General features: G+C 36.5%; 4 protein-coding genes across 4 annotated transcripts; 3 read left to right on the top strand and 1 right to left on the bottom strand.

Annotated features, from left to right (window-relative positions):
* The first annotated feature begins 10,515 nt into the window (after positions 1-10,515).
* polk (polymerase (DNA directed) kappa) lies at positions 10,516-19,564 on the top strand. The gene is made up of 13 exons (XM_053480431.1): positions 10,516-10,845; positions 11,823-11,942; positions 12,311-12,463; positions 12,746-12,877; positions 12,991-13,141; positions 13,318-13,515; positions 13,616-13,740; positions 14,552-14,718; positions 14,949-14,981; positions 15,120-15,216; positions 15,391-15,562; positions 17,367-18,537; positions 18,669-19,564. Exons 1-13 carry the CDS (start codon positions 10,720-10,722, stop codon positions 18,763-18,765), a joined length of 2,742 nt encoding a protein of 913 aa, XP_053336406.1. The 5' UTR covers positions 10,516-10,719; the 3' UTR covers positions 18,766-19,564.
* A 388-nt stretch (positions 19,565-19,952) lies between these two features.
* ankdd1b (ankyrin repeat and death domain containing 1B) lies at positions 19,953-28,481 on the top strand. Its single transcript, XM_053480469.1, has 15 exons — positions 19,953-20,124; positions 20,604-20,704; positions 21,606-21,704; positions 21,784-21,882; positions 21,970-22,074; positions 23,251-23,355; positions 23,970-24,068; positions 24,241-24,339; positions 24,481-24,579; positions 25,850-25,948; positions 26,260-26,358; positions 26,452-26,547; positions 26,852-27,053; positions 27,862-27,993; positions 28,175-28,481. Exons 1-15 carry the CDS (start codon positions 19,953-19,955, stop codon positions 28,228-28,230), a joined length of 1,662 nt encoding a protein of 553 aa, XP_053336444.1. The 3' UTR covers positions 28,231-28,481.
* A 3-nt stretch (positions 28,482-28,484) lies between these two features.
* Positions 28,485-35,698, bottom strand: poc5 (POC5 centriolar protein homolog (Chlamydomonas)). The gene is made up of 13 exons (XM_053480468.1): positions 35,589-35,698; positions 35,081-35,164; positions 34,801-34,948; positions 33,890-33,988; positions 33,630-33,799; positions 33,051-33,227; positions 32,738-32,842; positions 31,325-31,504; positions 31,029-31,194; positions 30,303-30,451; positions 29,740-29,856; positions 29,447-29,632; positions 28,485-28,915 (listed from the first exon to the last, which is right to left on the bottom strand). Exons 2-13 carry the CDS (start codon positions 35,162-35,164, stop codon positions 28,772-28,774), a joined length of 1,725 nt encoding a protein of 574 aa, XP_053336443.1. The 5' UTR covers positions 35,589-35,698; the 3' UTR covers positions 28,485-28,771.
* A 6,913-nt stretch (positions 35,699-42,611) lies between these two features.
* sv2ca (synaptic vesicle glycoprotein 2Ca) lies at positions 42,612-71,752 on the top strand. Its single transcript, XM_053481658.1, has 13 exons — positions 42,612-42,724; positions 48,019-48,677; positions 56,897-57,077; positions 58,685-58,836; positions 65,312-65,445; positions 65,797-65,886; positions 67,124-67,234; positions 67,313-67,401; positions 67,513-67,677; positions 68,836-68,969; positions 69,108-69,311; positions 70,551-70,710; positions 70,913-71,752. The coding sequence occupies exons 2-13, from the start codon at positions 48,092-48,094 to the stop codon at positions 71,094-71,096; spliced, it is 2,190 nt and encodes a 729-aa protein (XP_053337633.1). The 5' UTR covers positions 42,612-42,724; positions 48,019-48,091; the 3' UTR covers positions 71,097-71,752.
* The last annotated feature ends 337 nt before the right edge of the window (positions 71,753-72,089 follow it).

Genomic DNA, 72,089 nt, shown 5'->3' with positions numbered 1-72,089 from the left:
GTTCTTGGCAAATACAGCCTGTGACAACTTCACCTGTGAGAAAGAAGAAAAGTAAGAAAAAAGGACAATCATAGAACCGGAAACACAGTAAGCACAAAACATAAAACGTGCTATTACACATTTTACTGAAAGTCACTCATTTGCCTCAGGGAGGGGAATGAAACATGGTTTGCTAATGAAAGGCCTGGGGATTAGCAGATATGGGAATACCTATAAAAGTTTTCTGGGATTGGCTGCAAGAGAAATAAAATAAACACCAAAAAAAAAAAAACAATTTAGGCAGGCGTTAGACATTCGGTCTATGTAGGACAGGTGTGACTGTAGACTGAGACACATCTTACAGGTAGAGGAGGAGACAAGGAGGGTGGGGTGAGGCAAAGATGGAATCAATCACTACTAAGCCTTGGTAAACAAAGTAGGTAAATTTGATCCATCCTCACTGGCTAGCTGCTTTTCTGTGATTTCTTTTTACATAAGACATATTTTGATAAAATGGAAATTAATCAGACTGTGACATGCTTTTCTGCATAATCACTTACAGTACATATTCCGTAAATGAGCCTGGCAAATATTTGATGCAGTTATTTCTGAATAATGCAATTAGTCTGAATCACAAATCAGCGATCAAGAAACAGGTTGTTGTGTCACAATGATAATCATCATATGGGAGCAATCTGTAAATGTGTCATTTTCCTTTTAACTCTGAGTCTAGCTTAAGCAACCTAGGGCTAAATCACACACTCACAAGTACACACGCATAAACAAATACACACACATGCGCACATACACATAAATAGATGGATATATCATATGTGTATTTGACATACAGGGCAGAAACCCACCAAGCACAGGCCCGAACCACTAAACCAACATGCCAACCATTATAAAACAATGCTATAAAATGCTCTAAATTAACTTTCCTTCATGAGTTTCATCATGGTGCTTGATGTTTTTTTTGTTTTTGTTTTTGCAGATGCACTTGACAATACTGTTCTTGAAAGACTTACTGTATTCCAGAACAGCTGACGTTTGTCTTACAATAACAACTGATTGTTGTTGGCGTTGTTACTTAATTACCTAATGCTATGTGTGTTATTTCAAAGTTTTGAAGAAAAAAAGTCCAGTATCATCCTAGAATGTATTAAATAAATCACAAATTTATATATGCAATATGTGCATTATGTATAAGACTTTATTAATACCTGTATTCTGTGTGTACTGTATTTTGTAAACAAAAGTCTAGTTCTATGTTTTAAGGGCAATCTCAAATTTTTAAGTAATTACAAGACAATAAAAATATATTTATTATGTTTTGAAATGAAATTGCTATAAAAAAAAAATCAATATTTAGTATGAAGGCTTTTATACTTCAAAACCAGTTTGATCCGGCTAGGAATAGAGTCAAAACACGTCTACCTTGCTCAATCCATGCTTGATTGATTGCTTCCTGAAGCTCATGTACAGAAGATGGTTTCTTTAACGGCTTTTGCCCTCCTCACCATTGCCACATCCCTTATACAGTCTAGACCTTGCTCTAAGCTATTTCTACATGTTATATACATTGACGGATTTTTCAGAAAGTGGGCTTTTCAGGCATGAAGTAGGCAGTCTGATTATGGCTCCGGTATATTAAGAAAACTTAGTGGTGTCCAAGCACTAGTGAAACACTGGGATAAGTGCATTAGCGTAGCAGGGGATGAAATAGTTTATTCCACGCAATCAAAAATCCTGGTTTGACTTGAGCACACCTCATTCAACTTGCACAACAGGAAATTCTTCTAAGGTCCAGTGGTTTTTTTGCTCCTTGTATGAATGAACACAAAAACAGTGCTACTAATGGCGGTGCCCCACACATTTATATTTAAACAGAACATTTTGTAAGAGGCCTCAAAGCAAAAGAGCTATTTTACATACTACTACTACTATTAATAATAATAACAATAATAATAATAATAATAATAATAATAATGACCTCTAATAGCTTAAAAGGCTTTCACATCCTGTGCTTATTAGTCTAAGGAAACACAGACTGACAGTAATCTTTATCAAATTAATTATAATTTACATACTGTTGCCAGGTAAAATGCACGGAATCCATTTAATGACCGAAGTTTGTCTAAGAGACAGAGTAAATATGGAGACACGTCTGCAGGCTCCTCCCGGAAACGGTGCTTTTCAAAAGATGTGTACACTGAAGAGAAGGGGAGACCTCTAAATGTGACTGCCTTCAGCAAAACAACCACAAAATCCACAGGGCAGGTCTGGAATGAATTGTCTGTCTGTACTTTATACCTGCTATAGGTTATTGCAGCCGTCTCTGAGCCAGGCTTCTCAAGCCACCTGGGAGTGATTAGAATCAAAGAGCAGCACTTTGACCTCACCAGTGAAAACTACAGAGAGAAAAGTATTATAAAAAATGTTTTAAACTCAACTTGACAATGTGTGATAATGTGATTGGTACATAACATTACAATATTTAATGTAAGCATCCAGCATCTGCCTGTTATGTTATATACACTCTGACTTTAATAATACAAATTTGTTTTATATAATATTATATATTATGTTATGTATATTATTAGACACTATTCTGTTCTTATTTCTGTTATAAGCATTTAAAGGCTATCTTGACGATATTACATATATAGAACAATATCATCAGGATAGGCTTTCAAATGCTTGTAACAGCAATAAGAACAGAATAGCGTATGATACAGTTAATCTAGTGTGTTACAGCTCCAGGGTGAGTGAAACAGCCAGGTTATGGGGAGTGTGACTCTATCCATTTGCAGTAACACTCTTTATAAGCCAAATCATATTTTACACAACAGTTCAATTGTTACACTTTTTTTGCTTATGGAATCATATTATGTGATGTTTTTGTTAAATAAGCACAAAAAAATGCTCAGACGGAGCTTTTCCTCAGAGAGAACACCCTCAGTGAAGACAGCTGTGCACTTTATTTTTTTTACACCTCTTTCTGGAATGGAAGAATACTTGTGAAGGGTGATGGAGAAAAAAAAAAGAAAATTCTGAAAATAGCGACAAATCCACCCTGTTAACATGCATACCAATGCAGCAAAGCAAGTTTCATTTTTTCTACCTAATTTAAAATCGTTTGCTCACTGTTTGTTGAATATCTTCCTGAGAGAGAGAGAGAGAGAGAGAGAGAAAGGATGAAGGGTAATCCACTGGTGTGTTATTTATACGTAAGTAGACACAACGGTTATGATGTTAATCTTTCAAATGTGTGCTATAATGCATGTTAATTCTTTAACATGCACATTGCATTCACACCAGTTCTGTAGAAAGTATTCTATAGTAACACTTTGGTGATGGGTTAGGGGAAAAACGTTTTTTATGCTGGATGTGCTTATTGGCACAACCCTTATGGGTGGATGAGGGTTGATTGGTGAGGAATCAAACCCAACCCATGTTAATGTAAGCACCAGACCAGAGAAAGTAAAAACTACTGTTCCAGGCCAGGGCATTAAATATCAGCAAAAAAGGCCAGGGCTTTTGCTGATTATTTTAGCTTAATTACTTTGTCTCCACTATATCCACCTTGTTTATTTCGAAAGACTTAATTAAACATAACTTTTTTTGAACAACTGTCAAAAAATAAACTATAGACAATGCAGCTTAAAATGAATAGAACAATTGTATGAAAATTCTATGGACGGTTTTTTTTTTGCAGGATGGCAAGTGTTTGGAAGATACGTAAGCTATAAAGACTGTTGATGTAACGGAAGGAGATGTTCAACACCTGAAATTGTTAAATTTTTTTATGACAATCTTTCTTTTTTCACATATTTAAAAAAAATACAAGAAAAAGTTTAATTCCTTTTCTAGAACTAAATAAACAAAGTTTTTAAAACTTCCTTTTAAGTAAAAGCATTGGAATCCCAATTGCTACAAAGAGTTTGGAATCTTACAAACAAAAAGCCAAGGAAAAGAGATTTTTGAGAGTTAAGCAGTAGCATGTGGTGAGTTCGGTAAATATTTTACACCTTTCCATTGACATAATCTTCTGTTTGTCTGTTTTGTTGACATACTTTTGGTAACAGAGACTTATTTCAAAAATACAATGAATGTTTAAATACTGTAAAGATAACCACTAAACCATAGTGCTAACGGGCTCACCACCACATCAAAGGTAGTTCAAAGGCGGTCATGTTGTAAACCTGGAACTGTAAAACAGTAACAGGGCCATTATTAACCTCTAAAGAGGCTTCTTTCCATCTTTCAGTGGAGTGCATACTAGGGTTAAGAAGCACACTCTAATGTAACACCAAACATTACAGAACAGTAGGTTCTGCCCTCATGAATTCAACATGTCTATACTCCATGGTAGATTACATAATTGTTCCAGAACTAGCGATGATATAGGATGTACAGTACTTTCAACAGAAATAACATGTCTAGTTGTTATGCAATATATTACCCAAATCATGTGTTTAGACCACTACTACATTTTTCAGCATAGGAAGGAAGATGTAAGTGTGTGTTCAGATGAACCCGTCTATCAGGTTCAAAGCTATATACTGACGTATTATGAAAGAAGTACAAGTTCATACAAGCACTGGAAAACCTGTTATTGACAGAGAGATGTCAGCTGAGGTAAATAGTTACAGGTTTTTCTCTAAATACCAAAAACATGCCTGAATAAATCAATCTTGATCTCTATATTAACAGAATTTTACAAGTTTACAGGCAGTTTCTGCGTGTCTAGCTCGACTAGACACGCATAAATCTGTAAATCCAAAGCAGAAAACATATGACACATTAGGATCAGAAACAACAAAAATTACAAGAACTCTGCTGAGCAATATGAGTATCAAGAAAAACAAAACAAAGTAGAACAGGTTAATATGAAATAATATGACATATATAATAATCTAGCAAAAAAAAGAAAGAAAAGAAAACAAGAGATAAGACATGAAGAAAACCACACAACATTATATAGAATGAAATCTAAAATGAATAAATAAATTTGATTTATTTATTTTAGATATAAATAAATAAAATGTATTTATTTATTTTAGATTTTAATCTAGATAATGTTGTGTGGTTTTCTCCATGTCTTATCTCTTGTACTATATATATATATATATATATACTGAAAACAGGTCTATACAGATCACTAATATATATATATATATATATATATATATATATATGTATATGTATGTATATATATATATATATATATATATATATATATATATGTATATGTATATATATATATATATATATATATATATATATATATATATATATACATATATATATATATTAGTGATCTGTATAGACCTGTTTTCAGTATGCCAAAGATCACAGATGAAAAGATAATAACTAAACTGGTACTAATGAGCTGGATCCAGATGAGCTGGATTTGGTTCTTTGGAAGCAACAAGTCCATGCCAAAACTTATAAATTACATCACCCAGTCTTTGTCTGATGTGTTAGACAAAGGACCATCATGTGATTAAAAAGTTATGTAAACGATCAAAAGGAATTAAATAGTCTTTTATCTTGTTCTACTTACAATATTTGGTCAAATAGTTCATCATGGCACTTTTAGACTGGTATTATAGACAGGTATTATAAATCTTGTTAAAGCCAATATTTCACAATGTTTAAATACAGCTCAACTTTTTTTTTTTTTTACTATTCAAAACACTCCTGAATAAGTGATATGTGAAATAGACTAACATTTGCACTCCGTCTGGAGTCCTGGATAATAATTCGGGAACACTGCAATGGACAATAAACAGTGTTGCTGAAATAAAGTATTGTTCCCTCCTGAATACATCAAGCTGGAGATACAGTAGGTAGAGGTCGGTTTATGTTTTCAACTTCTAATGCTTAATATAACAACAGTAGATTTCTCATTGCAAACATGGTTCTCTCAATGGCACTAATCTCATCTCGCTTTCACTTCAGAGGTTTTTCAGAGGTTAATGTTGTAAATATGAAAAACCTTTAGACATCTATAAACCTCAATTTTCATGAAATTATTAGACAGTTATGTGGCAGCTGTGCAAAGCAAAAAATCATGCAGAGACAGGTAAAGAGCTTCAGGTAATGTTCATATCAAACAACCGAATTAAATAAAAATGCACTGAGCTGCTGCTGTATGATTGTTCATTTTGATAAATACATGAATAATGTGGTATTGTCTAACAAGTGAGTACAGTATATGTGTATATGAGAACAACTGACTGAAAAACTATTGTACAGTATGTGAGAGGTAGATTTTGAGATTGAGATTTAAACAGTGCTTTATTGTTGCAGCCTGCCTTACAGTACTTGCATGTTGTGGTACAGGTACAGTACCGATTTTCTACAGCATTGGACACAGAAATGAAATCAGGAAGAGAGAACACTTAATGGTACAATTCAGACAAAAAAAATGATCTGACGCATTTCATGTGGGTGTATGGGGTGGTAAAAAAGGAAGTCAACAAAGTTAAGAAGGTCAGATAAAATTCAATGACGGTGAGAAATGTTTTAGTTGAGTTTAGATGGTTTTATCATTTGTCTATGGTCATCTGCCACACAGTAAAGAACTGAATGTTTCTCTGGATCTATATATACAATAACATATAGAAACATTTACTGTTAATGAGAAGTTGAATTAAATAGTATACAAAGAACTGACACTAACACAACATCATGTCAGCAGATGTGTGCTATTGAGATAAAGGCAGTAGTAAGGTTAAGGTAGTAAGGTCAAACATAAGTCATACTGTATTTTTGGTGTGTTTTGGGGAATTTGAAAATGCTTTTGTATTTTTCTTCTTGATTTTTTTTAGGTTTGATAGATGCTTGTTTCGCATCTTCATAGTACTTATAGTATGATCTGCACAACTTGTGAATTATGAAACCTTCAAATTGTCCAAGTCACATAATTCTAACTTTTGATTGTCCAAAAACCTCCCTATATTTATCTGTATTCCCCTGCTGCACTTATGTATTTATCCCAGTGTTTTACTAAAACTTGGATACAATCAAGGTAGAAAGTTTTCTCAGAATGACAAAGCCATGATTGGACTGCCTGTTTCATGTCTGAAACGATGGTTTGGCTAAAGCTGTGCTGGGAATGTGGAAATAAGTTTCTTTAATGTGAAAGAAAAGCGTGGTGGGCAGTATGAGGTTGTGCATTGTCCTGCAAAAACAGAACGCTTCGGTGATCAAATCAATTTTCCCTAAGACCATTCCACTCATTGTATTTCCATGGGAAAAATTGCAGTGGGCTCTGAACCATCTTCATTCACAGATGTACAGCCTTCTTTAAAACGTTTGTATCATCCATCCATTTTAATAAGGCTAGGATTCTCCTATGGCTGAGAGGCCTTCTGTAAATATCAAAAGGTCTTACACCATCATTCATGAGTAATTTTATTGGAAGTCTTGGTTTAACTTGAAAACTCTTTGTAGCTTTTAAAATATATACTGTAACTGGTAGATTCTTTTTACAACTCAGAACATGTACTAGAGGAAAAAAAGTTTTGTCTCCTAAGCCCTTTACTAGAAAAAAAAAAAAAAATCAAGAAAATGAGCGGTTACAGTACACAGACATCAGCACACACATCATTTTGGTCACAACAAAAACTGATTTCCTTTTTTTTTTTAATGATTATATGTCAAAACACTATTCGATAATACATGCATTCTTTATTCTTAAGAAAAGAACTACCTGTTAGGATGGATATGTACTTAAGACTAATCCTATAAATAACTGCGTCCCACATTGTTTAGTTCACCCTTAACACATATTTGGCTCTTTCAACTTGGCTTCAGCAGTTGTGTGCTAACAGTTCTGTTTAACAGAAGACTGAGCAGATTTGTAGGTGAGATACCAATATCAAAGGAGAAAAGACATCTGACCACAAGGAATCAAAGAGATTTAGAAGCAGGTGAGGTCAGGCTGTAACAATGCATAAATCCACAGACGTTAAGCTGGCTATCACAAAATTAGTTTAAGTAAAAGCACAAGATCATGCAGAGACAGGTAAACAGCTTCAAGTAATGTTCATATCAAACATACGTATGGAGAAAATATCTCACAAATCGATCATAGAAAAAAAAGAAAAAAGAAAGAAATGAGAAAAAAACATTACAAATTATATGCAGTGGATCTATGTACTAACAGCTGAAATGGAAGAGTAGGATTCTTAGTGCACTGTTGCCAATTGGGTATTTCCAAATTGTACGCAATATGTGATTGGGTGTGTGTTTGTGCCCTGTAATGTGTTTGCAATGTGTATTTACTACAAAGAATAAGCAGTTTTGAAAATAAATAGTTCTTTGCCATCTCATCTGAAGGCAATGGCACCACCTATGGGTACTTCAGGAATAGAAAATAAACATTACAGTAAATATATACAACATATTGCTGGAAAAATCATGCACATTTTTAAAAGTATCATTACAGAGCATCTGTGTCGGATAAAAAAATTAAATAGAATAAATAAATACATTTTATAATTTTAAGTTTAATAATTCCCTAATTTGGTTCCTGTTCAGTTATTTAGGGAACCCTTTCATAATGTTCCAAAAACGCTTTATTTTGCATAACAAATTCAGCTATTTCTCAGAAAGATGTCAGGTACTTTTAAATCAAAATGTTGTCCTGTTATTAAGCAAGGAATAATAGATTAAGATTGCTTTCCCGTATTACGGTATTATTTATCTAATTACATATTTACATTCTGGAAACATTTCTGTAATGTTACCTGACAGGTACGTTCTCAAAATGGTTTTGCTTAAGTTTTTAGGCCTTATATGCTGTTTACAAGCATTGTTGCTTCACACTTTCAGGATTGGGGGGATTGTATCTTGCCTTTGGCCTGTGAGTGGAGTTTGTATGTTCCCCCCATGCTTGGTGAGTTTTCCACTTTCTCACTACAGATTAATGACATGTGGTGTCGGCTGAGTGACGTTTCCAGACATCCTGTAGTGTATGACTGTGTGATTGTAAGAACATCTGTCTGTGTCGGTGTATGTGTCTGTATTCTGCGATGGGTTGACAGGTTGTTCCCTGCCCTGAGCTCCCAGGGATAGGCTCCAGGGCCATCATGATGCTACACAGGATAAACAGTAATGAATAAACAGTAGGTAACATAGAAATACAAATACAGTATAAAACCTGTTTAAAAATAGCTTAATAAAAATTCTCTTTTACATGCTTGTAAGTGTATAATAACAACGTATAATAGTTTCAGTGATTTTTTTTTGTTTGGGTCTGTGGCCTATTCATGAACAGATAATGATGACATACTGTAATGTACATATTGGCACAATTTACTTGATGGATGTAACATTTGCATGTATTAATTAATTTGCATACTTCTAAAAACAAACAATTAATCATTTACATCCTGAAAAAAAAAAAAAAAATATCTATATATCTATATATCTATATATCTATCTATATATATATATATATATATATATATATATATATATATATATATATATATATATATATATATAATTTGTAAGAAATAAATAAATACATACTTTAAGATAAATTGGTGTTATTATAGATGTGAAGTAAATGGATCAGTCCTTTACTAACATACAGTAAATCATTTGAAGTAGTAATTATGAAAAATAATAATTAAATTATTAAAAACTTAATGATTACTAACATTTTCCGTCCCCTTTCTCTCATTTTCTTTGTCATTTTCATATTTTTTTCATGTTTATCATTCATCACGTTTACTGTTTAATTTACGAGTAAAAGTTTAGTCAATAAAAGCAGATGTATTTTAGTGTGCAGTGATACCTCGGCATACAAATTTAATCTGTCCTGGAGGTGAGTTCTTAAGGCAAAAATCTGTGATATGCATACGCACATATAAAAACAATCAAAACATTAAAAAAAAAACATGTGTGGAGTCCCTCTGGTGACATTCAGGGAAAAAATTGAGGGGAGACAACTTACTAAGGCGTGGGAACAAAATAGTAAGGTGTAGTATACAGAGCTCCATAGACATGTAAATAAAATGTGGAATAAATAGACAGTAAATCTCACTTAACCTTAATACATTCCTATTGGCACCGGCTGCTTTAAAAACAGAACTGAATGTGGCTTCCTTTGCTGAAATGCTTACCAACATTATTAGGACCCATGGTGCTACTGTCTGTCTTCCCTTAATTTTTGCACAGAATGAAACAAACAAACAAAAAAAAAACCATTCAGACACAAAATTTTAAATTTACTTCGCTTGGCTTTCAAACAAGTTTTAACGGCTTCCAGACGTACGAGCAACTTAGCTGGCGCACGGATCGGCTTGATTCGTTTGTTTATTCATATGCCAAAAATGTTTCGTATTAACATGATTGGTTAAATGAGCGATATAGAAGATAAATGTAGGACTGTATGGAACACTATGCCTTTCTTTCCCTATGGTTAGACTGTGATCGTGTTTCCTCCTGTCCTGCAGGTGGCAGTATGGCAGCGTTTTATCGGTCTTCAACGAGAAAATTTGAAAATGGCGGCGAAGAGACCTGTAGTGTCAAGATGTTTTCTGCTCCTTTTCAGCAGCTTTTCAGCGAGTTTTCAATAACCAATAACAGTTTTCTACTCGGTATTTATTTATTACCTATTTTTCTTTTAGTTTCATGTGATCTGTTTATACCTCGCTTAGTCAGAACCATTAACCATATTCGTAGTTGTTTAGTTGTTGTTTCTTAAAGCCAGTGAAGATGGAGTCGAGTGGGAGCAGAGGACAGGACAGCATCCTCTCCAGAGTGGCTCTCAATGATAACAAGGCAGGCATGCAAGGTCTCGACAAGGACAAAATCAACAAGATTATTCTCGAAACGTCCAAGGTTTGCTGTACTTTCATTCTTTACATGAATTCAATAGGATTATGGCCTGATATTGGGTCTATTCTGGTCTATTCAGTGCCAAATACTATATCAGTGCACCCTACAGGTAGGTGTAACAGTACTATTTGCCAGCAGTTAAATGGGACCAACGTAGTATTTAGTTGGTCTTCCTGTCCCAGTAACACTGACATGTGAGTGCAGTCAGGATCAGCAATTTGTTCCGGGTGTCTGCTTAAACTGTATTTATCCTACAGGTTTGTAAATGCACAGTCAGTACATGTACTTGCAAAGCATACTCAACTGATGTGAATACAGAGTTCATACATATTTATAAAACACTTCTAATATGATTATGATTTCTTTATAAACATAAATGTCCCTGCCACTCGTGATGAACCTGTGTTAACAAATCTGTTGTTGGTCTTGGTAAAAAAAAGTATACAATATCAAATAAGTATCCTTTTGGAGGACTTTATTTGCAATATTAATTAATAAATAAATACATTAATTAAATTATGAATTAAGAGCACTGTTACACCCTGTACAAATGGGATGGGAATCCCAGTGCATTGCATTTCACTACTGTTGTACTTGTACAACCATGTATGTAACAAATAAAATTCTTGAGTCACGAAAGATCAATATAATACCTAGGTACCGATTCAGTTTGTTTTGTGATAATATTGTACTGGGTGATCTTGACAGATGGGCAAAGTGTATTAAAAAGCAAGGAGATTATGTACAATATTTGTCTTTTCTAAAAGTTAATTAAAATACATTCTAAAGCTAGGTACATCATTTTTCTTCATAATCTCCTTGCTTTTCAATACACTTTGAGAATATGATACAGAATTGAATCGATATCTTTCTGTATTTTTCTACTGTACAATGTAAATTTACTTGAAAAATAGTAACTTTAATGTATATGGAGTGAGAATATATAATCAACATGCTAACTACATGATCTACTTTTGCAGGGATCCAGATTTTATGAGAATGAACTGAAAAAGGAGCGTCAGGTGAACCAGCGTATCGAGAAGATGATGCGATATAAAGCCAAGGTTACTGAGCAGCAGATACAGAAAGCGCAAGTAGAGGTATTTTTGCATTCTGCGTTTAAGACAAGTATCTTTAAATTCACCATTAGGTAAAAAGAAAACATTTTGTCAGATTTTTATTACTCATTAACCTGCAATTGGCACACAGAGGATCTCAACCTATTCAAGGAATATTGCCTGCAGACAGGAATACATCATGGACAGACTACACATTCACACAAAACTGTACTTTAAAAAAGAGTTTACTTTGACAATAAGCAGCTTACCATGACGGAACCACATGGACATCTATGGATTCTGAGTATCTTGGAAGCAATAAATTTGAGTTGTAAGGATAACCACGCTGCCCCCTGAGAGACTGTTCTTGCTGGTTCTGCTTTATTACATTATCATTTTCTGTCTTGTAGGTGGACAAGCTGACTGCCATCCTGGAAAGGAGTCGCGAGCTTGAGAGAATAATTGTGCATGTTGATATGGATGCATTCTATGCTGCTGTGGAGATGAGAGAATGTCCAGAATTAAAAGATAAACCCATGGCTGTGGGATCCATGAGCATGTTGGTGAGGATTCTGATTGTATGTTTTTGGTTATTAGCTCATTTACAGGTAAAATGTTAATTGCGAACTCAAACCTACAGTTCTTAGGATTGCTATTCTTTGCCATTTTTTATATAAGTAACTTCTTATGATGTTAAATCTGCTGATCATGGGTATGCGGAAGGGTTAGTATGGATTATAAATGATGGGAGATGTTACATAAGAATTAGGTTTTAGCAGGCATATTAAAATGCCGCTTTAAATTTTTTACGTCACAATTTGTCTATTCATGTTTACCATCTTCAGTCTACTTCAAACTACCTTGCCAGAAGGTACGGTGTCCGTGCTGCCATGCCAGGCTTCATTGCTAAGAAACTCTGCCCAGAGCTGGTCATTGTGCCATTAAACTTTGACAAATACAGAGCAGTGAGTGAACAGGTAATGTTTATTTTTATTTATTTTTTTTTTTAGTTTTAATCATAATCAGATGTGCACTGTTTAATACATTTTGCAGCAACTTTTTATTATATTTTGTTGTCTTTGTCTTAAAGGTGAGGGAGATATTTGCAGACTATGATCCTCAGTTTTTGCCCATGAGTTTAGATGAAGCTTATTTGGACATCACCGAGCATCTGGAGCAGAGGCAGCACTGGCCTGAGTCTATGAGAACACATCAGATCTGTGAAGTGAAACCCACAGAAGGTCTTGTAACTATTAAATACTGATACATACGGTAGCTTTAACTCTGCTGTAGACTTGTGCGTTATTGCATAGGAATAAGCAACATGTTCATTGAGAAATGTCAAATTGCAGTTACAGTATGCTAATGTCTTAAGAAATTGAATGAAAATTGTTTTCCCCTCTTATTCCAATGAAAGAGATCCCAGAACCTGAGGCCAATGTTGGAGCAGAGACGGAAACATTGTCCCCTGTGCTCTTTGAGGACAGCCCAAGTTCCTCCCCTATGATCCCAGGGGCTGTTGGGAGGGTGGAAGTATTTGGGACAAGTCCCGAAGAAGCTGTGAGAGAAATGCGCTTTCGTATTGAGCAGAAAACGACACTGACTGCAAGTGCTGGTATAATATAAAGAATTATTTTTGCATTTTATTCATGCATTTGATTTATAATATGATTTTCTAAAAGTGTCCTAATGTACTTCCTTCACCATTTTAACAGGTATCGCACCGAACATGATGCTCGCAAAAGTGTGCAGTGATAAGAACAAGCCCAATGGTCAATACAGAATTCTTCCTGACAGACAGGCTGTGATGGACTTCATCCAAGAGCTGCCAGTTCGGAAGGTTATTGCCATTTAATTATTGCTTATACACAAGTCGGAAACTGCAAGAATGATACGATACCTGGGTGCCGATTTAATTAAAATAGTTATTCTGAGTTGTGAAGTATCATGATTTTGTAAATATTCTAATTCGTTATAACATTTTCCTTAAAAAAAAAGTTTAATGATTATTTAAATGTAGCCCATTCCTTATACTATTAGTTTTCTAATGATTATTTAAATGTAGCCCATTCCTTATATTATTAGTTTTCTTACTTATAAACCATGGCAGCATTTGAACAATACAAACTAACTTCAAATACAAGAGTTTATCATTTTACTTAAACAAAATAAAAGCTACATTGTTAATGAGCAGCACTTATTTCTATCATCCACCATAACAATTATTTTAAATAATGCACTCCTACTATATGGTATGAAAATGTATAAATAAAGTTTGTACCACTTGTAGGATTATAAGAAACTGTGATGTTCATCGCCTTAAACTCAGACTTGACAGTGAGCATGCAGGTTTAGCATGTGAGCAGTGTTTTGAGACATGCAATAAGTGGGTTTGAGATTAATTCTTTCATGGAGTTTGGAGGAAAAGGCAGATCGGAGACATTTTTGATAATGTAACACCATAAGAATGTGTTTCTGTTGCACCACTCGGAAACTGAAAACCAGCCAATTCTGGTCACTGACTGATCGACTCGGTCATCTCTATTAGAAATTTAAAAACAGTTTTTTAAAAAGTTAAATTTTGTAGTCAGTGTGGCGATTTGTGAATCATAAATCATGACCCCCAAATGCTAAATGTCTTTGTTTCGCAGGTTTCTGGGATCGGGAAAGTGACAGAAACGATGCTCGCTGCGTTAGGAATTGTCAGTTGTTCCCAGCTCAGACAGCAGATGGCGATGCTTTCTTTGCTTTTCTCTGAAACAACCTGGCACCATTTCCTTCAAATTTCACTCGGACTTGGCTCTACTCACATAAGCAGGTGTGTTGCACTGACTTACATGATCTGAACTACTGTAAGAGTTCAATAAAAATTATATACGTTTTGGCCATCTTTCTATCTAAATCTTCATGTGTAAAAATTAGAATAGAGGAAAATATACCATGTAAATGAATAACATTCATTTCATCTTATTCATTTAGTTGTTTAGTCATCATTATGAATACAGTCACATATTTAACTGATTTGTCCTTTTGGCTTTGTGTCTACAGAGATTCTGAGAGAAAAAGCATGAGCACAGAAAGGTAACTTGCTTCTTAACACAGCATAGTTAAAGAAGTTAAAGACAGGATTTAAAAAAACAACAACAAAGAAATGCACTGCCATTAAGATCTGTAACAGTACTGTAGAAGTAGAGTGACTCATGATGCTCTCTATGGCAGGACGTTTGCGGAGATGAGCGATGCGCACGAGCAGTACTCACTGTGCAAGGAGCTCTGTCATGAGTTGGCAAAGGACCTACAGAGGGAGGGCCTCAAGGTACAGCTTTACATGAATCAGATTTACTGTCTGTAGTGCCTCTGAGAAGCTGTAACGCTCTGTCAGTAATATAGATTTTGGCTCAGCTGACTTTTTTTTAATGTATTTTTTTATATAAAGCAAGGCCTGGATTGACTTCCAGAAATCCACTTAATACTCTGTTATTACACACAGGGTAAAACTGTCACACTGAAACTAAAGAATGTCAACTTTGAGGTGAAGACCAGAGCATTCACATTGCAGTGTGCTGTGTGCACCGAAGAGGAGATTTATGCTGCCGCTAAGGACATTTTGAAAGCTGAGATGGATAATGTCAGCCCTCAACCCCTGAGGCTGAGATTAATGGGTATGCGGTTTGTTTGTTTTTACAGTTATTTGATGGCTCCACATATGATGGAAAGACATTTCCTTGTTTTCAGGATCAATAATGTGGTTGTAATTGTTTTATGTTTCGCTCTTGTTATTCATGATAGAAAAAAAAACAATATGCCCATTAATACCTCTGATTAATAGCATAAAATAACATGCTCTGTTGGATCCAACAATACACTCAGTGATATGATTAACAGCACTAGGAAAGGTTTCTCCATATGTTACAGTAGTGGTTTCCAACTCTGGTCCTGGAGGACCCCCGTATTACACATTGTGTGTGTGTTTTCCTGCTCTGCCATGCCCTCTGGTGTTTAAAAATGATTCTCACAAAAAATTTGTACCACTGTAGGATTATCAGAAACTGTGATGTTTTTAGCCTTAAACTCAGACTTGCTCATGGCCGAGCAAGAAACCCACAAAACAGGGTATAGGAAATGGAGTCCTCCAGTGGTTTTTAATGTGGATTATATTTACTTCACACACTAATTCAGCATTTACAGGGGTTGGACAATGAAACTGAAACGCCTGGTTTTAAACCACAATAATTCATTAGTATGGTGTAGGGCCTCCTTTTGCGGCCAATACAGCATCAATTCGTCCAAAAGTCCTGCACCGTGGCCAGAGGGATTCTGATCCATTCTTCTTGCAAAATAGTGGCCAGGTCACTACGTGATGCTGGTGGAGAAAAACGTTTCGTGACTCGCTCCTCCAAAACACCCCAAAGTGGCCCAATAATATTTAGATCTGGTGACTGTGCAGGTCATGGGAGATGTTCAACTTCACTTGCATATTCATCAAATCACACTTCTGTCACCAGCCTTGCTGTGTGTATTGGTGCATTATCATCCTGATACACGGCACCACCTTCAGGATACAATGTTTGAACCATTGGTGCACATGGTCCTCCAGAATGGTTCGGTAATCCTTGGCAGTGGCGCGCCCATCAACTATTGGGCCGAGGGAATGCCATGATATTGCAGCCCAAACCATCACTGATCCACCCAGTCTGGGTGATACGCTTCTTTGGGGCTTCTCCACACCTTAACTCTCCCGGATGTGGGAAAGACAGTGAAGGTGGACTCATCAGAGAACAATACATGTTTTTACATCGTCCACAGATTTTCGCTGCTGGCACCATTGAAACTGATGTTTGGCATTGGCAGTGACCAAAGGTTTGGCTATAGCAGCCCGGCCATGTACATTTTGGTGGAAACAGGGGAAGTGAGTTGGGCAGCTGTAGTTTTATGTTTTTTGGATACAATCCCGGCCAGCAACTGGACATCCCTTTTAGACAGCTTTCTCTTGCGTCCACAGTTACTCCTGTTGGATGTGATTCGACCTTCTTGGTGATATGCTGTGGTACCCTGGATATTAAGGCTCTTGATACATCACAAAGACTTGCTGTCTTAGTCACAGATGCGGCAGCGAGACGCGCACCAACAATTTGTCCTGATATGTTTACCTGTGCTGTGTGCATTGCAATATTTTAAGCAAAACTGTGCTGTTACTCTGATTAAATAAACCTTTACACTCTGCTCTTACTGGTGGAATGTGCAGTCAATGAAGATTGGTCACCAGGCTGGTCAAATTTAGCCATCAAACCTCCAACACTAAATCGGCCAGTGTTTCAGTTTCATTGTGTTAGTCAAACATTTTTACATTTTAGAACAATAGGTTTACAAAACTATGCTAAATCCTTTTTGTTTAATTTTGTCTGCTTTTATTATTATTAATAATTTTTATTTTTACTTTATTATAACATATTTTTCTTTCTTTAGGTGTTCGTGTCTCAAGTTTCATCAATATTGAAGATAAACAGCCCCAGCAGAAAAGCATTGTGGGCTTTTTGAAGATCGCATCAGATTGTGGCAGTTCAGTCCAGCCACCCAAATTAGAAATAGTCAGTGCTTTGGGTTCTAGTGCCACTTCAGCAAACGAGCAGTGTCTTGAAACATCCAAACGATTCAGTAAGTGGCGGACAGAATCTGGCTCCACAACTGAACCTCAGCAGCAGACCTTCTTCCAAAAGGCCCATGCTAAGAGGCTGCAAAAACAATTTGAACGAGAAGGAACATCTGGACCACACTCAGACAAAATATTTAAATGCTCACCTACGGACTCTGACACTACAAATAACATTGTCACAACCCACAATGCAACAGTCATAAGAGAAGAAACTCAGACAAGCACATGGGTGAGACATCCAGATACAGATGAAACTGCAGCCAAAGTGGAATCAAGTTTGTCCACGACAAAGACAGAATCATGTGTAACCGAAACAAAACCACAGTCTGCAAGTATGCTGCAGTGTTTCACATGTCCTGTGTGCTTCAATCAGATTAAAACGAAAAACCTTGCATCGTTCAACCACCATATAGACACGTGTCTTAGCAGTGAAGTGGACAATAAAAGCACGTCCATGGAAGGATATCAGGAAGGAAAACTATTAAGCAAGCAGGGTGAAACAAGGAAAGATCACACTCGTCAAAAAGTCACAGACATGAGCTCAGAAAGGAGGACGTGCGATGATGAAGAACCGTGCACCAGCTCCTCCACCCTGTTTTTTGAAAAAGACGATTCTGATTTTAGAACACCATTTTTTAAACGCTTTAAAAGTACAAGTAAAAAGCGTTCTCTCTTGCTGTGCGATCCCATGAGCGATTCCAGAGCTGCGCCCTTCCAACAGACGGCTGGTTCTGTTGATGTTATTAGTGAACCAATAGACAAGCAGTCCTCCACATTAATATGTCCAGTATGCAATCAGGCTCAGGATACTGATGACCTTACTCTCTTCAACCATCATGTCGACATGTGTCTCAACCAGGAGGTGCTTTTAGAGTTTAGACAGGCTGTTCCTTCAGTGGCTCAGTCAGGCCATGGCTTAATGGATTCATTGGTTCAGATCTCGGATAAGGAGAAACACTCTGCTGCAAAAGGAAAAAGCAAAAGGTCAGGCCCTTTTACTTGTACAGACACAGCAGCTTTGAATGACTGGTTAAATAAGAACGTACATAAAGGATGTCGGAATATTATTTTTCTTTAGGCAAATCAGTACTAATTTTTGTGTCTTTTAATTGCAGACGAGGATCATCACCTCCTCCTCCTTCAAAGAAAACCAAAGCCGTCGCTACAAAACATACCATTGATAAATTCTTCAAGGGAAACAAGCAACAGTAATTTTAAGATGACCAATAACTATTTTACTTATAGTACTGTGCAAAAGTCTTGGGCACATACAAACATATGGCATACGCAAAAGATGCTTTTGAAAACATTTCTGCATAAAAGAAACTTCTATAAAGAGTAATAAAGAGCAATAAAATAAAGAGTCAATATTTGGAGTGGAAACTCATTGCTTAAAATCAGGAGTTTTAGACACAGATTTGTGCAGTTTTATGAGAAAACAGCTGTTAGGTTTTACTGAGCAGGCTGGAGAATGAGTTCTTCTGGTAACTTTGTCACACTTGCTCTTGTACTATATATTTTTTTACTTTACAGCCATGCATATACTGTATTCTCCTGTAGTGTTATTTATTTATCATTTTTTAAGTTATATATGGAAATACTGAGTGATTTTGTACATTATGCAGACATGATAAACATAACAAATTTGGTACAGCAAATATGGTGTCTAAGACTTTTGCACAGTACTGTATATATTAAAAAAAAAATCTTTATGAGCCGAGACATATTGCTGAACTTTTATTCTGAATAAAGAAACAGTGAAGTAAAATATGAGAAAAATATGAACCTATCAAATCCAGTTTTTGCACTTTTTCCTCGTGTGCTGTGCTATGAGAAGGATTTTTATTATTAATTAAACACAATCAAAGCACTTTATTAGACCATACTGTCTATGGTAAGCTAGAAGGATCAGAGCCATAAATAAACAGTTAAAAGATTGATTTTTTTATGTTGTTTTTTTTTAAACCTAAATGGTTTGATATTTATTATTTGAAAGCATAAAGCACATATATTTTACAGCTTTGTATTTATGTATTATGTAAAAAAAGTAAAATATTTGTTTCCTCATGACCCCTGTTTGCTTCAATACTTTCTCATTTTTGCATTTGAAGATAAAAACTTGCATACACTTTGATTGTACTGGAGTACATGTATAAAATTTATGATTTGTTAAATATTAGAATACCCTGTATTTCCTCTTGCAGCCAAAAGTTTGCACTTCTGTTCTAATTTTGCACGATCAGAAGCATTCCCTAAGTTCGTCAGTACAATCGTTACTTGCAGTTTATGTACTCTGGGTAAGTGTAAATTTCCTTGGGTGTGTCCTTCTACAGCAAATAAACCGAACCATTTCATGAACCACTGTGAAGGCAAAAAGCTTTTACATTTTACAAAGCACCATGGAGGAGAAGGTTTTGGCTATGAAAAACAGGATAATGAAAAATCCGCTGCTGAACAGGGAAAACTTGAATCCTAAAGGATGGATAAACTCAGAGCATGTTAAAGATTTCACGGATTTCGTTCTCCAGAAAGAGCCAGAAGCAGACTCTGATTTTGATAACGTCGAGATGTGTAAGTACACACTGAACCTTTGATTTAGTTTAATCGTTAAAGAGCAACAGGGGTATTCAGAAACGCTTTAAACAGTTATTTCATTGTAGGTAATGTGATTAGAGTCATTTTGTCAGAATCTACAGTAAATTTTGTATAATATTTCTGCTGTACATTAATCTTGCAGTATTTTTTTTTTTATGATCTGACTGTTACTAGTATAATCCTGTATCTCAATTATAAGATACTAGTAAAAGGGAATTTAACCCATGCTTTATCTGCCTGGGACTTTCTATATACAGTACAGATGATAAATAAAATGTCCATGAGTGAATCATTAATAGTCACACAAGACTGCCTTCAAGCCATCCATGAAGTAAACGCCCAATACAAATACTGTTCTTGTGTACTCTTCTCAGTCTATATTACTTTTTTTTTTTTTTATGTACAAAAGCTAAAATAAATGCCTCATTTATTAGTGGTTGGCTTTTTTGCTCTAGTGCTAGATACCGAAAAACAGTACATCGAAGCAACAAAAAGGAACGATGTGGAAACCATGAAGCTTTTAGGACGGGCCGTGAACGTTAATGCCAAGAATGTGGTATGTCAATAACATGATTCACTTCTATTCTGTCTGAAGCTCATGTGCAAAATCAATAATAAGCATAACCTAAATGCCATAACTTGTTCCTTTACATTTCCTGGAAAAATATACAGACTATCAGCAACCTAACTATCCAGATAATTAGCTTCTAACAGCTGGACAACCAGTAAGACTACCTGGCTAGCATCCCATATGGTTCTGTGGAATTAATTTATTTATTTATTTGACTGTAAATAAATTGCAAATGTTGCATTAAAGAAATAAATTACTCATCGTCTATACCACTTTATCCTGCATACAGGGTCGTGGGGGGCCTGGAGCCTATCCTAGGACACTTAGGGCACGAGGCAGGGGACCTTGGACAGGGTGCCAATCCATCTCAGGGCACACACACACATACACTCATTCACAAACTATGGGCAATTTGGAAACTTTATTTAGCCTAATCTGGATGTCTTTGGTATGTTTGAGGAAGCCAGAGTACCTGGAGGAACCCCACCAAGCACGGCGAGAACATGCAAACTCCATGCACACAGACCAGAGGCGGAAATCAATCCCAGACCCTGGAGGTGCAGGGCGACAGTGCTAACTTTTACTAGAAGATAATAGTTTTTAGGCGGCCCATACACTCCTGAGGTTGAATTTTTATTTGGAAAAACTCTACAGAAGCCTACAAGAAAATGTTTTTCCGGCAGAGAATTCAGAGTAGAATTCATTGATTCATTAATTCAATGACCCTGTAACTTTGAAAAGCCCTCCTAAAATACCCAATTTTTTTTGATTGAATGTTTAGAAAATGCTTTCTAGGAAAATTCTGCTTGTTTAAACGTTATAGATTGACTTTTACTGTGAATCTACTGTAGAACTTTTCGACATCACTCTTTCCTTTTCCTCTTAGCACAACCGAACTGCACTTCACTATGCTGTAGCCTGCAAAAACGTAGCAGCTGCTGATCACCTTCTTAAAAGAAGAGCAAAACTCGACTTACAGGACAAGGTATGACAAGGTATGAAATACTCCGAATACATTCAAATATTGCATCTAGGTTTACATTATCCCATGTCTTCCCGTACAGCATGGAGTCGGTGCTATTCACCTCGCTGCATGGTTCGGCAGTTTGGAAATCCTGAAGCTACTTGTACAGGGTGGTGCTGATCAGAGGGCAGAGAACATGGTGAGGCTGCGATCAGTTATTAATTCAGTATCATATCTATTGTACTGTAGTGAAGTATTTCTTTAAAGTGTATTGCTTTGCTTACAGGAAGGGATGAACATGATGCACTGCGCTGCTGTGAACGATCACACTGACATAGTGGCGTACATCGTTGATGACCTTCAAATGAGAGAGCTTGACAAAGAAGACAATGTATGACCTCATGATTTACTCTTATATTTCTAACTGCTAATTAGAATTTTTATAAATATTGTCCAAAAGAACCAGACAAACAAATGAATGATTCAGATGTCTAACTTTTTTTTAAATTACTTTTTTTTTACAGTAGCTGTTTTTTTTACTGTTGTTTGTTTGTTTGTTTTACAGCTACATTGTCATGATTTAATGATCTTTGAAGTCAATGCCTCTTCAGCAGAACAGATTAGATTAAAAAAGAGAGAGAGAGAGAGAGGGGGGGGGCATAAAAGAAGAAGTATTCAATAAAACAATTATCCATACTGTATGCTGCATACAACAATAAAGAGTTCGACTTTATATCAATCCGTTTTATCAGCTAACATTTTGTGTTGGTTTTCTCTATAGCTGATCCAGTACTGTCATTTGTAGGTGGATTTTTATAAACATTATTTTAAAAAAAAATTTTTCAACTGACACTTGTCTATTTTGTTCTAATTGTAGCATGTCTCATTTATGTTTAACAGAAACATGATGCATTTGATATATTATGCACAGTAGTTATTAGTTAGTTATCACCAGTATGAAATCCATTTAGTTAGATCAGTAATGCTACTTACATTTAACATGTATTAGTACCATTTTCTATTTCCCTAATGCTCAATGTGTCATTACTGACTTATACTGACTTAAGTATAGCTTAAACTAAGGACATTGTATTAAACATACAGTAATGTGCAATAATCTTAAGCAACCCCTCATTTCTTTATTTATTGCTTTTAAGAACCAGACTTTGTTTTATTTGTTTACGTAATCTTGAGGAATAGTTCTCGAGGCTTCCTGAAGAACTTTTTTTCACTCCAGTCCCTGTACATGATCAGTTTCAGTGAATGTGTTCTATTTGTTAAGCCACACAGTGACCTATGAATCATTCAAGACGTCTAACTTAAGGCCAGTGAGAATCAGGTACAGAAGATGACAGATAATCAGACTGGTGATTAGTATACTGGTAATGCTAAATAGTTGGAACAGATGAGAGGGGAAATGAGGTTGCTGCTGAGGTTGTTACATAAACATTTTTTTTTTACTTCAATTTGAATGATTAAAGTTAATTTAAGGGAATTTAGAGTCGTTCAAGACTTTTGCACAGTAATGTACACAAAATCCTGAATGCAGATTGTTGATGTGTGTTAGCGTGGAAACAGACCGTTCGCTGTGGCGGCGGAGCATGGCTGTGTGCGGATGTTGCAGATGCTGATGGAGGAGCCTTACAAAATGGCCACCATGGAGGAAAATCTGGTGAATATTTATCTACAAAATATTCTCATTTTTGTTGCTTAAACCCATTTATAGTATTGATTAATTCTTGGAAACTTTAACCAAGTCCTTAATAAATTATGATGCTCAGTTAGTCACCAAAAAGTTGTGAACTGCTCAGTTGTATGCCTAATCATGCACTGACCATGCACATCAAATAATTAAATGCATTATGTGTACTAACATAATTCTGCTGTTCTTTGGTGGTCGTACTTAGCAGTACTGCAGCTCATTTACATAGACACTGAAATGTGCATTAAAGTAAAGCAGGGAGTTTGAGATGCATTATCTGAGAGGTATTTCAGCTGGAACATTAACAGACGCACTTCGGGGAACCTCTGAGGCCCGTGTTAACTTGTTAAAAAAATAGTCAAATATGGGACCTTTAATGTTACATCCTTGACAATTGTGTGCGTCAGACTTTGGGGCAACATTTTGAGTTGTGATGGTCGGGTGTCCACATACCTTTGGTCATGTGGTGTAGGTATTGCATTTAAAAAAAGTGGCCCCTTAATACTGTATGTCCAAGTGTGCATTAAAGGTCAAGGGTTTAAAGGAATTGTCCTTACAGCTAAGATTTTTTAACTCTTCATCAGAAAGGAGACACACCTTTGCATCTTGCTGCTAGGAATGGCCATCACGGGGCTGTGCAGCTGTTGCTTGATTACTTCGAGGTCCGCAATGAAGTCAATCATGTAAGTATAGGGGAATCTAAAACTAATCTTGTAAACCATTCTAAGTGAAATGTCATAATGTTCCTGTAGTCCTTTGACACAATGTTTTATATGAAAGGACTAATAATATACAGTACTGTACATACTGAATAAAATCTTTACAGTGTAAAGCTTAGATGCCATTTGTTTATAGGCTGGAGAAACACCGCTGTATTTAGCGGCTGATGGAGCTCATGAGGAATGTGTTTTGGCTCTGCTGGAAGCTGATTGTGACCCGAATATTCCCACTACAGTGAGAGAGAAATCACATTTACAGCAGCAAAAACTTAAAGACTTTATGCTTTTTTTTTGTGCATTAATGAGCAGATTCCTTAAATGAACCTAATTGTGTTTTTTTTAAACATTATCGTGCTTTCTTAATATGTGTTTTCAGAACAGTATAAGCCCTCTCCATACAGTCTGTGAAAAGGGCTACACGCCAGTGGTGAAGCTCCTTGTTGATCATGGAGCTCAGATGAATTTTCAAAACCAAGTAAATCCTTATACAATTCCTTAAAACAGTCTTTCCTATGAGTCTGTACTAATTTAATATGATGTACATAATCAGGGCAGGATGTAAAGTAGAAGTACAGTAGAGTGTGCACATTGTACTTGAGGAAAAGTTAAAATAACTCATACAGTGCACTCAAATATGGAAAATAATTAAAATTTATGAGCAAATGAGTTTATTTGAAAGTAATATGTCAAACATGTGTCTAGAAATACTTCCATGAACATTTATAAATGTAAGGTTTAGGATTGGTGTAAGGTTTAGGAGTGGTGTAGGCTTAATGTGTAACCTGTCATGGCATTTGCTTTATTAAGTACAGATATTAAGTAAGTACGGTGGCCCTGAAATGCAAAACAAATTAACAAAACTGAAAACAAAAAAACAAAACCCAAAACAAAATAACAAATTCAAAACCAAATTAACAAAATGGAAAACAAAGTAACTAATTCTCAAGATATACAGGAAGTACTGTAGTAGCGGTAGATTCGTGTGTGTATGAATGTGCAAACATGTACTATCCTTATTGTGGACATATCCTAAATATGCCGTTCTTATGGTGGCCCTGAAGTCAGTTTTGTTTATTTTTTGCACTTCACGGCCACCATAGTTTAAGGTGAAGCAGAACACACAAGAAACAAAGATAGAGAAACAAGTTCCTACTTTCTGTATATCTTGAGTGACAGATGTCTCACCCAATCAGCGGTAAGAATTTCATTCGCAAACTATACCTACCTTTTCCGGTTTGTATCTGACTGGCCGATAAGTGCAATACACAGAAAACAAAATAAATTTAAAACCAAATTAACAAATCCAAAAACAAAATAACAAAACCCAAAACAAAATAACGAATTAGTTGTGGGTTTTATTTTGTTTTGGGTTTTGATATTTTGTTTTTGAATTTATTTTTTTTCCATGTCTTTAATTTGGTTTGGGTATTGATTTTTTGTTTTTGGTTTTGTTATTTCATTTTTTATTTTATTTTGTTTTCAGTTTTGTCAATGTGTTTTGGACTTTACGGCCATCGTAAGTAAGGCTTATATGATCAAATTACTCAGTGATGTGGCCAAAACAAGATGCATCATATCCATATGTTCCAATTCCTATTCCCAAACTCAGTGAGTATTTTTACTGAGTTACTTAACCCTTTGGATTTCTAAAAACTCCCACTCTCCTGGAAAGGATTTTGCACTAGATTTAGACTAGACTGTAATAATTTGATATTATCTCTCAGAAAATTCTGTACTGTTTCCAGCAATTACAGACGCCATTTCACTTAGCAGTGAAGAACTGTCACACTACAGTGATCGAATCTCTGCTGGAATCTCGCTGTGACCCCGATATCACAGATCACGTAGGTCACTATTGTCCAACTGCCCTCTCAGGGACCGATGCATTTATCTCTTCTTTTATCCATCCTTCACTCCATAAACTTTTTCTTCCTCTTTCCCTCTGACCTTATTTACTTTTTCAATATAATTTTTTCCATCAAACTTTGGATAAAATTTCATTTTTTCCATCACTTCCCTTCCTTTTTTTCTATCACCTGAATATCATTCCTTTCCTTCAAACCCCCTTTAAAAACCCTCTTTCCATTTGAACTTTTTTACATTTCTGGATGTTGCTTTCACAGACTAACTGACTTTATTCCTTTATCGCCTGTAGCTGGGCCAGACAGCACTCCATATAGCAGCAGAATTGGGCAAGGTGGATGTAATGGAGATTATTCTGAAAGCTGGTGTGAATATGGCTATTAAAGACAGGGTAAATCATACCCATGCATCATTTGGATATCAATAGTTTTAAAGTGAATGCACAACAAAATGTAATGTATTGTATATTTGTATTAAAATCCAGCAAGGTAAAACACCCTTGGGAGTGGCAGCCAGAGCCGATATAGTGATCATAGTAGACATGATCATCAAAGCTGAAAGATACTTCAGTTGGATAAAGGTGAGCCGAAGCCTCATTTTATAATGTCCTCTAATGTCATTTGATATTAAATTTGCATGATTGATTAATGTAATTTCACTCCACGTACTGTATGATATGTCATACCAAAATGTCAGTGCATCAGATTTGTCTTGCCAGTGGGCTTCTCAAAACAATTTGATGTGAAATTAACTAAATAACAGAGACAGAAACAATCTGAGATCTTCTGGGTATAATATTGGATGATGTGTCTAGCTGTGTTTATATGAGCACCTGTGTTCGTTAAGCATCTGGCCTTTCTCAGAATTGGACCTTATTGTATTAGTCCAATGCAGAAACTAATGAGGACCTCCATGATGAGTTTTCTCTAACATTTAAACCGGACCACCATGCTGAGACAAAACAGGTGCGCAATACACTGTGGAATCTGGCCTACCAGCTTCTCGGCAAGAACGAGTGGAAGAAGCTGGCAGAGCATTTGGCCTTTACTGAGGAGCAGATTGCTGCCATTGAGGAGCAGTGGACAGGTGAGGAAACATATTTAGTTTTATGTAAATGTTCTTAGTCTTTCAGCTGCTGGTTAATTTGTTTTATTTTTACATGAATTATTTTGGGCTGTGGAACGAATCATCAGAGTTTCTATTAATTCTTATGGAGAAATTCACTTTGATATATAAGTATTTTGGTATACAAACATGCTTTTCAGAACAAATTATGCTCACAATCCAAGGTGTGTGTGTGTGTGTGTGTGTGTGTGTGTATATATATATACAGTTTTAGCAGGCACACACATACTCATACTCCTGCTAAAACTGTATTTGGATTGGTACTAAAATCTTTACAGCTATAAATGTTCAAATATTATTTATAAATATTTTACTTTAATGAATGCATTTTACAGTATTTTATTTTTCTTACTTCAACTTTTACCTCCACTACAGACAAAAATCTATCTTTGGTAGAGATTATTATTATTATTATAATAAATGCAGCCAACAACCAATTGAGCCAAACTGATGACACTACAATGACTAAGCACAAATCACAATTCAACACAGCCCATTAGCAAGCACACAAACAGCTACACAGCTTTTCACAATTATTTAATTCCTTTTGATTCCAAGCTCATTCTGGTGAGTACACCATGCTCCAAAAGCTCATTGTATCACAAAAATGTGTTTTCCTGCGCATTATTGCATACACATTAAAGTGCAGTGAACAAATCAGATTGCCATATTCAGGACCCTGATTGCTTTGGCCAGAAAAGTGTACATCATCAAAATACCCCAGTAGATTGACTGCAACTACCACTTAGACATCTTTCGTGTGTTTTAGGTCATAACAGTCACCAGGAGCATGGAAACAGAATGCTACTCATTTGGCTTCATGGAGTTTTAGTTGCTCAAAAAAATCCAGCCAAGGAGCTATACCAAGGACTAACCGCTATTGGCAATATCAAAGTGGCAGGTGAGATTACATTTTCCATACCATACACTGTTATTTTGAAACTTGGGTTTTTTATTTAATATTGTATGATTTAATGCTGTTACTTTAGGTACACAATAGTTTTTTGATTCCTTTATTAAATTACTTTGACTTTGTAATATCTGGCAACTTGTATATAATTTTACTCTGCCTGTTCTGACAGAAAAACTACGGATGGAAGGAGAGGACAACAGTAAACGGAAATGTAAAATTTCATGAAGGCCTGGTAACTTAATGTATAAAAAGGACTTTATTTTACTCAAAGTCTCAGGAAGCAACAGCAATGTTCAGTTTTACTTCATGCACATGAGTCTTGTTTTGTTAAACATACCTATTGCTTCAACCAGATTTACATTCAATTTACTAACATATCCTTACAGAATTGTGCAGATATTTGGTTAATTTAACTGAACTTCCCTGAAGATGAGGCTGATAAAAATCCCATCATACAGTACTTCTGCCCCCCCCCCCCCCCCCCAAAAAAAGGCATAATTTAATTAAATGGCACATTTAATTAGATGCTCATTAGTATAAAAATAGATTACAGCATTAAAAATGTTTAAGTCACTATAAAATGTAACGTAAACATGAATGGACAACATATAAAACTTTCAAAAACAAGAAGCCCTGATTCTAAAAGTGGTTTTAGCTATAGCACAAAAATGTATTTTATTTTACATCACTCCTGTGTAAATGGCTTGTGTGACTCATTTATGAGATGGCATGACAGGTTGGTGTACAGTACATTTGTGTATGTGTGTTAGTCCACTACTTTAATAGAGTGGATGTGAAGTGTGGAGGATGGCTGTCCCCTGGGCTGGCTGGAGCTTTTAGTACTGGACACGGTGTGACTCTGTAAAGCAGAGCGAGGGAACTTGGCAGCTGTTGCCTGACCGAGGGTGACCTGGGGAAAAAATTAAAATACTGAAGTAGATTTGTCTTTATAAAACTCGCTTTCTAAAGAAGCCGTAAAAAAAAAAAAAAAAACATCTCTGTTACAATCTATCCTATTTTTTTGTATAATAAACCAGTGTTAAATATTTGCTTACTTGTATCTCTTATTTCCTCTTTTGTATTTCCTACTAACTGTCTAGTTATGTTACGCCTGTTTAACAATATACTGTTTCATGCAGTCAGCCAGGTTTTGCTTAGATTTTTATCTAAAATCTAAAAGTATACAGTATCTTTCACATGGACAAAGCAATATTTTTGGGGAAAAACAAGTTACTGTGATTAAATCATTGATTACAGTCATATTGATGGTCAAAAGTGTTCACTCAGTAATATAATCTGTATCAAAGCAAACATAATTCATAACTCAAAAGCATACTAGTAAAGTTAGAAGGGGAAAATATCAGGGGAAATTGTGCGAAATCCATTATCCATTTTATTACATTATCTGTTATTTTATTATTATCAAGAATATACTTAATACCTGACTGACAGGATGGTGTCTCTCCACAACAATAGAGCTCATGGGCGGAGCCACACCCATGACGTGCAGGCTGCCATGGTGACGGCCCGTTTTAGCCAGCTCTGAACGTCCCGTGATACGTGCGGTCACTGTCTTTGAAGCTTTCTGTTGACCAGCAGTTACTGTCCGTACATTTGTATGTGGAAACTGCCATAAAAACAAAACAAGTCATCACCTGCCCTGATTGTTGAACATGCAGAGAAGCTGATTTAGTAAAAATTTTCGAAGAGTATATGGTCAGTGATGTTTTTTACCTGTCGAAGGGAACTTGCGATGCCTCCAGGTGCTGCGGTGTTCACTCCTGTAGTGGAGTGCAGTGCATCTGTCCGGTTGTTTGCTGTACTGCAGCCTGGCTGAGAGATAAACTGATCCTACAACAGAGGAATTGTCAGCTACTAACGTACAGGCTCGTAAACATGCATATAACAAATTTTCTTGCGTGTAAGGAACTGAACAAGATTCATAGTTTCTTTACTCAATCTTTTTTTACTTAACTTACAATGACTGAAATTTGCAGATATCCATAACATTCAACTCGACATTGCAAACTTAGATGACCATTTATTAATGAATCCACAATGTTTTATAACCAATTATAATTTGCTTCACTTTAGCAAATCTTGTAGAAGCTTCAGCTTACTAACCGTAACATACTAGTGTCTGTTTATATTTTAAAAGATTTAAATTTTTTAAAATATTCATCATCAGATCCCTTTATATTTTTTGTGGGATGTTAGGTTAGCTAAAAAAAAAAAAAAAAAAAAAAAAAAAAAGTGTGACCCATTTAATCAATGTCGCCATAGTGTTCATGTCTTACTGCTTCTGTGTCATCTGCGTTAGTGCGGGGGTGAACTGGCTGCACTGGAGTCTCCACACTGATTGGGCTCATACGGGATGAAGATGCAGTAATGAGCGGATGATTGGCCATCGAGCTAGAACTGGGTTCTTCTCCTAAGGATGGTGCATCTGAAGAAAAAACAAACATAGTTCTCTGTTTATTTAGCTGTTTATTCACAAACATCAAGAGAATAGATGAAAACAAACCCTCTCTACTTTTAACCCAGCACATTATGTACTTCATGTGGCTATTTAAAAAACACAGAGAATGTAAAGTGAATAATTTCATAAGCTTAGTACTTGACTTTTTGGGCAGTGGTGGCTTAATGGTTAAGTCACTGGAAACTGAGACAGTTAAAGTAGTTTTAGGAATAAAAGTAAGATTGCTCAAAGGCCAAAGCAACAATATTAGTTAAATGAAAGGATCCTTAAATCTACTAGCATTGCTTCATCATAGTATACATCACAGAAACTCAATTAATAGAATAATAATAATCATAATATTAATAAAAATAATGAAAAACGAAGGGGTCAAAAGTCTGAGCCCCACATACACAGTATTATGTTGTTTTTTTTATCTCTGTCCCTACTCAAGGAAATCACACATGTTGCAAGGTGTCTGGAATAGCATATCAGTAAGTCTGACTTGTGTGGCCCAGTGACACAGGGTTTCTAAAAAACTTTCAAGAGAGAATCTTTGGTCTACCATGCTCCTGTCTGCCTGTATCTGCAGTGTTGAACATGCTGAGTGCCTCTATGTTAAGAGCACAGACACCACGCATGAATGCCTTCTTCATGGAGTCCTCATAGCGCTCTCTCTCTCTGTGTAGCCTTTGGATCTCAGCTTGGGCTTTCTGCAGCGCCTCCACATGCTAAAACACACAACACACAAACTCAGATTTTAAACCGTTCATTCAACAGCCACCATTATATATCTATCAACTTGGAAAGCTTTTACTTTTAATCCCTAAAGATGGCTAAACCGTATATAGGTCCTTTTACCTCTCCCAGTTTAGCCTCATAGTCAGCAGAGAGCTGCATGCAGACCTCTTCAGCACGCGCACGACAGGCACGCTCTGCCCTCTCCCTCCATCCTCTTTCAATGAGTGAGTGCCAGGCAGCCCACACCTTCTTCTTTAACTGCAGCTGGTAGTGCTGCTCTGCCAGCCTGCTCGCCTGAGCCTGAAATACACACAGAAAAGCACATATGATGCACAGGATTATAAAACTCAGACATGCTGTTCATATTTTATTCCTCTTTTGTGCATGACAACATTAAAACAAAACAAAAAAAAAAGTAATGCAATGAAGACGAGTTCCCTTTTAATCTGGCTCTTATGGTTTCATCCTTATGTTTTTTTTCTCCCAGTGAGGAAAAAAAAAAAAAAACTTCTCATGTCTCCCTACTGCTGCCTTGCTATCTGGAGATCAGTGAAGCTGCTTTATGACAATTGTTAAGCATTTTATGAAGGAGAAAATGTTTAATGGTAAAGATGTTTTGCCAGTCATGTGCGTTTCTGCTTAATACAGAGGCGCTTACAATTCTGCTTTGTGCCAGTGTTGAAAGGTAACCTCACACATATCTGCAGTGTAAGTATCATCATTCTTGTTTTTGTGTTGAAAATCATGGTCATGCTAATATCATACATGCACCACAGACACAATGGCATTTACAATTACACACACACAAAAAAAAAGGTGAATTAAATTATTTTAATTATTAGCTGATTTAAAATATCTTAAATTGTTTTTCATAAATACATCATCCAGCCACAACACTAACCCCACTGCCAGGTACTGTACATTAAATAACTCTGATTATCAATTATACACTGTACAAGTAAACTGGTGACAGGATCATGGGCACCCAAAGGCCAGCCTGTCCGGTCTGATCCCACAGAAAAGCTAGTGGGAGCTAGCAAGTTAGTGCTGGATATTATACAAAGGTATCAGAACACCCAGTGCATTACAGCCTACCATGTATATGTCTTAGCAGGCAGAGTTTAAGCTGGTTGAACTTTGACCCCACTCCTTGATCTGATTGAGCACATCACAGCACCTAAAGAATCTGCCACCAACCCCCAGGGGTCTTGTGGAGTCATGCCCACAATGTATTGGGCAAAAAGGTTTGTGCTGTAATGTCAGGGGTGATCGATTTATATGCAACTTTAAGATACATAAGAGGAGTTTCACCTTTATATTGCATATTTCCACATTTAGCTCTTAAGTCAGAGGTCGAGGAGTAAGCAATCATTCAAAGATGTAAAAAAAATAAAAAAAAAAAATAAAAAAAAAACTCAAACATGTCAAAACCATGCAGAGCTATCTATTTAAAGCTGATATGAATAAATAAAAGGTTTGTGGGAAAGGTGCAGGCCCTTAGTCTGCATGTTACTGGACTGTCACTCAGCTCACCTCCTCTTTGGCAGCACAGTGCTGGAGTCTCCACTGGGTGAAGTTCCTCATCAGCTCCAGCCGCTCCCGCTGCCTGTCAACTGCTCGTGTCAGATTCATGATCACCTACAGGGCAAGGAGAGGATGTCACTGACTGAGTATACAGATGTCTATAGACATTCTTAAAAAAAAAAAAGATTAATAATACTATTGAAATAAATTATAGTGCTTATACACCAATATCATTATAGACTCTTTTTATTTTGACAGTGTTTAAGACCATTATAATGATGATTAATAAAGTATGCCAGTCTAAATGGAGAGTATTACATGCCTCATCTTTTCGTTGATTGGAGATCTGGTAGGTATTAAGCAGGTCTTTGAGGCTGTCCATCTCTGCATTAATGCCTGCTATATGAGCAGCATGTTTTTCCCTCTCCTTCTTCATCTCCATTCTGTACTGCTCCACAAAGGCCAGTTTCCATTTCCGTAGCTCTGTCATCACATTACTCTACAGACAGAAGGGTATTCGTGAGAATTCACAGCTATGCGCAGTATTCACAGAGGTGTTAAATGCATGTGTTTAGGAATAAATACTAAAATTATACCCTGGTATTCAGATCTTAGACAGCCTTATAAAGTACTCGTACAGTCGAGTTTCGGTAGATAATGCAAAACAGTGGCATTGTCTCGATTCTGATCTTGGACTTAACCACTTTTTTCCCCTTCAGTATTATGAGCAACTTAGGAGACTAGATGAGACTGGCAGAGGCTTAATCAGAGACACCCAATTACTGAAAATTATGAACCTGTCTAAACATTACTGCTGATCATGTCATTAAAAATAAATACTGACTCATTTCCGTATTGGTAAACAACCTGAAACACAAGACATTTTAATGGAGAAACAAACCTTCAAGTTGTTGCTCCACGTGTCCAAAATGTCCTCCATCCTATTCAGGTTCTCCTCAGACACAAACATCTCAGTCATCATGTCAATCACATGATCAGGGCCTCTCCTCATAGATTGGTCAGAATGTGCTCCATCTGATCCTCTGTCAGACCTGGACTCCACATCCTCCCCTGGAAACCGAAGAGTATTCACTTATATAACAAAAAGTATAGTTAGCTCTGATTTTGTCAAGTTTTTGGCCTCGTCTGAGTTAGGTTTACCTTCAGAAACTTGACTCTGTGGTTGGGATCCTTCTAACTGCAGAGCACAGGTGGCTAAAATCTCCTCATGTGATGATTGTCTCCCATTTCCTCTGGCATCTAAAAGACATAGAAAAAAAAAAAAAAAATATATATATATATATATATATATATATATATAAAAGAAAGGTTTTGTCTATATATTGGTCACAACTCATTCTTTTAATGATATCTTTACATTGGAGAACCTGAAACCAGTCTCAGAATTATATCTGTATGCATGTATGTATGTCCAGACAGATTTTGTCATGGCGTCATGCAAAACTGTCTAAATTTTAACCTGCATCATAAGTGAAATCAAAATGTTGAAAAGCGAAGTTATGAACCGTTATGTGCTCGATTTAATAATCTTACTTAAAATAAGCTACTAATAAGCTACTTGCTTAATGTAAACAAACACCTGCACCAATATATATATATTACATAGAAAGGCTAAACTAAATGTTTCCTGTGTCTTTTAAGACAAAACTAAATCTTTATCCAAGCTACTTTTCCGATTTCTCATCTGTGATTCACTCTCCGATTTTTATATCTTTCTATTAACAAGTTAGGTAGAGATTTCTGCCGTACAGAAAGACAGGCAGACATGTACGTGGGGTTCAACTTGAAACAATAACATCACGTATTACATTAAAGCCGATCAGCCTATTTTTAGCTTTAACCTTTTAACTATTTCTACAAACTCTTTTCCTGTCCTGTAACGCTAGTAGCAAAGATAGTCAGCTTAATTATAAACCTTACACAAACAAACCCAGCAGCACACGCATACAAAGTGATGCTTCGTTCAGTTGATTCTCCTCTCATTTAAAGATATCATTAGTGCACCAACACTTAAGTGCATACTAAGAATGTTACAGAGATATAGTTCGAACCCTCAACTGGCTCAAGTCGTGCAGGATCCATCGAACTGGGATTCTGGGCAGCTTTTAAAGAAAACGAGCTGCTCATCGGTTGTGATGGGATACTTGGATTATACTTCGGAGTGACTACAGCAAAGCGAAGCAGGTCTTCATACTCTTCCTAATGCAAGAATAGACAGATAAAAAAAACAAATAAACATGACAGACTCATGATCATCACAATATAGACAATAATGGCTCCAAAATTATTTTAGAACCCACAACACTTTTTTTTTCAAGCAAAATAACTCACTTGTAGATCAGAAGATACTGAGCTGCCCTTGTCTGAGTCTATAGGTAGGTGTGGACTGCTCAACTCCCTTTCATCTGAGGACATCTTAAAAAATAAAATAAAGGAAGTAAGAGATGAAAATTCTGTATATATTACACACACACACGAGCAATTTGCTCGAAGGAATTCATCAGTTTTAAAAGTTGGCTGAAGTACATTAAAGTTAGCAGACTGTCATAGCATGGCTTAGCAACGCTGCTACTAAAAAACATCTATAATGCTAGCTATACATATAGCTACTTTTAACACGTTTACCATGTCACGTTACTTGCTCTTACATAAACCACTAGCAAATAGTATATGTGCGAAAATTAACGTTATAAAATCAACATACAACTGGAAACAATATACAGCTAACAATTCTTCCTAGCTAACTACCTACTGGCTAACTTTAACGTCCTTCCTAACGATTTAAGAGATACGAAATACGACTTGTTCCTGCAAAACCAGATGACCATTACTACAGTACCTTATCCTACTGAGGTAATTTTATCCGTTTTCTTGTGACCCCGGTGTTAGAACCTCTACAACACAAGCAGAGATTTAGCAGTCCACAGTTTAAACTGTTGAAAAGCCGAACAAGGCGTAACCGGATAGGCTGAAAAGTCGACATACCATTTTCAGAGGATTATGATTGGACAAGATGTTGCCTGGCAACGCAGACGCGGAAGCCGCCTATTAAAAGCAAACGTTAAGTTAAAATGTCTCTGCTCGACGAAGAGGGATTAAATTATTATTATTATTATTATTTTTAATTTTATTTTATTGAACAAAATGGATGCAAATTGTTACACAAGTAGTTTCATATATTTTCACATAAAAACGTGTTTGTGTTATTTCCAAGAATAAGTTGTACCACTTATACACATTTACTGTATGTACACTGATGAACCATAACAATGTGACCACCCAATGTTCTGACACCTCGTTAAGGAAATACCATTAACCCTTTTCTCAATTTGAACTACTGTAGCTCTTCTACTGGATCAGACTACACAAGCCAAACTTTATTTCCCATGTGCATCAGTGAGCCTTTGGCCATCCATGCCTCTTTTGCCAGTTCACCAGTTTTCATTTCTTGGACCACTTTTGGTTGATCCTGACCACTGCTGTCTGGGAACATCCCACAAGAGCTGCAGTTTTGTAGTTGCTCTGACCCAGTTGTATAACTGTCACAAACTGGCCCTTCTCACAGTAGCTACAGAAACAATATCTCATGCCAGTGGCATCTAGAGGTTGGTGGGTATGTTAGGCAGCATGTAAACATTTTGTCTTTGAAGGTGATGTGTTGGAAGCAGAAGAAATGGTTAAGCGTTAGAATTGGAGTGACTTTGACAAGAGACAAACTGTGACGACTAGGTCAGAGCAACTCCAAAACTTCAGCTCTTGTGGGATGTTCCCGGTCTGCAGTGTTTAGGACATACCAAAAGTAGTGCAAGGAATTAAAACCAGTGAACCAGCAAAAGGCTGGTCCATGTACTCTGATCTAATATAAGAGCTGAAAACTTTTACATACTTCTATAACTGCTGAAAAGATTAGTGCTGGTCTCCACAGAAAGGTGTCACCACACATAGGTCATTACTGTTTTGGTGGCACAAGGGGAAGGATCTACTCAATATTAAGTGGGTGATCATAATGTTATGTCTGATCGGTGTACTGTATATATTAGTACTAATATTGGTTTAAATCAAAATACAGAAAAAATATAGGTTATAAATCTAAATAGATAAATCTGCCCTGTGATGAATTGGCACCCCGTCCAGGGTGTACCCTGCCTTGTGTCTGAAGGTGTCTGGGACAGGCTCCAAGACCCTGAATAGGACAAGCAGTATATAAGATGAATGAATAAATGAATGAATGAATGAATTATTAATAGCTAATACTAGCTTAGATATAAGACACTATAGCCCGGTTTCACAGACAGGGCTTAATATAAGCCAGGTGTAGGCCTTAATCAGTACTAGTTAAGGCATTTAAGTATCCTCATGAAAGTAGCTTAAAATAGGCTAAGTTAGTCCGAGACTACAGAGTCCTGGAGTAATTTATGTAAGCTTAAATGAGAACAACTGAGATAGGCCTGATTAGGTTGAGTTTAAGCACATGCTATTGATCTGATGGTGTTGATGAAAACCTGAAATGGACTACAAAAAACTATTGTTGGTTTAAATCTTGACACAAAGTAATGGCGGAGGCAAAAAGAATTTGTTCAAAAAACTTTAGTGAGTATGAAGAAACACTACTAAAACAAATGTTGACAAACTATCCAGTTATTGAAAGTAAAACCCACACTACTGCTAGTGAACAAAAGAAAAGGAGTGCTTGGAATGCAATTTGCAATGAATTTAATGCAAATTAAAATGCAACCAAAAGAACAATACAACAACTTCAGGTGAGATTTCTTTGTTCTTATCATTGCACATTTCTCATATTTATATTTTTGTCACAATTTATAATGAATGATATTTGCCTGTATAGACTCTGTGGAAGAACTTAAAACTAGCTTTAAAAAGACAGAATGCAGAGATAAGAAGACAGAGATTTATTACTGGTGGTGGAGCACCAAATAAAGACCAAACTGATGAAGTGGGTGACTTGTTGTGTGGAATAATACAGAACCAGCAACCTCTGGAAGGTATACCAGATGATGATCACTTCAACAGTTCAGATTAAGAACTAAGCACAAATGGTACGTATTTCTTCGTACCATGGTGCGTACGCTACCTTTGGTACATATTCCACTCTGTCAATCTTTATTCTTCTTAAGGATCATGTGAGTTTATCTGTGTTAAGTGACTTGGTAAATTTGGCTGCACGCCTCAGCCACTTCCACATCTGCTTCATCGTAATCTTCCATTGGAGGATCAGGTAGTTGTGCAGCACCGCTGTAGCAATGATGACCTTGCAGCATTCTTGTGCTGAAACGAAGTGTATTGCGTAAACACTGGAATCAACTTTTCCATATTTCAAACTTGCGTTCAACCATGCCTCTTGTTCGGATATGAGCTCTGTTGTATCTTTGCTGCTCCACTGTTGTGGGATTTATGTATGGAGTGAATAAAAAGTTACTCTGACCATATCCACTGTCACCAAGCAGAAGTCCACTATGCTGTCGTCTCTGAAACTGAGCACACAATGAGGAGTTGAGAAAAAACCTGCGTCCTTGAAAAGTTGTCATCAAAGTAATGTAGTGGATCACTCCTCTCCAAAAGTACTCTTGCAGGCCTCTGTTGTGCATGTTGGTTTTCATTAAGATATTCCAAATATGCCATGCTCCCCTCACAAACAGTGCTAAGCAGGTGTTAAACCTGCCTCCTTGAAGGATTAATTTAAGCTTCAATTTAGTTATAGACTAGCTATAATCCACCCTCTTGCAATCAGCTTTGTTTAATCCTGAATAGGCTAAATCTGTGACTATTTTAATCTATATCTGTGCAAGTCACTTTGAGTTAAGACAGCTCAAGTGGGCAGGTTAGTCTGAGACTAGGTTAAAGCCTTGTCTGTGAAACCGGGCCTATACATGCTAAATTCTCATTAGTGTCTGATCCCCCTAAAATCTGATCCTAGAATCACCCCCGAAATGGTCTTCTAAACACACTGGACAATGAGATGCCTTTAGAAACCTAAAACAAATCACAGCATCTCAAATTAAAACGCAGTTATACAGCATCTATTGTTCAGTCTGTTGTCATCTTAAAACTGGACTACTACAAGTAATGCCTAACAGATCTTTCACTGTGCACCATAAAAATACAAAAAACAGGATCAGACAAACATAATTTGTGCCACATTCCCATTAATATCACATCCTTCAAAACACTAGGAAGACACCGATTCTGTCCTTACACCAAGGTGAAGGGGGAAAAAAAATCCACTGGCTGTTTAAACAGCTGAGTCACAGGCTGTTCTGAAAAAAAAAAAAAAAAAAGCACTAATGTACTAAATCGAATATTTAAAAATAACATAAATTAGGTCCATCTTCCAAATTATGAATGTAGAATAAAAATGTTGTGTTTGTCACATTCTATAAATATGATGGATTTGAAATATTACCATACTTGGGTAAATAATAGTCTACATATTCCTATGTACTGTACATAGGCCTTCTATATCTGATCAAGTGTGCTAGAAGTTTGAGCACGAAAAATTACACACTGTACAATATCATTGCCCTATTACTTGCACACTGGTCTGTATACTGTACACTTACTGACCACTTCATTAGATATCTCTTGTTAGCGCTTCTACTGTTATTCTTTGGATATCTGTGTAAATCCTATTTGTCCTTATTTAACTTTGTGAACCATGTTTTCTGTACTGAATGTATTATGGAAAACTACAATGGATTAAAATAACGAGCCAATCGAAACTCAAATGTAAACATGTTTAAACAGTGGTATAAAATTTGTGCAATACTTTAGTATTTAATTGTTATTATTATCACAAGTTTATACTGTATATCAGTTGTTTTTTGTACCCTAAGCTTTGCTCTACATGGAATCTTATTAGCAGGAGCACGTTTGGTTCTTTCAGCCTGCAGACACTGATGGACCTAATGCAGAAGCAGCATATTTGCACTGACAGCTCATTAAGTTAAGTGCTTCTTGACTTTATATCATTCTGGCTTGTAGTCAGTGTGCCAGCAGACCTCCAAACCTCCTTTCTATTCCAGTCATACAAGGGAAGCACAAAAGGTTGCAGCCCTTCCAATGCACCAATGTATTATGCATTACTGATTGAATAATACAGTGGATGGCTCAAATCATGATATTAATCATAAAGTCAATTAAATGTAATGGGTAAAAGGTAGCCTTGCCACCTCACTGTGTCAAAATTCCTGGTACACTTTTGAGATTCTGTCTGTGTGTTTCCTTTTGTCCTTTGTTTTTTTCCCACCTTCTAAAACCATGTAAGTGAATTGGCAATTTTAATAGGCCCCTAGAGAATTAGAGGGAACATAGAATGAAAAATTATTAAACTTGAAGCCACACAGAGTTAGAAAGCCATAGTCGTGTTTGAATTACAGTATAGTCAGTTTGAGGGACAATGAACTTAATTACTGAAGCAACCTATTCCAGAATGAATGCTGTAGGCTTTATTACATTATGGTGATCATGTTTTGTGCCTGATTTTCAGTATGCATGCTAAGAAATTGCTTAGAATAGAATTATTGCATAATTTTAGAGAATGTGAATTCAATGTGACAGGCCATTGTTGAAGTGCCTAAAGATACAGTTTAAGATTTGATTGTTCATATACATCTCCAGCAGCAACCTCATTTCCCCTCTTGTCTGTTCCGACCACTCAGCATCACCAGTATATTAATCACCGACCTGATCATCTGTCATCTTCTGTACTTATGTTTTACTGATTCATGCCTTAAGTTCAATAATTTTTAATGCACGAGTGATTCATAGGATACTGTGTGGCTTAGCGAACAAAAAACTCAATCTTCTTAAACTTGTCATTTACAGCGACTGGAATGTTATATAGACCAAGACCTGTGTCCATACCATACCATATTTAAGATACTGTTGTTGATTAATAGCAGGACAAAATACATGTTTTTCAGCATTCTTAAGTGACAGGACAAATCTAGAGAGCATGCCAATTAGTATTATGTGGGTAATGGAGTTGTCTTTAGCAGTCAGGATCAGCACAGTTTTAAATATATTCACGATCAAAATCAATAGCACTGACCCAGCAGTAGCATCTCACATCACTGAAACTGTTATTGTGCATGTTTTTTTCTTCTTTTTTTTAGTTGTCAGATCCTGTTTGTATTTATATGCATAAATCCTTAGAATATACAATATATGACATCAATACATAATCCTACCTGATTATCAATATATTATAAACCAAACCCCAGAATTTAATCATAAGGATTTTTGGGGTTAGTCACTGTGAGTGGTTTACACAACACTGAGGGAGGGCGAATGAGATTGTGTTATAATTTCTTGGAGTAAACTGGCTTTGTTCTTTCACTGGTTAATCAAAAGACAATTAAAATCTGATCTGTTTTTTTCTTAGGGAAATTCAGACATGGGAGAAAGGTAAATTCTCAAAATTCAAGAATGAGTTTCAAAATCTCTATCAGTTTATTCTTGCATAATGAATGTTTTTTTGTTTGCTTGTTGTCTTGATTATCCGATGCAGCACTCCATCACTTTCCTTTTTGGGCAAATAGCTGTTACCAAACTTACAGGTATGTTTGGGGTCGTTGCCCTGTTGGAAAACAAATGATGGTCCCGTTAAGTGCAAACCAGAGGGATGGAGTGCCCCTGCAAAATAGCCATGCTGGTTAACTCTGTGGTTAACAACAGTATACCAGCAATGTACTTCCACTGCATCACACCTCCTCCGCTTCACAGTGGAAACCACACATTCAGGAATCATGTTATCCCTCTCTAGCTCTAACAAAAAAAAATAAATATGGGAGTTAGAACCTAAAAATCTCTAATTTGGACTCATCAGACCAAATAACAGTTTTATGCTGATCCAGTGTCAGTTCCTTATATTTCTTGGCCCAAGCACTTTTACTTGTTGTTCTTCCAAAGTCAGTGTGCCAGCAGACCTCAAAACCTCCTTTGTATTCCAGTCATACAGGGAAGCACAAAAAGTTACCAATGTATTATGCATTTTGGAATGAAAAATATAATAAATGGTACAAATATTGATATGTGGCATAATTAATACATTTAATTGATTGTAAAGGGTAAAAAGTTGCCTTGCTAACTCACTGCTTAAAGATTCCTGGTACACTTCAGTTGGTGTGTGTTTCCTTAGGGCAGTCTAGTTTCTTAGCACATTCTAAAAACAGGTAAGTGAATTAGTAATTCTTACTGGCCTCTAGGGAAAAATAAAGGGAAAAATGATTACCCTTATAGCCACGCAGTTAGAGAGTCGTAGGGTGTTTAAGTAATCAGGTTTAGATAGATTAAGTTAACTGGCATTCCCAAATTGCCCGTAGGGTGTAAATGCGTGTGGGAATGTTTGACCGGAGGTCCTACCACGGTCATAAAATTGTAATCACTATCAGTTGTATAGTAGGTCATAGACTACCAGGTTACCCGGTAAGTTACAGTAAAATTTTGAGTTTTATGCAGTCATAAATTGTTCATATGAAAATTATATTGAACCAAACATTGTAAAATGAATACTAATATCCCTAAGAGACCGAGATTGGGGGGAAAACAAATAGTGGTTTCCTTTTCATAGGATTCCATAGAAGTCCCGTGCTGTGTCATGCTGTAATGTGGATCAAGTGTAACTTTCAGGCAAGAATAACTAAGAAGGGACCCCTTAGACCTTTCATTGTGCGTCATCACATCAATTTTGCCTTTACTTGCGTCACACCACGGTGTTTCCATCAGGTTCATCTGCAACGCACCATCCCACCCCACCCCTCCTCTCTCTCTCTCTCTCTCTCTGTAGTACTGCAGGGATAAACTGACTGCAGCGGGGAAGAGACACCACTCTCAGCTCTCTCTTCAGCATCCCTGTGATACTACTGAGTTTGCATTCAGCACGCACAGCACGCTCATTCAGAAACAATGGAATATCAGTAAAAAAAAAAAAAAAAGATTTTGTCAGCCTTTTGAGAGGTAAGTTCCTTTTCTATCTGTAGCCCACATTCCGTGGGTTCATTCAACAAGATCCCTAGAGTGAATAAATGTACGGTCAATTGTATACAGTAATAATAGATCATAACAAATAATATGAACAGTTTGAGTTGATTGATGCAGTACATGTAAAAGGGAGAGAGAATTTATTTTTTATTTTTGAGTTATATGGAGTTGGGTTACCTGTATGAACGCTGTTCATGCTTTCATGTATTTATTTTCACTCGGGTATGAGTGAATGCAGTAATGCAAGACTGATCTTCCCAGATGTTATTTCCAGATGAAATAACATTTTACAGTTCTCGGTATTTGTAAGTCATGGAAGTGAAAACAAGACCTTTCTTAGCTTTCTCTGCTTGGAAGTTATGCTTCATGCACAATCTCCCATCTTTGCTTAAACTGCATTTCTGATGTGAGTTAAATGGACTTTTCAGACAGTGGAGTTGAGTGCACAGAGTGTGCGCGACTTAACCGCCCCAGGCACTCAGAGTGCACGAGACAATTTTGCTGTAAAGCAATTGTCTTAATATTCTACTAAGGACTTTTTATTAAATGCAGGCAATTAATCTTATTCATATACCTACCTAAAATCTGCCTACTGGCTTCTTCATTGACGTTAATCATAAAGTATTATCTGATAAACATGCACACATATTTTGACTAAATTACTATATAACTAAACCTATTAAATCATAGAGCATATTGATGCACAGTTGTTCTCTTGTTAAATATGCTGGGGTAGAAATCAGTACTACACAAACAAAATCAAATGAAAATGCAGTGTACCCTATAAGCAATTTAGATGCATTATTATGTGTTATGATCACATAATCATTTTTTTGCAGTTATGTGGTTCAGGATAATGAATAATCAAGTCCACACAGAATGTCGGATTTTTTTAGGGTTATTTCAGGTTCGAATGAGTTGTAAGGTCCATAGTTAAGCCATATCTAGTTAATTGTAATATTTTAGGTTATTGCTCCTAATAATAGGCTACAGTAGGAGCTGCTAATTCCTTAACACTTACTTGTTCTCAGTGTTTCCAATCCGAGCAAAGAGACAAACTGCATCCCACAAAAGCAAATCTACAGTAAAGTACTTTTTTGTTTTCATTAGCGACTGTTAAACTTGACATTTATCTAAATGGAAATGTATGAAGGATGCTTCTGCATCTTTGAGTAATAATAAATCCTGGATGCTTTACAAGCTCCATATTACTGTACAGTATTACTTTTGAGTTGTGATTGATGGATGGATTACAACCAATATATTATCGCTATGAAGATGGTTGACAGTAGACTATGTAAGATTACATTTATTCACTTTTGTCCTTCGCCCAGTTTTGTGACTCAGCCCTAAAAGCTGAAAGACTATAAAGCTTTCAAGGGTGTACCAATGAAATGGGCACTTCATCAGCGATGCCGCGTTGCTCAGGCTTTTACATGAATGGTCACAAAGTTCAAATATAATCAATCTGCTGTCGTGAATCACCGTAATAAGATTGTATTTTAAGCAAATGTTCCATTTGGAGCAAAACAATTTATTACAGGAACAGTGCTGATTCCAGTAATTTTATTACCCAGCCATGGCACTTCCAGAAAAAGACAGCAATATGGTTAATTAATAAACCTAATTTATCCTATGTAGTGGAAATTTAGGTTTTTTTTATTTGTTTTTTTTTAGACGTTTATTTTATTTCTTTTATTTCTGTGGATGACCATATGAGCATTTGTGAGATGTCTAAAGGAAAAGATTGGTTTCTCTGCTCACATTCTCTGCAATCTCACTGGGTAAAGTTGGCTTCTTTGAGTGAACATATGCCTACTGCTTGGCTCAGGGTCTGCCACGGAAATCCGTAATCCACACCGGTAGCTGGGAGCGAGTGGCCGCTCTGCCCACTGAGCAGCATCTTTATTGAATCACCTGCAGAGCAGAGCGGTCATCCACGGACTTATTGAGAGTGACAAGACTGATAAGATAATCCAAGCCTCTTTTGTATGATATTGGTTCACATTCTGATGCAAACATAAAGTGAGGCTGGAATACGAGTACAGTATTAGTTGAAAAAAGTTAAGACTCAGAGCTTAATATTTTAATAGTTTATTGCACTAATAAAGAGCAAAATATGTAAATGTAAATATGTACTAAAAAAATCCTTTTGAATGCACACAAACTGTGCCTCTAATAAATACATGCATATGTTACCCCACGCATATACCATAACCCTGTCCTATTTATCCATCCGCCTGCCTGTCTCTCTCTCTCTCTCTCTCTCTCTCTTTCCTCCTCCATTCTCTGTAATAGCATCAGTGCCTGATGCAATCTTTTAACCCAAGACGTCCTAGGGTTCTCCTTATAGATGAATCTTATTCACTTGCCGTTTTGATGCGATTATATCCGCCTCCAGCCATTAGGAGATTGGATTCAGCTGATTTTTGCTGGCTGACATTAATGAAAGGAACCAAGTCGTTTTCCACTTACCTTCCTTTTTAAAGATTTCTTTAAAAATGTCTATGAAGGTCTGAAATGTCGATTAAACATACACAGGAAACATATTCATGAATAGAGATTCAGGGTTTTTTTTTACTTCTTAAATGGCATTTATGGAAATATTCTATGTGAACCTGTGCAGGCTCTTTTTAGACCTTTTTAGGAATATAGCTCTGCATGCTCATGGGCATTTTTTTTTTTGTCCTTGGACACATGAACCTTGAATTTTATGAACTCATTTTCTACAAACATAAAGCCAGGTATTTTAAAAAGGAAATGGCTCTATGTCTTAAACAGCTTCGTAATATTATTTGTGTATTATATTTGAGGGGAAAATCATGACATTTTTAAACATAACTAAACTTTTAAAAGCTTATGATATAAAATTTGATTACTCATTATGACTCGTATGTTAGGATGAACACATTTGGCTTATACATGCATATACAGTACTGTACAGAAGTCTTAGGCACATGCAAATAAATGCTGTCCTTAATAAAGATTTTTTTAAATAACTGAAACGAAGTCAGAATTTGTTGTGACAGCACTGTGAAGATCTTTTAGTCTCGGGTACAATTTGTGGCAAATAGATGTCGAGTTTGACGGAGCATCCTACAGAACCACCTACACTTCTGATAATTTTGCCTGTTGCACCTGCTTCGTTTTTTCATAAAGTCCATAAACGTTCTTTTTTTTTGGTCTAAAAAGTGGTTCCGTAGATAATACAGTATGCCTTTTCCTCTTCTGGCATACAAATATTTTTCATACATATTTTTTACTCAAAATTTTTATGGTTGAATACTGATGTTTGAAAATCTGATTTTTTTGTACTGACTCAATATTAAAATCATTAAAAAAAATTATAATAAATCTATAACAAAGGTTTGTACTAACAAGAATTTTACACAGACTTCTGTACATTTGGTCCAGGTTTGTTTTTTTTAAACATTACAGAAATCAGTGGCTTGGAACAGTATAGGTCAGCCAAACAGAGGCTATCAAGCATGCAAAACATAGATTCAGTTATTTTGTGCATGATTAGGCCGTGTTCTGAAGGTACTTGTTGTAATCAGATTCAGAAAATCATGAAAGGGCCTGCGGATGCTGCCTACATTTTATGCAGTTTATTAGGAAAAACTCCTGAAATTTCACTTTTTGTGTCTACTTTGAAAAAATTGCATTTTTTTTGCTAAAGGCTCAAAACAGAATGCCGACTGAGATCGAACTAACTGAACTATTTCCTCCTGTTCTGAGCATCCAAAAGTGCTGTATTTCTTTGTGAGTTTAGTGGCAAATCTTATCGGTGCTGTGAGAGAAAGTGAAGAGCTCTGCCTCAATGCCTTGCTGACAGACAGCGGCTCGGCACCCTGCTAGCGCATAATGGAGGGCTTCCCTGCCTGAACACTCTGAATCTCACCAGCATACAATGTAAAGTCAGCCACTGCAATACATGTAAATACATTTTTACAAACATTTTACATGTATTAAATTATACTGTATGTTGCTCCTTCACCTAAATAAAATGAGCCATTTATTATTATGCATCTCCCTACAACTTGGGTAAATAAGTTACTATAAAAATATTAAGACTCAAGTAAGAATTGATATATCAATTCATTCCGAATCCACAGATTAATCAAACCTGATTTTTGTTGCAGCTGGCAGTATAGTATAGTGTGTGCTGTTAAAGAAAATCTATCAAGAAATTCTGAACTCAGTTTTGGGAATCAATCACTCTTCTAATGTATGAATCGTTTTATTGTATGCTTTATAAATCATCACACTGTGTTCAGCATGAAGAAGGACGTTATCTTCCATGGAACATTACATCAGAGTGCCACTTTCCTTCAAGATCGGATGGTGGCTATTTTGGTGGTTTTACACATGAAGCATTGTGGTTAAGGCAAATGGTAGAAAACAACTGCAGTATCACTGAGCGTTCTGTACTTGACTTGAAAAAAAAGGATCTGGTAAGCTGTAGAGACAGTGTCAGATGGAAAACATCTCTACATTTGTGTTAAAGTGAAACGGGTTCATGAATTTCTTACTCTCACATTATTATAAACCAAATAGTTCTTAAACCTGTTCCATTCCACGTTTGATGTATAATCCTATTGCAGACCACTTTTTTCCCTGTCAATAGAAACATTTTAAGCTAAAACCAATGATGATTTCTGACAATATCATAACTACTAATATTAAATACTACTAATATTAAATACACGTGACCTGAATACTATGATTTGCTAAGAAGGATGCAGTGATGAAACATGATGTAATATTAACAGGGTAATTTTTTTCTAATTTTCTGTGTGTGGATTTCTGCGATGTTCTAGATGTTTGTCAGTTCACACTGTGAAGCTGATATACTCAGTTACTGTAGACTAAAACATTTTTCCCCCTGTGTAAAAACATCTAAATGACACTGATGCTTAAAAGTGCTTAAATATGCCATGAAAGCTCATTTAAACCAGTCGTTATGGCTATCGAAGTAGGATTAACGTTTTATCTGAGCTTTTTTAGGGGGAAGTATATTACACCAAATTACTATTAAACTAGAGCAGATTTAACAGGTTTGTTTCTTCAGTGTGATCCAACTTAAAGAGCCAAATGTCTAAAAACCTAAGACTTGTGAGCCATGTCATTAACTAGGTAATTGTTTTAAGGGAATTGATGCATACTGTAATGTTTATAAGATTACCGATTTCCCTAATCCATTTAAACAATGCAACCACAATCTAATTTCTCATTTATATAAACAACCTTGCCCTCTTTTTCTCACTTAGGTCCAACCAATGAGATCAAAGGTGTTTTGGGCCCTTTTATCGAGATAGCTTACATCTCCCTCCTACTACAACCATGGATGACACAGACCTTAAGGACCACATGTCTCTTATGAAAGGGGCTAAAGATATGGTCAGGGAGGCCAAACGGCAAGCTAGCAAGAAGGTCAACACGGTGGTTGACAGATCGTCAGATGAATACTCACACAGCCGTGCCTATCACCATTTCCAGAATGAAGATGTCGAATACTACGATCCCCCTCAGGGCAACTACACAGGCAATTCTGCCAATGATGAAGAAGGTTCCAGTGATGCCACTGAAGGCCATGATGAAGATGATGAGATCTATGAGGGTGAATACCAAGGAATTCCATCTGAATCTGGGCACAGGGATGGACATGTGGCTTTGGGGCAGCCTGTAGCGGATGGTCTTAAGGACCGTAAGGAGCTTGAAAGTGAGAGGCAAGCAGATGAGGAGGAGCTGGCGCAGCAGTACGAGCTAATCATCCAGGAGTGCGGCCACGGCAAGTTCCAGTGGCAGCTGTACTTCACACTTGGGTTAGCACTCATGTCAGATGGTGTGGAGGTTTTCGTAGTCGGCTTTGTGCTGCCCAGTGCTGAAACGGATATGTGTATGCCAGATTCAAGCTCTGGTTGGCTAGGTAAGATATCAATTAATGCAGAAATATGAGAAACTAATGTAGTGCATGAATACACTGATACTCAAGGTGTAAAGCATGGCACATTGCCAGGTTAAGATCATCATGGCATCTAAGTTGTGTTAGTGTTCAACTTTTGACAGAATTGTTATAAAAGTGACTTAAATTATTAAGATAAGAACAGCTGGCACAACTGGCAGCACGGTGGTGCAGTGGTTAGCACTGTTGCCTTGCACCTCCAGGGTCCGTGTGGGATTCCCGGCCAGGCTCGATTCCCCTTTTTGTGTGTATGGAGTTTGCATGTTCTCCCCATGCTTGATAGGTTTCCTCAGAGTACTCCGGTTTCCTCCCACAGTCCAAAGACATGTACAGTAGGTTAAGTTGATTGGCGTTCCCAAATTGCCTGTAGGGTGTGAATGAGTGTGTGAGTATGTGTGTGTGCCCTGTGATGGATTGGCACCCTATCCAGGGTGTACCCCGCCTTGTGCCCTAAGCTTCCTGGGATAGGCTCCAGGTCCCCGCGACCCTGAATACAGGATAAAGCGATATAGAAGATGAGTGAGTAAGCAAGCTGGCACAACTGGTTGCTTAATACCGGTTAATTACTTTTAATGGCACATATATACAAAAAGTGTGAATTTTATTGAAGGGCAAGTTTGTTTATTGTTAATTTTACAAAAAAATAAATAATTTTTATTATCAAATAATTAGTTCTGAACCTTAAGCAATTTCCCTCTGGGATTAATAAAGTTCTTTGAATCTTCAATTGAATTGAATCTAAAACCCTCTCCATATACCACTTTTCCCCCCCTCTCTTTGGAGATCCCTGGGGGCATCACTCTGCTTTCTTTTTTTCTTTGCCCCTTTCTCGCTTTGTCCTTTCTCTGTCACTGGCTTTTAAGACATAATCGTGTGTGGCCACCCGTGACCAGGGCTGAAACCTGCCCTTTCAGATTTAAGATCTTCATCACATGAGGGGATTTTTTTTTTTTTTTAGGTCTTTGAGACCTAAAGGAGATTAATGCTATGTTGTTTTGTTATTTTATTATTCATTATGAGATTATACAACTAGAATGTTTTTTTTCAACAATAAAATCATTATTTAATCAATCATCTTTCTTTCAACCACATTCAGTTATTTCATTACTTATTTATTCTTTATTTAGCTATCCCAAGAGTCAGTTCATTGCAAAGGATGTTCAAGTCAAACTGGGACTTGTGATAAAAATCCTCATAAGTGAAGGCATTAAACTAATTGACATTTATCTTAGCTGTAGTAAAACATCAATTCAAATTTTATTTGTCACATACACAGTCATACACAGTACGAAATGTAGTGAAATGCTTATACGACCGCCAGTGACCTTAAAAAGAGAATTAAAGCTTATAATAAGAAATAAATATGAATAAAAGAAATAAGATAGAAAAAAATAATAATAATAAAATTGAACTAGGAAAAATAGAAATATGCTGTACAAAAATAGAAATATACTGTACAAATAGAAATATACTATAAAAGAACATTTAAGAAATTGTGAAATTTTGATATTTTTGGGAGAAAGATGGTGTGCAAATATGCATAGGAAAAAAAAGTGACTTTGTGCAATGGTTATTAAAGTGTCTTTGTGCAATGGTCCAGATGTGAACGTAAACATGTAGTGTAGATTCAAATGGTGCATAGATTTTAAAGAAGTCCATAAGTCTATGGAAGATGATCACAGCTGAAGTGGGTCTTAACCCTAGGGGGAAAGAAAATGGATGTTCTGTTTTTGCAAGACAACGCATGACCTCATACTGTCCACTGCACCACTTGCACATTACAGAACGTTACTGTGAGTTACTGCCAATCTCTTGTACAGTCCTGACCTTGCTTCAAGCCAGTTCCACATGGGCTATTAAAAGGATTTCAGACGTGAAGCAGGTAGTCCGATTATAGCACTGGCATACTGAGAAAGCTTGTTACCTTGATGGTATTCAAGCACTAGTAAACCATTGGGATAAGTGCATTATTGTATCAGGGGATTATGTAAAGAAATAAACATTGAATCATTTACATTGAATGTACCAAGATTTACCTGCTTCATCGAGATGTATTGCACCGAAAGCATTTTCGAATGTTTCATTTCTCATCTCACGGTCTTTTGATGATACTTTTTGATAGCTTGAAGAAGTGCCTCAAAAATGTTTTACCCTTAATGGCATCCTAATTGTTTGTTTCAAAGAAGCTGATTTGTGATCAAAGACTGCTCTTACTGATAATTAAGTATAAAATTCTGCAGTGGAACTAATTATAACTGAATTGTAAGTATTTCATGAAATCATTTACCCTGGTATACTATTTCTGAGGAAAGTCATTTTCACAGTCTTTTTCAATAGCTCTCTGTTAGAAATCAAACAGAGAGCTATTTTGTCTTGAAAAGCACTACAGGCAAGCTGTGTATCGTTTCTACAGACACCAATCAGCATTTTTAATATTTTCGATCTCTGAGTCCAGGCCTGGGACTCTTGCCATATTCTAATCTTTTTTCCTTTTCCCTAATTCAAACAATTGCTTCTCTCTTTCTTTTTCAATCTGTCTGTAAAGTCCTGTAATAAACAGCAAAAATAAACTGAAATTGAAAATTGAAACTGAAATGAAAAAAAAAGCTTCAAATTGTAATATTTTACAATGACTTTCCATATTGCTTCCATGTAATATTTAAGTTACTATAAGAAAAAGGTATGTATGCTCAGGATTCAGATTGTATAGGGGTAATAGTTTATGTATTGGTGTATGCATTCTTACACATGGCAAATCCTAAGTTCTGGATAGGCTAATGACATTAATGACTGTGTGTGGGGTGGGTAGGAGTGATTACCATAATAATAATAATAATAATAATAATAATAATAATAACAGTGTACAAAAGGAATGTAAAGAATAACATGAAAATGTGTAAGATGATACACCTCCAATAGGGTATAATATTATTAATAATTATTAAAATCAAAATTTTTGTCACATACAGTACACAACCAAACACAGTATGATATGCGGTAAAATGCTTACATGACTGTGACCTACATTTTTTTTTGAGGCTCACAGGTCTGATAATCTTGTACCTGCAAAGTGGTCTAACACTCAAATAATATATTTATTGGCATACTGTAAATGCATTCCTCTAAAATGTTTTGGGGAAAAATTAATATTTCTAAAATTTCAAATTGCTATTTTGTATATCTTGTTACTCTGACAACAATGCATTTGGCACCCAAAGCAAAATGTCTATTAAAATAATCACTATAGGTCTTTTGTATGGTAGTGTAGCATGTTTATGTAGAAGACTAAAGGAAATGATATTTAGCAATGGAGCAGATCTAGAAAGACGAATTTAGCTGTCAGACTGGCTCGGGAATTTTTTTTTTGTATTCCTATAGGTGCTCATATTGATGATAATTTAAGAAAGACAGTCACACTTGTCAAGGCAAGAAGGGTATGTTCATGGAAACAAAACAAAACAAAAAACCTTTATGCATTCTACAGGGTGTCTTTAACGAACCCCTTTATTACGTGTCCTCTAAGAAATAATTTGATTATCTAATTCCTTTGTGGCTAAAATTAAGAAATGAATATTAACCAGGCTGAAGCAGACTAAAAACAAGGAAGCTGCTACATTATACAATTACAATAATGGACTCTGCTTTGAGCGGGTTGTATAGCCAATTCCATTAATTCTGTCACTGAGCCAGAGGGCTTTTCTCCATCTACTCTTCTTTACTTTCTCTCTCTCTTGACTTAAAGCAGCCAAGAGTGGATAAACTGCAGTGAAATCACACATCTGCAAAGATATGAATGTACAGTATGTGCGTGTATGTAAGAGACTTAAGTGATACACTGAGCAGCTTTCAGTCACTTGGCATTTTACTTCTCTTTCCTACTCAGTATATTCATTACAGTAAACATGTGCTTATGTCTTGTGCTTACACTCCTCTCTTGTTTTTATTGAACACAAAGCCAGACCTATCAATAAAGCAAGAAAGCTGATGCCTTATGCTCAATATTTCAATTAATACTGTAGGCTTGCTTAAATAAGCTTTTAGAGAGAGAGAGAGACTTAAACATTTCCCATTCAAGCATTTCCCCTGAGGAAAATGTATCTTCTCTTCTCTCATCTCACCCTAGATTCTTATTTTCTTTTCTCTTTTGTCCTCACAACTTTTAATCTTGTCTGGTCTCTTCTTTTCTAGTCTGTTCTCGTCCTTCCATCCTCATTGTCTTCTCATTTCTCCTGTTCTTTTGATGTTCAGTCTTATGTTCTTGTCTCTTCCTCATTTCCCCTGATCCATGTTGTGTCATCTGTTTGTTTCTCATCCTCATTTCTTCAGTTCTTTCTTCTGTTTTCATCTTTTTTTTTGTTCTCATTCCTTCTGATAATAGAACTCCTGTTCTCCCCTTCTGTTCTTATCTCATCATCACCTCTACTGTTATCTTCTTTTCTCCTCTCTTTTCATTTTTTTATTCCTCGCCTCGTCTCATCCACTAATCTTTTTTATTCTCACCTCCTTTCAAATTTTGCAGCCTTATCATATATGTACAGTATGCCCCCAGTGTGGCATTGAGCTATTACGAGTTGATGATCTACTGCACCTCTTCAATCAACTCCAGTGGGTATTGGTAGTGTAGGGGTATGTACTGTAAGTGTTGTCCCCTTAGCATGTGCATTTCCAAAACTCCCTCCTCCACCCACTCCCCCCCCCCAGTGCTCTTGCCATTTGCCAGTATACTTAGTACTCTTTACCATTCTATAGTAACTTTTACATCACATCACTCCTACATTAGTACTGCTCAACTACTCCATCAGCCTCTGTATGAACTCTCTTTTTAGGTGGACAGACTTGAGTCTAGTGGCTGTGGAAAAATAATCCAGATGATTCTGCATCTCCAGGCAAATGGAAATAGAAGAAACATTTAGCAATTAATCTACATGATTATGCCTTAAGTTTGTGGTTACCAGAAAATCACACCCATTGTCATGTTTGAAAATCCCATTCCAGATTTATTCCTTTTTTTGCTGATAATAATAATAATAATAATAATAATAATAATAATAATAATAATAACCTCCAAAAGGCTTTCCACTAGATTTTGAGGCATGTCTGTGGGCATGCTCATTCAGCCACAAGAGCAATAGTGGTCCCTTTTCCACCGAAGTGTTAATAATCCCACCTCCCAGCCCCTTACAGTACGTAAGCAGTTCTTTGTTCTATCCCAGCAAAGTGTTAATGCCACCTTGGAACCGTTTTTTTTCCTGGTGCTTTCAGAAGACATGGGCTGAAGTCCTCAGTTCGCTGGGATTAGGGTCAGAAACCTGTGTAACAAACTCAACACTCCAACCAATCAAGCCATATCCTCATAGAGCTCATTTTAGGCACAGTAGCTTTGGCAAGCTGGAACAGGACTGTCAAGCTCCCTAGGTTTTAGTGATGAGAAAACTCAATGCTACTGTACTATAAACAAAGACATCCTACTGTACAGTATATACTGTAACTGTATGCTTCCAACTTTTTAGCAGCACATGCATTTATAAAATGCAGTTCATTTCAATTGACGTATTGCTTTTATGTAACATCATTGTATGATTTTACACTGACTTTTACAGGAATGCTCTTACTGTATTTCAGTCTATTAGGGGTAGCTTTTAATGCCCTCTTAGTGTCCTACATTTCACAGACATTAAAACACCAAGCATGGCAGGTTAATGTAGGTTTTCTGCACTGAAATAGATTGTTTTTTGCATCTCAGACTCAATGAAAGAAAAAAGAAAAAAAATGGAATGGAATGTGTATTCCCGACGGACAAGGCTTTTCCAAGTCAGTGATTCCCTTCTCATTTTCACATGCTCCACTCTGCTTGCTGCTGGACCAGCAAAACAGTTTGCTGCCTTTTAATGTTTTTTTTTTTTTTTTTGCAGCAGCAGCAGAATATAGATGCTTGCTCATACAGAAACCTACAGCTCAAATGTAGGGCAGTACAAAATTCTTGGACATCTTCCAAACTAAATGTAAACCATATATACTGTATGTTAAACCCAAAGACATTTCTATTGCTGAATTGTTACACAGAGCTTCTGTCTCATGAGCTCAAAGATAAACCAGTTTCACTAGTTACAATAAAACAGGAAAAGCAGACCAACTCTGCATATTAATTCTAAGCAAAGAAGCCTGAGCTGCATATTATTATTTTTTTTTATTTTGAAGACTGACCTCATGTTGTTGTATTTAATAAACTACTGCATTTTTTGTGACTTCTATATGGTAAAAACCAAAAACTAGATACAAATATTCTTGCCTGAAATAAATAATTACCCTAATTTTCTTGTTAGTTTAACTATAGTTGAGCAATTCATAAACTAAATAATGAATACAGACAGAATTCTTTTTTTGGGTTAAAATCAAGCATGCAGCCTGTCATAATAAACCATAAAAACATAAACTGTATGTCCACCACAATTTCTATCTAAGCAGACAGACTTTGAGGACATATCAAATACCATCCCATTATACCCAAACTAAATTAAGATTTTATAAAAAAAGAAATGTATAAAGATCAGGCTGAATAATTTTTAAATATTGTATATTGACGAAACATTTTTAAATGCTACGAAATGAGCAAACAGGCCAATTTGTAGCTTTAAAAGCAATGTAAAACTAATCCATAAGCAATACATGGGGCCGGAGAAACAGTCAGGGGATTAAATTAATTAATTGTTTTGCATGAAACATGTCAGAGTTAAAATACTAATCTTTTTATAAGATGCTTGGACCCATTACAGACACGATGTTGAAACAAGAGTAAAACAGACCACTGAAATTCTGGGTTATTTAAAGGTAAAGGGAGTCATGTAATTAAAGGGATTGCAAGCAGGTGAGTGTCATTAGTAATTAGGCAGCTTTGAGCTACAGTACTGGCATTTGATTGGAGGTCATGAAGACATGCACAGACATACACAGATAGTTACACAATTTCTGCTTGTTTAATCCTAGTAAACCTTAAGAGGGCGGATTTAATACTGAGGTGTCTGAGTAGGAGAGAGGTTTATTTCAGCGTTTTTTGTTTTTTTTTATCACATTCCATGTGGGTCAAAAGTTATACACTTTATTTGTATTTGGGAGCATTGCCTTTAAATTGGATCAAATGGTCCGGGTAGTGCTACACAAGCAGTTTACAATAAATTGCTGGCATTTTAGCCGATTCTTCCTGATGGAGCTGGTGTAACTAAGGGCAGGGATGTAGACCTCCTTGCTCTACACACTCTTCTAGTTTTGCCCAAAGTGTTAAAAAACTGGGATTAATTATAATGAATTTTCTGTATCTCACATACAGACTATGTAATTTCCCATATTTGTCTTTATAGCTATTTCTATAAACTTGTTTTTTGTCCATTATACTTTTTTGTGGTGTCTCCTTTACTACAGATAAATAAACTTGATTAGACTTTTGCACTTTTATTGATTGTCAAAAAATTTTATCCATATTGAAATGACAGATTTTGCGCGTTGAGATAATTGATCATCTTTTATAATTGTGATTTTCCCTCCGTAATCAAGCTGTAGTACTAACGTCTGTTTTAACACAAATATGAGATGAAATTTATCGTTAAATCAGTATTAGTAAACTGTATTTGACTAAATATCATGGAAAACTAAATTCTAATGTTTGTTTACATATTCACTGCATAACAACTATATAATACATGCTGTGTCAAATCATATACCCATATTAAAAATTCAAGACAGATATGAAATCCCTATTTTTTTTTTAGGTTGGGTTATAGAAACTCTACTACAGTTGTGTTCAAAGTGTGTATTTTTTTTATGATACTCGTAGGACATGGAGGCTCGGTGCCTCTCCACTGGGTACTCCAATTTACTCCCACAGTTTAAAGACATACAGATGAATTGGTTTTCCCAAATTGCCCATAGTGTGTGAATGAGTGTTTGGTATGTGCATGTGTGCCCAGGATTACACCCTGTCCAGGGTGTACCCCATCTTGTGCCTGAAGTGTCCTGGGATAGGCTCAAGGCTTCATGTGACCCTGTACAGGATAAGTCGGACAAAAGATGAATTAATGAACTTGTACTGTAGGACACTTTCCCAAAGCTTTGCTTCGTCTACTGTATTTTGGACTGTCTATGATAATAAACCTGGGCTCTTTTCTTTCCTGTTCTTTCCCACCCTGTAGGTAGCATTGTATACCTGGGGATGATGCTGGGGGCTTTCTTCTGGGGTGGCATGTCGGATAAATTGGGCCGGCGACAGTGTCTGCTTATCTGCATGTCCATCAATGGCTTCTTTGCCTTTCAGTCATCCTTTGTTCAAGGCTATGGCTTCTTCCTGTTCTGTCGCATGATAGCAGGTTTTGGGTGAGTCTTCTGTTCTGCCTATTGAACTTTCTATTTGCTTTCTGTAATGAGATACAACATTGGGTGATGGAATGAATTAAGCCATGGCCTTAGCGAAAGTTTGTCAAATGTGTAAGAAAATCTGTAAAAAAAAAAAAAAAAAACACCTGACTTTTGTTGTCAGCAGTAAAGTGCATCCAATAACCATTAAATGAAACAAACTGTAATTTACAAATAATTGTTCTAGTTCCTTCTGGATCCTTATGCCACACAAAGCAAGTTCTAGCATGACATGATATTATATTACATGGTATGTACTGTATAAGGGGTGTTCAAGTCAAACCAGGTCTTGTGATGAAATTTCCCATAAATGAATGCAATAGAAAACTTGAGGGGCAGAAGAGATTCTTAACTGCAGTAAAACATTTGAATGGTTCAAAACATTTTAAATAAGGTCATATACTGTATCTGCAAATGATTCTGAGCCCATTATAGATGTTCCCATAAATATTCAATGAGTGGAATGATTTCAGGAAAAAAATGTCCTGGTTTGATCAACAAAGGCATTCTGTTTTTTCAGGACAATGCACATCTCATACTGCACACTGCACCACTTACACATTACAGGAATCCGGCTGGAAGAAAGTGCCACGTAACTGTTTAGTCTTGACCCGGCTCTAAGTGATTTCCACATGTTTGGGCCATTAAAGGAGTTTCTGGTTGTGAAGCGCACAGTCCGATCGTCAGTACTGAGAAAACTTTCTACCTTGATGGTATCCAAGCACTGGTGAAATAAATGTAGCTATTATTATTATTATCATGTTATGTTGTTCTGCACAGTCAAAAATTCCCAGTTTGACTCGAACACTCCTTGTAAAAGAATTTTACATAGAGAACATAGAACGTACAGTAATCCTAACCAGCCCTGACTGTTTCTTTCTAAGTCTGGACACTAGCTTCTTGAAAGTTTAATGAGAAATTGTCTACTGGTGATCTTTTATTAAATCTCTTGTAAATTGAAATGCCTTCCCTTTTGATAACAGATTTTTTGGGACAGACAATAGATTTTGTCTGCTTGGATCAATAGCTACTGTAGTGCTGCTTTCTTCATTCTTAGTTTCTGTCACATCACTGTGAGAAGTAGTTGGTTTTTATTGACAGCATTTATGTCAATAATAGGATGTTATGTTGCATATGTGAATTAATGTTGTATCACTTTTTGTTAGTTTGCTTCTGTTTTTACTCTAAAATACAATATATTACTAAAATATTTTAACCTACAGTAATAAAAAATATAAAAAATTAGAAAAACTGTAGCCTTTATAAAAAGAGTAACATGAACATATACAGTATATACAGTGTATATATATATATATATATATATATATATACAGCATATATATACAGTGTATATATATATATATATATATATATATATATATATATATATATATATATATATATATATATATAAAATATGCACTGTAAATGATTTCAAACTGAAGGTCAGTCATTTTTTACGTAAAGTAGTACAAAGATTGCCTCTTTTAACCACTGGTCAACGTACAGTATAAAAAAAACTCTGGTTTATACTAAATTCTATACCATGATGTTTTTGTTCTGTTTAGGATTGGTGGGGCGGTGCCTATTGTGTTTTCATACTATGCAGAAGTCTTAGCAAGGGAGAAACGTGGCGAGCACCTGAGTTGGCTCTGCATGTTTTGGATGATTGGGGAGATCTACGCTTCTGCCATGGCCTGGGCTATCATACCTCATTATGGTAAGTCTCTCACTGTTTATCTACTAGATACCAGCAAATAGACCAGCTTCTGGACTTTCCCTCAGCCATGATGACCTATTTTATACATCAGTCTATAAGTCATGCACTGATACCTTTCTTCACGAATTTGTCTTACCTTAGAGCAGGGGTAGGCAAGTTTGGTCCTAGAGAGCCTCAGTCCTGCAGATTTTCGCGCCAACCCTAAAAAAAAAGGTGTGTTTGGTCAGGGGTAGCTCAGTGGTTAAGGCAACCGTTAAGGAATACGGTTCGAAAGGTCCCAGGTTCAAATCCACAATCACCAAATTGTCCCTGTGTCCCCTTGAACACGGCCCGTAACCCTCAACTGCTCAGATATATAATGAGATAAAAAAAAAAAGATCTGGATAAGGGAACCTGCCAAAAGCCTAAATGTATGTTAATGTAAATGCAGGATTGCGGCTCTCTAGGACTGAACTTGCTTACCCCTGCCTTAGAGAATTAAACCAAAGCACAGGCATAAATAAATGTGATGACAGAATACAAAAATTATGCTTTTAAGAATTTGCATGAAGGTTGTAATATTTCGATATATCTCATAAAAGGAAGTGCTGTTGTGCTGAATAACAGCATGGCTGTGCACGAGCACAACAGCAAGACCTCAAGTGTGCTATTGCTTTCATTCGACAGTCCCACAAACATCAGTATGTATTGTATTATACTGTTCATTATATACAGCAGTGTGAATCTAGATATAACTTTTTGTATGAACACTAACAGAGTCAACACCATAAGACATAAACTAAAAATGTTTTACAATGTGTCCCTGAATGAAGGGAGGCTCAAAATCAAAAGTACCAGTCAGTATCTGGTGTGGCCACCAGCTGCTTGAAGTACTGCAGTGCATCTCCTCCTTATGGACTGGACCAGATTTGTCAGTTCTTGCTGTGAGATGTTACCCCACTCTTCCACCAAGGCACCTGCACGTTCCTGGACATTTCTGGGGGGAAAGGCCCTAACCCCCCCCCCCCATCCCCCCCCCGCCCCCCCACCCCCCAACAGGTCCAACAGGTCCCAGACGTGCTCAATGAGATTGAGATCCGGGCTCTTCGTTGGCCATAGCAGAACACTGACATTGCTGTCATGCAGAAACTCACGCACAGAACGAGCAGTATGGCTGGTGGCATTGTCCTGCTGGAGGATCATGTCCGGATGAGCATGCAAGGGTACCACATGAGGGAGGAGGATGTCTTCCCTGTACCGCAAGGCATTGAGATTGCCTGCAATGACAATAAGCTCAGTCCGATGGTGATATACCGCCCCAGACCATGACGGACCCCCCACCCCCAAATCGATCCTGCTCCAGGGTACAGGCCTTGGTGTAACGTTCCTTCCTTCGACGATAAACACGAATTTGTCCATCACCCCTGGTGAGACAAAACCATGACTCATCAGTGAAGAGCACTTTTTGCCACTCCTGTCTGGTCCAGCGAAGGTGGGTTTGTGCCCATAGGCGGCGTTGTTGCTGGTGATGTCTGGTAAGGACCTGCCTTACAACAGGCCTACAAGCCCTCAGTCCAGCCTCTCTCAGCCTATTGCGGACAGTCTAAGCACTGATGGAGGGATTATGTGTTCCTGGTGTGACTCGGGCAGTTGTTGTGGCCATCCTGTACCTGTCACGCAGGTGTGATATTCGGATGTACCGATCCTGTGCAGGTGTTGTTACACGTGGTCTTTCAATTGCGAGGATGATCAGCTGTCCTTCCTGTCTCCCTGTAGCGCTGTCTTAGGTGTCTCACAGTGCGGACATGGCGATTTATTGCCACATCAGCAGTCCTCATGCCTCCCTGCAGCATGCCTAATGCACGTTCACGCAGATGAGCAGGGACCCTGGGCATCTTTCTTTGGGTGTTTTTCACAGTCGGTAGACAAGTCTCTTTAGTGTCCTGCGTTTTTAGAACTGTGAAGCAAGTATGTGCCTGTGTGTGAATGTAGCTGCAGTGCTTTTGGTTAAGTGCTTAATGGGCACCAAGCAGGCTGCCTGATATTTAAAGGATGAAGGAGGCACAAAACACAATGATTTATAAAGATTTCAATGCTGTGAATAAGCTCAACTCTTTAGTGGAAAAACTAAAGTACAGGCAGATTGTATATGACAGGAGGTGATGTTCAGCCCCATTGCTGGTTGTATGTGCCTTCTACAGTATTTTGGCTAGTCCACAATGATATAAGCGTAATAACTTTTGCTCCTTGATTAGTTAAGCAGTGTGCAGGTAAAGAATGATTTATGATCCCACAATCAGTAGAATGTGTATAAGGCCGTGCCAGATGCTGGCAGTCAGTGAGACCAGTTTGAAGGAAACATCTAATGATGGTTTAGTCACCGTTAGTTCTTCTGTTTGTATTCTTTTGTTCTCTCTCTCTTTCTCTCTCTCTCTCTCTCGCTCTCTTTTGTTCATCCCTCTACTGTCTATAATGTGTTCGACTACGTGCCAGACATGCTATCTCAGCTTATCCCACTTGATTTTTGTGATCAACAGAAATGCAGCAGTATCTCACAGCATTGCTCCCTGAGTGGCGAGATATCTCACTAGCTCACAGCGCCATGCTGGTGATGGATTGTTACGTGTTAACCACCTAATTTGTCTTAAACAGTCCATTATGCTCCTCGCCGGTTCTTCACCTTGTCTAAATAGAAAAAAGCAGCACTTAAAACAGCTTCAGCTGCCCCACGGAGTGAACTAATTTACTGCGAAGCATTAACTAGAAGTCTTCATAATGCTCTGGGTCTTTAATGCACATTTCACTTGGCTGTGTATACACACATGACTGCAAATGTCATGACATGGGCAGCATTGTTGGTATCATAGGCACACCTGCAAAGAAAGAATAAACATACAGGCAGATATGTCCCGATCACGCTTGTTGCTTGATAAAGAAAAATTTCACATCATAATACCCGATATTATTATTACTTTTTAAAATTATTATTATTTGATATTAAGTTGATCCAGAACAAGTTGATGAGACTTGGATCCAATTGTCTTAGATCAGGATTTTCAACAAGTTCATGTGGATTTGATGGTCAGGTGTCCACATATTTTTATAATGACAGCAGTGTGTTGGTATGAGCTGCACTATCGCTCAATTATGTATTAAATTGAAAAAATATATATAATGGAGGCAAGCCATCTGCTGCCAACTCAGTCATCCATACATTGAGTCAATTATGTACATAATCCATGTAATGGGATTTCCAATAACCTGGTGGAACATGAGCTGTCTGGGTCTGTGGGCTGCTGCCTTACACCAAAAGAAAAAAAAACGTTCACTATGTGCTACACACCAATATGGTACACATGGTCATTTGTTTTCTATCTGTTTCTTTCAATAAAGACTACACTTATCACGAACGCCGAGCTTAAAACACCCCATCATCCATCATCCCCTGTGTGTCATCACACCCACTCTAATCCATCCATGTATAATTTATCAAAGACTTATGTGAATATGTCACTGGATTTATTCAGAGCTCATCATTTCCTCGCTTTATCTTCCTTCAGTCCTGAAATAAAGAGCAAAAACACCCACCCCATCAACTCCCACACATCTTTTGTAATGATTTTTCAACGAAGAAATAAAGTACAGTTGAAAAAATTTATGTAGGAAAAATTTGTGATGCAAGGACTTGGTTAGAAATAAAGCTGATGATTTGTGGTGGTTTAAAAACAAAAAGGTCCACATGAGGAACAACTGATTACTTATTATTACTAATAATTTATCATCAGCAAAATAAGGTGTGACCTCTGCCTTACATCTGATTTGCGTTCAGGGACCTTTCCGCAAGTGCATTTTAACATGACTGACTGTTAAGCTACAGAAATGAAACAGAATTTAAAGGGCCAGCTTTATTTCTGATTGAGATGCAAAAGAAAACAGTAATGTTTTCAGAACTTAACACTTCAGACATCCAAAGGTGCCTTTTAATAAAGAACTATTTTTCTTTACTTTATTTTTACAATGTATTATTATTATTATTATTCATGTAGGAAACCCTGTATGTCACATGAGCATCCAACAAAACTACTCAATACCACTTTATATTGCTACATGTCCCTAGAGATTTGTGGTTTCAGATTGGTTCTTAGTATTTGACATCTGACACAGTGTTTACATTGCGCCCCCTGTTGGATAAAAATTACATTTTAACACAGTCAGGGATCACATTTACAGTATAATTAATTCATATTCACAGTGGTCCTAAGCACTGGTTTCTGTGCACCATTTTAACCACAATATTAACACAACTTGTAATTATTTATTAATGTGTATACTGTACCTGCAACTTAACTTAATTTTTTTATATTAACTGTTATATAATCAGAATCTCCACAAACATCTCTCTGACTATGTATAAGTGGTAACTTTTTTTTTATTAATTAATTTTTAAAAATAAATAAAGTCCATGTGGAGCGAATTGAATTAGTGTAAGAGAAAAAAAAACTGTCCTATTTAAAGACACATCCCATTAATCTGTCTGTATTCACCTCTTGTTGCCTGCTGTCGCATTTCCCCTAAATATGCACGTACACAGTGACCACTGAGAATCTTAACTATTATTGTAATGACTTTTATTGTGGATTTTTTTTCTGTAAGAAGATTCAATTAATTAAGAAATGAACATCCAGGTGCCTGAGCTAATGGTAGGTAATGGCTTAGGGTTATTATTTCTGATTCATTTGTCCCATTACTCTCCACCTGCTGCCTCTTTTCCTTCTCTTCTTGTCCTTGTCATTCAATTCTCTTCATTCTTATTCAAAACAAGGTCCATTTATTGAAACAAACTATAATACAATGTAAGTCACAGATTCACCAATGATATAAGGCAGATGTCACTCCACTGAAAATTTTCCAGCATTTCCAGTTATAATTACACAGATTTAAGTGATCAGTCTCCACAGTATTACTCTTCTGCTCTGTCATGTAGCTATGCCTCTGTTAGAATGCCTTTCATGTATCTGAATGACAGGATTTATCACTAACTGTGAGTCCAGAGTTAAATGTAAAATCCTAAGACATTTTTTAGGGCTTAGTTTGATTTACGGTTCTTGCTATATCTGAAGAGGAAACCACAGTTTCTTTTGCACAGTTTTATAATTAATGTTTCCCAGAGTTCTGTAAAACGTTCATTACTTTGTCTGCCAGATTCACAATTTCTTTATAGCAATTTAATAATAATGTCATTAAACTGACCATTTTCTTCTATTCTGAATATTAAATTTGTCTTCAAGCTATTCAGCTCTACAATTAAAACTTGGGGACAGTGACATTAATTTAAACTAAACACAACCCAGAAAGACACGTATCTTGTCTTTGAAATGCAAAGTTGTTGCTTGTATGCACAGAAACCAGCAGGTTTCCAACAGGGGGCGCCATGTAAACACTGTCATATATGTAAACACTTTATATATGTAATCTGAGCTAAAAGGTTTACATGTTTTAGCTCAGTTTACATATAGCTCAGTTAAATGTATGTTTTTCATTAATAAGGATGTTTATACCACTGATGCCTTGCTTCTGGTGATCATGTGTTAGTTGTCCGCTCTCTCAGGTCAGTTTGAAATGGTCTGAAATGGACAAATGTTAAACAGTATAGGGGCTCCTATACGGTGGCCGAAAAGTGCAATACAAATTAACAAAACGGAAAACAAATTAAAAACCAAATAACAAAACCCAAAACTAAGTGTGTGTGTGTGTGTGTGTGTGGGGGGGGGGGGGGGGGGTGGTTGTTGTTTTGTTTTTGTTAATTTGTTTTCTGTTTTGTTAATTTGTATTGCACTTCTCGGCCAGTCAGATATTATATTATTGTTTTGTTTTTGTTATTTTGTTTTCCGTTTTGTTAATTTTGTTTTGAATTTGTTATTTTGTTTTCAGTTTTGTTAATTTGTTTTTTTTTTTCCACTTCACGGCCACCGCACCACTAATACAAGGCTGAATCACAAATCCTCTTTAAACCCTAATCAATGAGACTACTTGATGTTTTAAAAAAGGGATCACCCTAGTGCACTAGCTTACCGTTTAACACGATTTGGGAATTAACCCCGGAACCAGGAAGTCAATTTAGCTGATATTCTAAATCGGAATAAGTGGAAATATAATGAGAGACTTTCAGAGATTTTCCATTTTTTTGGATAAACTGTACTTGAAAGAATTTAAAACAACATTCACCCCAGTTAATTACACTAATTCACAGTAACTGTCGGTCGCCAGCTCCACCAGTTGCGGTTAGGTAGTTCGCTAGGTGCGGAAGGATATGTCTTGGTGGAGCAAAATATCTGGTTAAATATCCAAACAAATCAGAATCTGTTGATAATAAATGTTTTCTGGAACTGTTATAAAAGCAGTATTACACTTGATGTTGTGCTAGTTATTCTCTTATTTGTCTAATTATGTTATATCTAAATATATTTGATATTGTTCCATTTTTTTATTCCTTCAGGATGGAGCTTCAGCATGGGTTCAGCGTATCAGTTCCACAGCTGGAGAGTATTTGTAGTGGTGTGTGCTCTGCCATGTGTCTGCTCTGTGGTGGCTCTCACCTTCATGCCAGAAAGTCCAAGATTCTACCTAGAGGTAGAAAATATCGTGCACTGCTTGGTGCATGTTATGGATTTTTTAACTTAGGAATACGGAATGGTATGATATCATATGTGGTGTGCTGATTCATACTTTATTATTATTATTATTATTATTATTATTATTGCTTTTTATAGTTTCCAAAACACTATTCAACCCTAAGCATGAATAACTTATCCTTTTATAAATGTATTGAAATGTTGCATATCTGGTGTTTTACATCTTGGATGCAACATACAGTATAAAGGTTATGGAAATATTCTTATAAAGAAAGTTTTAAAGTTAAACAGGGTGGCTGTCGACCCGCACATACAGTACGAAATGTTTAATCCCACTAATCCATTCAAGGTGGGGAAGCATGACGAGGCCTGGATGATCCTCAAGCAGATCCATGACACCAACATGAGAGCACGTGGACAACCAGAAAAAGTCTTCACTGTGAGTTGAGCCTGGAGTTAAATGAAGTGTTTCAGCCGAAACATGATTGGCTGATGGATGTCTCCTGCCTTGTTATGTGAGCTTCCAGAGGTTTTGTGTCATTTAAAGAAATGCAAAAAAATCATATAGAGACAACAGCTCTTATCAAGGCTTAATGCACACACCAGATGTGGATATTAAGCTGACTGTCATAATAGCATTCACAGTTTACATTTAGTGTAAAGTGCACTAGAAACACCTCCAGGGTTGAGGGTTTAAATTCCGCCTCTATTTCTTTGCGCATTGGCATGAAGTGTATACAGAGTGAGTGTATCCTCTCTTGGGGGATACAGGTAAACAAAGTATAAATATGTGTTTGGAGTGTTTTGTTAATTTATTTAAATACACACTAAAATCTCCCTTTTACATAAGTATTTAGACCCATCACTTAGTACTTAGTTAAAGCACCTTTGGCAGCAATGACCGCCTCAAGTCTGCTTGTGAATGATGCAACTGTCACGTTGTGTTTGTGGCATAAATGCAGAGGCTCAGATGATGCAACTGTCACGTTGTGTTCGTGGCATAAATGCAGAGGCTCAGATGATGCAACTGTCACGTTGTGTTCGTGGCATAAATGCAGAGGCTTAGATGAGTAGTTCCTTTTAATCTTTTATTGCTATATTAAAGTCAAACCAAAAATGAAAAGCTCTTTTCTTAGAGCACATACGAATCTTTAACACAACATATCTCAAAACCATACCTATAACAAATGCTAAACACCAAACCCAACTTAAACAGGCTATTTATAATAATGAGCCTAATGAGCCACCTCGGCTCAGGTGAGTGCTCCCCTCACCTGACCGAGCTACACCATGGGAAATGAAGTTTAAACCAAACAAACTACAAAACAAACATAATCATTGGGCGTTTGGCGCCCTCTAGGGGTTAACCCTTACAGCAACAAGCTTGGCACAGCTTTTCTTTTGGAAGTTTCCTCCATTCTTCTTCTCGAGCTTAAACAGGTTGGATAGGCAGATCTCTGTGGACATATACTGTACATCTCTGTAACTCTGTGTGAATATTTTGTGAATACTATTGGTGTAGTTTTAAAAATAAAGCAAAAAAAAGTCTAAGTAAACTTAAAGTAAATAATACTAATGCCCTCCCACCAAAAAAAGAAACAAATCATAATAAAATGAATTAATTAATAAAAAAGAAGAATTAGCTAAACATCATTATCTTTTTTTTCTATTTCTAGGTAAATAGAATTAAAATCCCAAAGCAGATTGATGAGTTTGTGGAGATGCACCCAGAGACCAGTAATCTAGTGTCTAAAGTTATTTTCCGAGTGAAGACGGAACTTTACGGGGTAAGAATTAACTTTTGCGATCACTGGATATTTTATATTATGTTTGGATCTATTTCACGTTTTCTTTTCTTCCCACAGATCTGGTTGAACCTCATGAAGTGTTTCAATTATCCAATGAAAGATAACACCATAAAGCTGGCTATTGTATGGTTCACTCTGTCATTCGGGTAAGCGTTTTATTCATAAAGGCAGTCTCAGTCGACATTTAAGTGCGTTTGAGTGATGGAATGTGCTCCAATGACATTTTCTGTTTACTTTCATCTGTCGAATTCCTGCAGGTACTATGGCTTGTCCGTTTGGTTTCCTGATGTGATCAAGCACCTTCAGGCTGATGAATATGCTTCTAGAACGAAGGCCCACCTAAATGAGCAAATCGAGAACTTTACTTTCAACTTTACATTCGAAAACCAGATACACTTTAATAGTGTCTTCATCAATGACAGGTAGACCAGCTTCATTAAAAAAACTGTGTCAAAGCAGTGGTCAGGGCACAGTGAGGTAGGGTAATCACAGGCACATCTCTGTTCGTTGGTCAATGAGAAACAAGCATGAGGTACATGGAGACCTCAAAGGCTTGAGAGCATATGATACACTTTGAGATTTTATGATAAACAGTGTCACTCAAAAGGATATAAGAAGGCAAAGTAATTAAACCAGTGCACCAGTGGCAGGACAAGGGAGAAAACAAACAAAGCAAAGCAAAGGCACGTACAGTAGGATAGTAAACAAAAGCACAAAATGATCGCCTAAAACATGGCTAAAAAGTCTCACCTAGGGGAAAAAGGGAATTTTCTGGATCATATAACATCATTTTTCATGATACTTAATGAAACTTATCTCCCGATTCATGCTTCCTTTTTTGTAAATATGCATACACGTTTATATTTTTATCAGATACATTTGCTAAATACAATTTATGCCCTTTTATGTAGTGTCAATACCTTTTCTTAATTCAAATCTTTTAAATGATCTTTATTGTTTATTCAGATGAAACTAGGCCATTTTAGATTTCACAGGAAAAGACAAACCCAAAAAAAGTATATAATTCTAAAATTCAAAATTGTTAAGATATTGCAACATGAATTTGACACTTGAGTTTTTTTACCTTTTAAGCAAAAAATATATATATATTTAAAACCCATTAAAGCAACGATTTTACAGGTTATATGCTAAAGGTCTAGAAACCGACATCAATTTTAGTATCAATATAAAAATATATGAATAGTTTGCATTTTAAATTATTATTGTTTAAAGACAGTATAACATTGAAACATGGCCATTTTTGTGGCACTTAGAAAGTCATCTCTCCAAAACGGCTGAAGTTTTACATTTTTAGGGATGAAAGTCACTTGGTCACTTCCATGTTGCTTAAACTTCGTAAATTTAAAATAGCACAAATAATGTGTTTTGACTGAATGTTAATGCAGCGCTTGTTTTGCTATGCAGTTCAACATTTGCTGAGAAGGGGACTTTGTGACAACTGATTACAGAAACATGGCATATAAAAGCTATTTGACACAGATATAATAATATACAAATTATATTTATGATACGCAGTGTATTATATCTGTTAAATTCGTTCTTTCTTACCATTTTTACAGATTCTATAAAATGGAATTTAAGTCAGTAACTTTTATCAACACCACATTTCAAGACTGCTATTTTGAGGATGTGACATCTGTGGCAACATTCTTTCATAACTGCACCATTATTGATTGTGTCTTTTTCAATTCAGGTAAATTTACAGTAAAATCTGTCCTCACTGGACCAAACTCAAATTTTCTAAGATTGTTATATTACTGTACATATTGTAAGGGTGTTCTGTCAGCTCCATGGTGTCGTATTCATGTTTGTTAAAATTTTTTTTGCACAGGTATTGATGATTCCGAACTTATAAACACAGCAGTCATAAACAGCTCGTTTTTTCACAACAAAACGGGTTGTCAGATAACATTCGATCATGACTACAGCGCCTACTGGGTCTACTTTGTCAACTTCCTCGGGACGCTGGCTGTGCTACCTGGAAACATTGTGTCTGCACTGCTCATGGACAAAACAGGACGCCTTTCCATGCTGGGTAAGATCAGCAGCTGTTCGGATGCAGCTTATCTGGGGGTCCACTTTTTCCTCTTTTCAAAATCAGTCTGATACTCATCCATCACCTTAGACCGTTGAGCCTGAAAGTCACAATATCAGAATGATACATTCCAAATTACATTAAACCGTACCTTTATTAGTTGCTAGTCTGGCACCATTTGTACCTGGAGTATGGACCTTGCCCCTGGAAATGTGAATATAATGGACCTTTAAAGATAATTTACAATCATCATTGATGATCAAGAGATGCATCAATGTTCTTATTTCTGATTTACATTTAAACGCAGCTGAGATACATTTGGGTATATTATGGAGGCTTACTGAGACTTACTGCTTACAGAGATGTTCTGTGTATGAATTGAAAATTTTGTTTATGCATAGAGATTAAAGGTAATTAAAAAAACAAACAAATCTGAAATGGGAATGTTGATGCATCTATTCATGGGACTGTAAGAAAATGAAACATTTATGAGGTAAATTAAGTGGTTCAGAAAATACTGGCTAGAAAATTCACTTTGTCTCCAACTACTGTACAGTATGTATTTGTTAAATTGTAAAATATCACAAGATCTTTCCTCTGATTCACATAAAGATCATTATGTTACTCAAATTATGTTGCTTAAAATTTATTATTATTATCACTCACTCATCATCTATACCGCTTAAACCTGCATACAGGATCGTGGGGGCCTGAAGCATATTCCTATTTATGTTACATAATCCATCACAGGGCACACTCACACACTACGGGCAATTTGGAAATGCCAGTCTTATGGATAAGACAGTCTAGTGAAAGGAAAATTATGGAAAATATGGAAAAGAAAGAATATTTTATAATTAGTAACATGATTACCTTTTAGAGAAAAGCTTAACAGGTGTAGGTTTCTAGTTAGATACATGTTAAAGCACAGAAGGTCTGTGCTTGAGACTACTATGTCAATGACAAGAAACAGTACAGTTTAGTATACTCTATTGTATCATTTATTATACAGGCAACATTACAATTAAAATAAAAAACGATGTCATATGTAACAAAATATGTAATAAGAACATGCATAATCCATATATGGTGAAATCTCATTATGGTTATTCTCTTCTATAAGATGCAAAACATATATGAGCAACCTTTTAAAATAAAGCAAGTATACCAGAGGTAAAATCAAGTACAGAAATTTAATCTCCACCTGACATGATTTCTTTGTGATTTTTGCGCTCTCAGGATTCTCCATGATCCTTTCTGGGATCAGCTGCTTCTTTTTGTGGTTTGGCACCAGTGAGGCCATGATGATTGGAATGCTGTGTCTTTACAACGGCCTCAGTATCTCTGCCTGGAACTCACTGGACGTGGTCACAGTAGAGTTATATCCTACTGTCAGGAGGTGTGTGTTAAACAAAAACACAACAAGAGCACACTCACATGTTCCAGTATGCCTACTATTACCACATAATGTTAACGAAACACCAGTAAAAACTTTCTTGCTTCACTTTTGAACTCTCTGTAGGCCAGCATGAACATTATTACCAAATAGTTTTAATGCAACAGACAAGAATGCATCACTTTGGTCTCTTTCTTACATTCAGAGGGACTGGCTTTGGCTTCTGTAACGCCTTGTGTAAGCTGGCAGCGGTGCTGGGGAACCTGATCTTTGGCTCTCTGGTCAGTATTACTAAAGGCATCCCAATTCTGCTGGCATCCTCTGTGCTGGTGTGTGGTGGTCTGGTGGGACTCCGGCTCCCAGACACAAGATCCAATGTCCTGATGTAGGAAGTCAACAGCTCTACTTCGCCCATGTGTCTCTTGTCCTTTTTTTTTATCATTGTCTAAGGCATCCTGAAAAGCTAAATCATTAACTAAAAGAAAAAGCAAATGCTTAAGCCTAAGCAGAAGTGAGCAATAATGTGCGTCATTATGTTCAATGCCATCGCAGTTATGATGCTGAGCATTATAGCACACAGCTGTATGAGGTAACTTGGCAGAAATCTAAAACCACAAAATCATAACAAGTAATGCGCTTATTTATAATCATAATTCATATCAGAAGCCCAGGAGGTTTGTGAATTGATTTCCTGACACTGTATTACATAAATAATGTATTGCAGTTCTCAATATTCTCTTACATTTTTAAGCAAGCTGATTGTGTAAAGCTAAAAGCTTGTAATGCTGGAGCTGTAAATACTGTAGTAGTGACCAGTCCTATTAAGATGCTTGAAAATCTCTTAATGAACATCCTCAAGAGAGAGCAGACGTAAACATGATGATCGAAAGGAGTGGAAAAGTGGCATTGCGTTATCATTGCTATACAGATCAGCTTGGGATTTACTGGCCATTAACTGTCCTAATGAGTTTATGTTTATTAAGCATTATAACTACTAATGTAATAAAATAGGTTTTCCAGATTAACAAAATATCACAATACTTAAAATATTAAGTATTTCATACCAGTGCAGAAATGATACATTTTAAAAGGCTATAATAAAAAATATTTATGAAGTGAATAATTTACTTAGCACTAACTCTAAACAACAACAATAAAGTACCGCTCTTTTACACATTTTCTGAAGGATTTTTAACATTGCTTTATTAAAATAATCATGGCAAATATGATAACACTGTGTGAGTGTGCGTGATTGTGTGTAAGGCCAAATGGTAAAATAAACTTTTCACCACTTCCAGATAAATCCATATCTGGAGATACTGCTGGCCTTTTAAACCTGTGCCTGTCCTTTGTTTAATCGCCACTCATTCCTAGAGAAATAA

This window comes from Clarias gariepinus, chromosome 21 (genome assembly GCF_024256425.1).
Source record: "Clarias gariepinus isolate MV-2021 ecotype Netherlands chromosome 21, CGAR_prim_01v2, whole genome shotgun sequence".
NCBI lineage: Eukaryota > Metazoa > Chordata > Actinopteri > Siluriformes > Clariidae > Clarias > Clarias gariepinus.
This window is presented reverse-complemented; position numbering and strand designations above follow the sequence as displayed.

Coding starts and splice junctions, on each gene's coding strand:
- polk (XM_053480431.1), top strand. CDS start 10,720: ATGGAGTCGAGTGGGAGCAGAGGACAGGACAGCATCCTCTCCAGAGTG. Junction 11,943..12,310: donor TACAGAAAGCGCAAGTAGAG/GTATTTTTGCAT, acceptor TCTGTCTTGTAG/GTGGACAAGCTGACTGCCAT. Junction 12,464..12,745: donor TGGGATCCATGAGCATGTTG/GTGAGGATTCTG, acceptor TACCATCTTCAG/TCTACTTCAAACTACCTTGC.
- poc5 (XM_053480468.1), bottom strand. CDS start 35,164: ATGTCCTCAGATGAAAGGGAGTTGAGCAGTCCACACCTACCTATAGAC. Junction 33,989..34,800: donor ACGACTTGAGCCAGTTGAGG/GTTCGAACTATA, acceptor TATGTCTTTTAG/ATGCCAGAGGAAATGGGAGA. Junction 31,195..31,324: donor ATGAGGCTAAACTGGGAGAG/GTAAAAGGACCT, acceptor TGTGTGTTTTAG/CATGTGGAGGCGCTGCAGAA.
- sv2ca (XM_053481658.1), top strand. CDS start 48,092: ATGGATGACACAGACCTTAAGGACCACATGTCTCTTATGAAAGGGGCT. Junction 65,446..65,796: donor GTCCAAGATTCTACCTAGAG/GTAGAAAATATC, acceptor AATCCATTCAAG/GTGGGGAAGCATGACGAGGC. Junction 70,711..70,912: donor TTATATCCTACTGTCAGGAG/GTGTGTGTTAAA, acceptor TCTTACATTCAG/AGGGACTGGCTTTGGCTTCT.
- ankdd1b (XM_053480469.1), top strand. CDS start 19,953: ATGGAGGAGAAGGTTTTGGCTATGAAAAACAGGATAATGAAAAATCCG. Junction 20,125..20,603: donor TTTTGATAACGTCGAGATGT/GTAAGTACACAC, acceptor TTTTTGCTCTAG/TGCTAGATACCGAAAAACAG. Junction 27,054..27,861: donor CATTGAGGAGCAGTGGACAG/GTGAGGAAACAT, acceptor CGTGTGTTTTAG/GTCATAACAGTCACCAGGAG.